The sequence below is a fragment of the Nicotiana sylvestris genome, chromosome 7 (genome assembly GCF_000393655.2).
Source record: "Nicotiana sylvestris chromosome 7, ASM39365v2, whole genome shotgun sequence".
In the NCBI taxonomy this organism is placed as follows: domain Eukaryota; kingdom Viridiplantae; phylum Streptophyta; class Magnoliopsida; order Solanales; family Solanaceae; genus Nicotiana; species Nicotiana sylvestris.
Genome location: NC_091063.1, coordinates 48,420,027 through 48,492,115, shown reverse-complemented (window position 1 = coordinate 48,492,115; position 72,089 = coordinate 48,420,027). Strand labels below are relative to the sequence as shown.

The 72,089-nt window shown below is 37.2% G+C and overlaps 2 protein-coding genes and 1 long non-coding RNA gene across 8 annotated transcripts; 2 read left to right on the top strand and 1 right to left on the bottom strand.

Moving 5' to 3' along the window:
- The first annotated feature begins 1,562 nt into the window (after positions 1–1,562).
- LOC104219091 (uncharacterized) lies at positions 1,563–9,374 on the top strand. Of its 5 annotated transcripts, XR_709151.2 has the most exons (7): positions 1,563–1,759; positions 1,852–2,104; positions 2,198–2,257; positions 3,386–3,985; positions 4,826–4,867; positions 4,940–5,347; positions 9,285–9,374. It is a non-coding gene; the product is annotated as an uncharacterized lncRNA (long non-coding RNA). The 5 variants fall into 5 exon arrangements; XR_709154.2 differs by lacking the exon at positions 9,285–9,374 and having other exon boundaries at positions 1,858–2,104; positions 4,940–5,449; XR_709153.2 differs by lacking the exon at positions 9,285–9,374 and having other exon boundaries at positions 4,826–4,862; positions 4,940–5,449.
- Positions 5,555–12,110, bottom strand: LOC104219090 (switch 2). Of its 2 annotated transcripts, none has more exons than XM_070150442.1 (8): positions 11,663–12,108; positions 10,472–10,578; positions 9,327–10,251; positions 8,383–8,630; positions 7,256–7,382; positions 6,791–7,066; positions 6,434–6,692; positions 5,555–5,967 (listed from the first exon to the last, which is right to left on the bottom strand). In XM_070150442.1, exons 1-8 carry the CDS (start codon positions 12,053–12,055, stop codon positions 5,615–5,617), a joined length of 2,688 nt encoding a protein of 895 aa, XP_070006543.1. In that variant the 5' UTR covers positions 12,056–12,108; the 3' UTR covers positions 5,555–5,614. The 2 variants fall into 2 exon arrangements, with proteins under 2 accessions (XP_070006543.1, XP_070006544.1); XM_070150443.1 differs by lacking the exon at positions 5,555–5,967 and adding an exon at positions 6,003–6,090 and having other exon boundaries at positions 11,663–12,110.
- Positions 12,111–50,782: 38,672 nt separating this feature from the next.
- LOC104211332 (early nodulin-like protein 3) lies at positions 50,783–52,082 on the top strand. The gene is made up of 2 exons (XM_009760376.2): positions 50,783–51,021; positions 51,576–52,082. Exons 1-2 carry the CDS (start codon positions 50,841–50,843, stop codon positions 52,001–52,003), a joined length of 609 nt encoding a protein of 202 aa, XP_009758678.1. The 5' UTR covers positions 50,783–50,840; the 3' UTR covers positions 52,004–52,082.
- Positions 52,083–72,089: the final 20,007 nt, after the last annotated feature.

The following is a 72,089-nucleotide window of genomic DNA, read 5'->3' as shown; positions in this document are numbered from 1 at the left end:
ATCAATAATATTTAAAAATAGGGTATATGGTAAAAGATGACACAAATATAGGGTACGACTGCAAATCTCCCAAAATATACAAATCGATATTACTAATAACTGACAACGAGTAAAATAGATACACATCGCATAAATTCTATGCGAGGTGCTTGCTCTAATTAAAAAAATGAAAAATGGCCAATATACCCTTGTACTATCAAAAAAGATTTAAATGTACCCCTCGTTATACTTTGTATCTTTTCCGTTAAGTTTGTCCAAAACATTCAATCCTACGTGACACTGACATTTGATGAGGTGGATGCCACATGGCATGCCACCTCAGCGCCCCTAACCCATTTTACCAATCTCTTCTATTTTTTTCCACAACTAATTTTTTTTCCTCCACCATTATTGCCACAATTACCACTATCATGAAAAATAGGGGTGTTCAAATCGAACCGAAAATTCGCACCAAACCAATTAAAAAATCCAACTAGGTTTGGTTTGATTTATTTTGGTATTGAGTAAAAAAATCGAACCAAACTGACATATAAATATATAATTTTTTATATATACTTCTAAGACTTTATATAGAATTTTGTTAAAAAATATCTAGAAATATTTCTTCTCATGGGATGTAATAATTAATAGAACTATAAAGTACATTTATTTTTATTTACTTTAAATAATGGATTGTATCACTTTCTTATTAGGTGTTATTGAAACGCGTCAATCATCTCTTTGCTCTTTCATATGTCAAAATTTCTTATATCTTTTTCGAATTTGAAATGGTATTTCGATAGTCTAAAACTACATAGAACATATTACTCCATTTATGTATCATATTGATTTTTAATGTTTAGTTATTAAATTCGGTTAACCTTGAAATTGTACATCAACAAAAAATTATTGTTAGACGACTAAAAAAATAAACTATTATGTATTACACAAAAAAATTCTCCCATAAGAATACTTTAATAGATCACATGTTTGTTAATTTTTTTTAAATTTTGGTAAACATATAATCACTTATCAAAGCTTTATCTATAACTTTAATAAAGCAAGATTGAAATAATATTCATGTAACAAAAAATTAAAAAAATCCGACAAAACCGAACCAATCCAAATCGATGTAATTGGTTTGGTTTGGCTTTAATAACCATGTACACCCCTAATGAAAAATATTGTATTTTAAATTTTAGTCTATTATATATGGATTAGATGCACTGAGTTGGTATGTCACGTGACATCCACCTCATCAAATATTAGTGCTATGTAGGATTAGATGTCTACCTTGGACAAACTTAATAGAAATGGTATATTTGAACCAATAATATTACAACAAATATATTTAGACCTAAAGTATAAGGAAGTACTCCCTCCGATCACTTTTACTTGACATGTATACTAAAAATAGATTTTCATTTTTACTTGTCACTTTACGCTTAATTTTTTTTTTTCTGTTATACCCACAGTATTTATTACTCATTTTAAATTATTTTCTTAAATTTAATAAAATATGCATTAATTAATTTTATGGTAAAGGTAGAATATATTTGGCCTTTGGCGATAAAACATTCCCCCTCTTTGGCTACCTCTTCTCTTCCCGGTTGAAACCATTCCCTTCTGACGGAGTTCCCCATAGTCGACGGCGAAGATGGAAAACCGGCAGATTCTGATCAAGTTTTTGCAAATATAATCCTAAGAAGTAAAAACTACACATCCGTAGTTTTTGAAGCCAAAAAATACATACTTTGGTCGAAATTCCTAAATTTTATCGGTTAGTATATATAAGTTAAATTCTTTTTCTCAAACCTAAACCTTTAGTCAATAACTATATTTGAAAGTCACTCTAGTTTTTTCCCCCTCTAGAAACAGAGGACAAAAAGAGGAAATTGCCGACAAGGGAAGACTGTGAAGTAACGGAAGAACCAGTAAAGGGCACAGTAACGGCACTATCCACACTGTTTCCGGTGGAAGAATCACATAAAGCATCTAAGCGCGTGGAGGAAACTATCTCGGAGCAGCAGAAGCAACTGGACTAGCTCGGATATTTCGTCGCCGACAACAATAGCCTTATTAAACTTGTTCACTGGCTTCCGACCAGCTCCACCACGATATCATGGTTAATTTTTATTTACTGAACGTTTTACTTTTGACTGGATAGTAGAGTGTTATGCTTTTTCTTTAAGAGATTAATGTGCTTTTCCTTTTTCAGGTTCCGCTTGGTAAAGCTGCATTTTTTCCTGGTCGTTTAATCCACACTAGTGAATTTCTGGTAAATTATTCATTACGCCGTTTCAATTTGATTATGCTCGTTTCAGTTACTTGGAAATATTAGTTTGATTGAGCTATAAGTGCGAGACTTATCTTTTGATTGTACATTATGCTTAATGCATAATGTTTTCGCCTTTCTTTCTGGATTAAAAGGAATTTTTTTATGTTGTTGTGTTAAGAAACTCTTCTTTTATCAAACTCCTGTTATGTGCAAAGTATTTCTTGTTCTAAGCCCAAATAAAGGAGGATTGCCCCCAGATTTTTGGCCTAGTGGTAAGAGCGCAACGCATGAAGTGGGTTAGGTGCACTCTACGGGTTGGAACCTGCCGCATACAACAGTCTGGTATTTAAGTGGAGAAGGGCAGAGGGGTGGACGCATTATCCACCAAGTTTTGTACTGTGCGCTGTTAGCTCTCTGGGGTATAAAGGAGGAGGATTGTGGTATGTAGATAGTCTATAAAAAAAGTATACAACTATGATGAATGACTAGAGCGGAATGGATTGAGCAAATTCGTATAGTCGATCCCTACTAGTTTGGGATTGACATGTTGTTGATCGATTGATCGACTCTCTTCCTAGATCAAAAGGAACCATTCCTTGTGTTGAACTCTTAAGAGTTCTCTGTTTGATAAACTGAATGGGTCCTCGCTGAAATGATTGAGTTGCTGAATAGAATTGTTTTCTTTACTACTGTCCATTTCGATGGTTTATTGATATTTGATATATATATCAATAAGACTGAAAAGGTTATTGTTCTCCAATGAGGAGTCTGATGGTGGTAGAATCTTCTTTGCCAAATCATGGAATATGCCTCATTTTCTCTTTCCTGAATTCCACAATTATTTTTTTAAATCTATCTGATAAGTCCTTGCTTTAGGACAGAAATAACGGAATACTTAGGGGGCTTGTCTTTAAGTCTGTGCTGTTTACATGATCATTTCCAAGTTAAAAACCTACTATTTAATTTGCTATTTGTCTGGCTAATTTGCAAGTGATGTTTGGCTAATTATGAATGTATGCTTCATCCTTTTTTCCCTTTTTACTGACAATTCCCTGCAATTTTGTTCTTAAAATCTTTTTCCAGTTACAACTTTTTGAATATAATTTTCCACTTCTGTCCTACATGCAGGTTCTTCTAGGAGAGAGTTATTATGCTCAAAGAGCAGCCAAGCAAACAACTGTAGTCAAGCAAACAATTGAGTCACTGAAGAGAAGAGGGAATGTTTCGGAGTTCCAAGTTGAATCTGTAAAGGCTTTAATGCAAGACCTTAAGGCCGAGGCCTCATTTTTTGATGCTACAGATTCTGAGGCAGCGGTATGCTTGTATGTTCTGTCATATGGTGGTTGAACACTTTGACATGGTAATGCTTTCTCAGACGTTTGAGTTGCTGATATGCGTAGATCTACAGTATTTGCAAGTGCTACAGAAATAATTTGGACATGACATAGTATTGATAATAAAGCTACAGTGTTGTCAGGTGCTGCAGAAACTTATTTTGTGATGTGACATGAGACAACAGGAGTGTTGAACTTGAATTTGAGAAATGCATAAACTTGATTTCTTAGTCTGAGATGACTTTAACTTCTGCTTCTCTTAAAAGATTGCAATGTATCAGAAAACTGCTTATCTGGGAATCTAGCTTATGGCAAGTCCAATTTGACGGTGAATGCTCCAACAGAACCACAAGCGGAGGAGGATGTTAAGGCTCTTCTTATAGCTGAAAACAAAGTACGATTCTGTGCCTTTTATTTGTTCTTACCTAGACAGGGCCATTGCTGTTCCAGTCCACCTGCATTACTCTCATTATCTCATTTCTCGCTGTTCCAGCTTGCTCTTTCTTTGTTTTCTTCTTCTCAGCACTGGGAGACAGAATGGTTAGGTGACATTTCTGATTTATGTCATCCCTTGAACTGCGAAAGATCTGTAGGTTGTACATGTGATCCTGTCAGCACGCTCAATTTTTCAGTTGACTTGGATTTCATTCAAAATTGTCAATAGCAGGAGTCGTTCTTGTTGTCTGTTTCTGCACGAGCTGCATTGTTGGACCAGCTGGTCTCTGGATTCTCGTCTTTGTTTTTTTTAATGAAGTAGAAGCAGATCCATTTGTAATCCATGTTAACAAACTCAAAAGAGTAATATTGTTGGTCTGCATTATGCATAAATTCTTGTCTCTCAACATATTTGTGGTGACATGGCTACAATGTCATTTTTACTTTTCTTGCAACTCTATCATTCCCCTCCGCCGCCTTTTCCCCTCATGAAAAACGTTTATATGTAGAGAGAAAAGGACTAGTGCTTATTTCTATTCATAACATAATCTTAGTCCCTAGCACCAAAGTCGTCGTGCACCGCGTTTATCTGTTTGCTGGTGTGGCAGCTCGAGCTAATTGGTTTAAGTATGATGATATTGCTCCATCATCTTCAACATAACAATACTGTATCGTGCATCTTTTCCGCCCTATATTGCCCCATTATCTTCAACATAACAATATGGTGGCATGCATGTTTTGCCGCGTGCATCTTTCCAGAGTTAAGAACTATAATATACTCTGAATGCTTTTCTTACAGGCTGCTGCTCGTCCTTCCGAACCACACTTTGACAGTGGTAAGGTACGTTCTTGCACAATTATAAGATCAATTGATATATTAAGGGGATCGGTATCTGACAATATCCTCTTGCAGGCTTTTACTGGTGGTATCATAGAACACACAACTGATATTGATATCAATTCAAGGGAGCAGTCAGTCAGTCGCGGCTCAAAGCCAGTATCAAGGTTCAAGATGCCGAGGAATTAACTGCAAATTATTTTTCTTCATGAAGAAGTCAACCGTAACAGCTTATGTGTAGTATCATAGAAACACAATGCTCCCAAGATATCAATCCAACATAGACAATCTCAGATTCAAGTTGCAGAGAAAGTAGATGCAATATTCCTTTATGAAGTGAAAGTCTAGATTTGGGAGACAAGCTTTTACTTTGGACCAGTACTATCTCATCATTTATTCAAGTGCGAACTGTTTATACTCTAAAACAATGAAGATACAGACACAATGGACGGCCTAAAAGCTTTCCTATACACAAGGGCAGAGGTAGTGTATGATTTATGGGTTCGGACGAATCCAGTAGTTTTTGCTTAAACCCTGTTTTGTATTAGAAAATTTACTAAATATATATAAATATTTAACTGTGAACCCAGTGACTAAATAAGTTATTGAGTTCGGTGGCAGGTTCGGAACCCATGAACTTCAAATCCTGGCTCCGCCTCGGCCTATACACACTAAGAAGTGGAGTATATATTAAAAAAAAAAAGAAAAAAAGAAAAAAGCAGCACCTGTACAGACTAAATGTTACAGAAGTTACAAGTTGTCATTAAAGTCATGAATTTTGTCCTTTCGCCTCTTATGATAATCTTTTAGTACTTTTTCACGCTCTGCTGGAGTTGCAGATAAGAGCCATTTGCTAAACTGAACCTCTTCCATGCCCATGAAACAGGCAATGAGGCTAAAATGGTTCTTTTTCCGCATCTTTATAGGATTGCCAGTTCCTACATTCTCCTTCCCAGTTATGGCATCTGATTTCCTCTTCCCAACGGTTGAACACTTTGGCTGCCCTGGAGCGTTACTTAGATGCACAGTGTGTTCTTTTTTCTCTTTCATCATTGCTGGTCCAAGGTCAACAATGTCTTCAAACCGATGAGCATATACAATACCTGGGCATCAAAAGGTCAAATGAGCAATAAAGATCAATGCCATTGTATATCTGTATCCTACAATTTTGTCTTTGTAAGAGACATCAGCCACTTAACTGAGGTGAAGAAAGAACTTCAATATTGCTGCCAAAAAATGAAAATGAAAATAAAAGATAAAAGATTGTCAACCATTTCAACAGCTTCGAGAATCTTAAGGTAAGAACAGTATAGCAGATTTCTTAAAAGAACTACATCCATCCTCTTAGTTCTATCTTATCAAATAACCAAGTAATATTTTCCTTCTTTCCTTTCAGTGCGATCAATACCTAGAGCTAGAACAATATTGACCTTCCTCTTCTTTTAAAGGAATTTTTTTTTTTACTTTGGGTGCCTCCATAATTACCATTCTTTTCTTTCCTGTTGCCTTTCCACAATGGACCTTCAGAGCAATTCTAATTTATCAGAAACAAACGAAAAATGAACTCACCGAGGTGTTCAAGCATTGGAGCAACTGCTGTGCCCTCATCTTCTTTATGTTTACTGCTTTCAGGTGCCACCAAAGATGCTGTAGTTATTTCTTTCTCAGGAACAAAATACATCCCACTCAAATCCTGTTTTGAATGAGTACCATCTTCCTTTCTCTTCTTTTCATGTAATTCAATGATCTCACTTGTGAAGAGTTTGTCAGATAGATCTCTGAAAAGATTGCAGATACCGAATAGCTCCCCTTGAAACTCCTTACAATCCTGAAAGTTGCAGTCTGAATAAGTAATCATTTCCAACTGGAAGAATGGTACAGGCAAAAAAAATCCGAGGAAACAAACAAAGAAAAGTAATTTTCAACCTGAACTCCCTCGAAATAGCGTTTTTCCATTTTTCCAGAGACAGCAATGTTTGATAACTGCTGTTTGTAGACCTGACGAGTGTAAACAAGTTCTTCAAGAGAACCAGCCGCAAGTAGGCGGAAAACAACAACATGCCGCCTCTGTCCAAATCGGAATGATCTGTCCTGGGCCTGCAAATCTTGGGCAGGATTCCAATTTGGATCAAATATCACTACACGATTTGCACTAACGAGGTTAAGGCCAAGTCCACCAGCTTTTGTTGATATAAGGAACACCTAAGATGAGAACAACTTAAAATTACAGAAATGATAAAGAGAAGTAAAGTTTAATATTACTAAAATTGTTCTATTCCATATTAATAAAGAGGAATGTGCCTGAATAGAGCACAACTGGATGCAGAGGATTGATATAGCTAACCCCCAACTAATTTGGGATTGGAAGAGTTGATTGATTCAAAAATCTACCTGTTTGCTAGGACTAGAGTTGAAGTCGTCGACTAGAGACTGGCGCAGGCCAGTTGGGGTGGAACCATCAAGCCTTGAAAAGCCATAGCCTTTGCGTATAATAAATTTCTCAAGTATGTCCAGCATCCTGCTCAGGACAATTATTTTTAAAAAGAAGGGAATTAAGACTAGAGAAAATAAGACATGCCTGAAAAGCTATGCAATAAACGCAACATATATATTTCTATAAGCACAAAACAGATCCTTGGGTGACTCTTGCTGTTTTCCATACTCCACAGTAACGGAGTTGCAAAACAAGAGAAAAAGGGCTATACATCTAGAAAGCCTCATAAGAAGAGACGGATCCTACTTATCCCAAAAAGCAAAAAAGATGGAGATTCTCATTAAAACTATTCACAGCCCTCAGGTTGTCATAACAGTGCACCACTACCAGAGATCTGATAAGTTTTTGTGATGCTGCTCTAATTCTAATCCAAGATAGGGGTTAGGCGTAGGAAAAATCAAACAGCAATTGTTAAACAATCAGATAATGTGCATCGAACTTTCTTCAATTTGGAAGGTCAGATAGAAATAAAAACAACTTTACAATTTTATAAAAGGAAAAGAGAACCCCATAAATTAAAACTCACACAAAATCAGAAGGCTAAATTTTTAAAATTTAGAGACGTCTGGTCTCTCAATTGGTTAGAAGTACTATCTTCAAGAAGAATAGTCATTAGACTATTACTAAAAATATTCCTTAAACTAGTTAGCCCATTAGTGTAATTAATTTCGACATATCTCTGACAACAAAACTCAGCTGGTCTAATATCAAATAAAGGCAGGAAAAAAGCTCTTACTCATGCACTCTTCTGAATTGACATAATGTGACAGACGATAATTGAGGAACAGAAATATTGATAGAGTATTTAAGATATCATCATAAAAGTAATCATATGACGATCATAACTGAGGACAACAACAAAAAGAACTGCTTCAACGCCTTAAGATACAAAATAATATGGAGTTTTTATCTCCATCACAAAAAAGGAGTAATTATATTTGTTAGCCAAGCACCTAGCTTTTTGCAAGCATTTGCATGTTTCAGTCACTCAAAAGGATAAAAGTACTGAATACTGATATAGTACCTTACAGAATAGCTGAAAAGAAGAATCTTGTCACCTTGTGAAACCCAAGAGGACATTAGTTTCTCCAATGCTCTCATTTTCCCGCAATGTTCAACATTACTTAAGCCCAAGAAACTCTTATTCTGAGTATGCCCTCCTACCAAATCAATGTCCTTACCAAATACAGCATCAGCAAATTCTGCATCTTTTCTCTGTTTATCTGGATCATCCCTTGGATTAGGCTTGATAAGCTCCAAGTGATTGCTTATCTGCTCAGAGAGCTCCAAAAAGTGAGGATACAAAATGATGAAAGAGGGACGAAAAATAATTTCAAAATCAAAGTAAATAGGATTGAGGGGTACCAATGTTGCAAATAACTAGAAATTCGAACGAAATAACATGGTTATGTCCACCCCATACTCAACCATACAACCAAGAATCATTATTTTTAAAGGTAATGGCAGATCTGAGGTGGTAAGAGGTACTCTTCCTCTTTAATTTTCAAGAAATGTTCCCGGGTCTTCTTTTCTCTTGTTTCAGTAACATTTATTTTTAAAAGAGGGAAGAGAGATTAAAAATCAGAATTCAGAGACCAAAAAAGAGGATCACACTTTTAACATGTTCTGCTAGACAACAATATCCACTTCTAATAGCAAGTTGAAAAGTAGAAACAGCATTGGTTGATTAATTAATTTTTGGGTTAATTACTTAATTTATGCATCACCTGAAACTGAGGGTTCCTAGATGTTCATCATTTTCCTTCTCTATGTTGTCTGACTCGTTTTGCATCTGGCAACCTAATCTCATTTTCTCTCACTTTAGGAGCATATCTCGAGAGCAGCATTTTTCCTTAAAAGAAACTAGAGAACTTACTTTGAAATTAGATTTTCTACATCATTGACTATCAAGGAATCTTAGTACAGATCTATCAAGAGAAAACCAAGAGAAAATTCTTTAGGGATAACCTGCTGGAGCTTCATGAGACAAGGAAGAACTACACAATAAGGGCATGAATCACAACCATCTGGATTGTCCCTGTGAAGGTAAGACCAGATGATACCATCTGGAACCGTCCTTCTGCAACATTCGACTTGCTTGAGAGGGCTTCCACAACTACAAGGGAGATCCTTATTGATAAGGCATCGTACCTCAGGTAACTGTAGCATTCTCTGATAAACCCGTTTTTGCAGTTCACTCATTGCACAAAATACAACATTATCTTCCTTCCCCAACATGAGATGTCCAATAGTTTCCTCCTTTATCCTTCTTAACAAATATTTGTGCAGAACTGATACTAAGTGCTGTTTTCGCTCATCAGCAACTCGAACAAATCTATCTGGAGCACTTGATCGCTGACCATGTTTAAGGGGCTCATCGTAAAATTCTCGGAAGTGTTCACGTGTCCCCAAGCAACCGGGTATCACCCAGTCGAACAGGTTGAACAATTCCATTAATTTATTCTGCATTATTGTTCCTGTAAGACCATAACGTTTTAGGGTCTTAATTGCTAAACATGCCTTGTACAGTTTTGATTTCTCATTCTTAAGCCGATGAGCCTCATCAATAATCACAATCTCCCAATCAACATCTGATAAAATGTGTCCATGGATTCTGTATGTATCAAAACTGGTTATAAGTATCTCCACTCCACGTGCTTCTAGTTTGTCAATCATTAAATCACGGTTTGGCCCGTGATAAATGCAAACACTAAATGTTGCCCACTTGGAAAACTCATTTACCCAGTTGTGGATCAAAGAAGAGGGACAAACTATTAGTACAGGGCCCCTTGTTCTTGGGTGTTCCTTCGAGACTGTTGATTCAGGTAAGTCTCCATCCTTACCAAATACAGCAGCTAAGAATGCAATGCTTTGGATGGTTTTACCAAGTCCCCTGTTCCAAGCATATGCCATAAAAAAGGAAAGACAAGGAGAAGAGACATTATAATCAAATTAAAAAAAAAAAAAGACATATTACAATAGCATTACTAAGTGTATATGACTGTGCGTAACATGACCCGACAGCTGATGCTCATCACTTGTACAAGTTAGGCCAACACTATACAACAAGTAGTATCATAACACCCAAAAAGAGAATCACAAAGAAAACTCACATATCATCTCCAAGAACTCCTCCATGATTATTCTGATACAAGCTATACAAAAATTTCACTCCTGCTCGTTGATGCTCCAAAAGCCTACAGTTTATAGATGCTGGAACCTGAAAAAGAAATAAGGAAATTACTAAATATGTAGTCAATCATTACACATCCTAAACTGGGTAAAGAAGCAAGTATGAATTTATTTCAACAGGTAACAAAATGGTCTACATCTCTTTTTATTTCTTGATTTAATTTCAAGATTCATTATTTGGAAAAGGGCTGTTGAGAAATCTAGTAATTCTTAGGGTCAGAGAAGATAAGAGGTTTTACTCCAAAAGACATTGAATGGTTCCTAACCAAATATGAAGACGATGGTCTGTCGTTACCTAATAAACCTAAAAACCAAAGAGCAATCTTTCAGGTAAAATTGAAACATTGTCAAGAAAAGAAACAAAGAAGAATGTTCCTATCGTTTCCGCAATGAAGAGAAAAAGAAAATTACCACCTTTGGCAGAAAAAATCTGTATTCCGTATAAAATAAGAGGAGAAATTGCAAAAGCAGATTGTATCCATATCAAAAGCCCATCCCCCTTAGCTCCTTTTGATCAAAATCCAAATGGCATTAACACTTAAAGCCTCGTATTTAATGGGAGAAGGGTAGAGGGACAGGTCCATTATCCATCGAGGTTCAAACTATGTGCCAACTGGACCTCAGGATTTCTCGGTTATTAAAAAAATTTCATCTTTCCATCTTTTCTTATTCAAGATGTTTGTCTGTTTCTTCTAAAAAATCCTTGGAGATCCAACCAAAGCTTAAGCAAGGGACTAAGTCATTCACCAAAACCACAGTCTAGATATCGTTTTCAACATACCACATTGCTGAGCAAGACCAACTAGACCACCGCAACAATCAATTAACATACAAATTTTATCTACTTTTCTATTTAGGCAATTTTGATCAATCACATTCTAATTAAGTAGCCCAAAATTCCAATAATCAAATGAAGCCCAAAATAAGTCAAAGCATATAATGCTCACATTCACAACAAGCAAGCAAATAGCACATGATCTCAAAATACTAACTTTCCAATAAACAGAACCCCATTTGGGTAATTTTGAAATTGAACCAACAATTACAGAAACTGTAAGTTTAAAAGGGTTCAAAAAGAATGAATCTTTACTAAATGGGCCAGCGAAAAATACCTGAACAACGGGCTTTTGACCCGATGAAGACAGAACCAAAGGCTCGTAAGGTCCTGTTTGATTTAGCAATAAAGGATCCAATTTGGGCCTCCCAAACCCAACGGGCTTTTCTTCTTCTTCTTCTCCTTCTTCTTCCTCCTCCTCTGATTTTTCATATTTGCTTTTCAAATCAAAATGGTTCTGCTTATTGGGAGTTTGTGGTGGTTGGGTTTGAGGCAAAGAAGAACGATCTTCGAGGCGTAGAAGTTGCTGGGACAAAGAAGATTTAGGGGGTTTTCTAGGGTTTACAGAATTTGTGTCGAAATTGTAAGAACTTATTGAAGAAGATTGTGAGAAAGATGATTGAATTGTAGTGCAGGGCTTGAGTGTCTCCTTGAAGCTGTTCCAAGACATGGGAAATTGAAAATCGTTAAATTCTTGGCAACGTCTCTACAATCTATATCTTCTGTATCTATATTATATGATGTTGAGAAAAAGCCACTTTGACACTTTTAAAACAAAATTTAAATAGATTTTATGACAAAATCTAATATAGATTAAGAAAATTATGACAAAATCAAAATTAAATTGTTCAAGAAATGTTTCTATAGTAAATTTTTTATTTAAGGAATATTCTCCTTTCAATTTTGGTCCAAGTGATAAACGAATAACAGTGAATTTGGACTGATTTTCGTTCATGATACATTTCCCAACTCAAGGTTTAGTCTATCTGATATTATCCCTTTAATTTAGGTGCCTATTTAATAATATATATATATATATATATATATATATATATATATATATATATATATATATAGGCAGAGTAATTATTGATACCTAGATCCTGGTGTAAAATGGTATCAGAGCCTAGGAATTTTCATGGTAATTGTGTAATAGATATGAAAGCTTTAGCATAGATATGAAGCTTTTGGAATGGATCTGGGAGAAACAAGTACTAAAAGTACTAGACTTGAAGAGGTAGATATACCTCAAAACCTTGATTTGTTAAATAAATGGACAATTCCTAAAGTTTCTATAAAAACCATTTATGATTATGGTTGGTTTGATAAACTTTCTTCTAAACAATTGATAAAAACGACTGAACAGTCTTTAGCATTAAATTCATCTGAACAGACTATTCGTTTGTTAAACAAGCATGATATAGATTTATATAAACATCATTACCATTATGTGCATATTGGTATGGTTCAAATTGCTTTTAAACCTTTAACCCTTAAAGGGTTACCAGAGACCTTCTTAGCAGCTCTTAGAGATGCTAGAAATCTGAATTTCAGACAGTCTCTAATGGGTTCGATAGAATCTACAGTGGCCTATGGTCCAGTATATTTTAATACTCAACCCAATTTGCAACTATCTCTTTCTGATGTTAATATTCTTGATGCTTTAACTTTAAATGTGAAAACGCATGGTTATAATTATGCGCCTGGTTCTGAACTTATATGTCTGTCCTATAGGATTTATTTCAAATTATTATCTACTTTAAATCCGAAATGTAAGTTATACGATACTTCGGATCAGACCATATTGGTCGAAACCAATTTTGCAAAGTCCAAGGTCACCACTAGGAGACCTATCAGATGGGAGGAAATTAATTTTCCGACTACATGGACTTTAAATTCTGTTATATCCCCAAGTCAGATTACTAACGACTTGTCAAATACTGAATTTTCGCATGTCACTCAAAATCCGGATGGTAGGATTTGTATTCAATTTGATGATAAGTCTACTATTTATAATAGACATTCTTTTTCTAATCACAGACTTCTACCTGCTATGCAACATATTTCCCCTGTTGAACCAGTTTACGGTCCAGCTCGCAATCGTGCGGCTTCTTTACACACTATTGCTAGCGATAAGCCTGATTCCAAAGATAAGAGGGTTGAAAGGGTTAAGATTAACCCTCAAACAAATATTGTTCAAGATAATGACAATATTTCAGATAAGGATATTCCTTCTCTATCTGAGATGGATTTCGACCCCAATAATATTTAATGATTCCACACCAAATTGATTTTAGCCCAGGTTCTCGGGCCCGTATTTATATTCAAAAAGAATTTTTTAGTGAAAAATGGAACCAGTTTAAAACATGGTTTTTTGATACTTATAGTAAAGAGGATTTGAGTAATATATCTCAAGAATTTTATGAAACTTGTGCCTTACATAATCAAATTATGTATTTTGTTCCTTGGTTTATAACAACTTATTTACCTCTTTATATAAAGGTATTAGAAAGATCTTATAAAGACGGGAGTGGTAATATTACTAAAGCAATTTATCCGCCTCAGGCTCCCTTTATTCTTCCTAATAATACTGGTATTACTTTCACTGCCTTTCAAAAATTTATTGATGATAATGTGGCAGCTATTAGTATTGCAGAAATTAATAAATTGATTTCTCAAAACAATTATTTGGGTTTATATGTTAAAATTTTAGGAGAACATATTGGTTCTCTTGATAAAAAACTTGATGATTTGACTATTTTAATAAAAAAAATGGGTACTAAGAAAGGACCAACTGATATTGCCTCCACTTCAGGAAGTAAAACAGTTGATCAAAACATTCTTACCCATATTCAAAGACCTCCTGAGATTCAGGATTTTAAATTTAAATCTCTTGATGACTTAGCTCAGCTTTTAGATAAAAAGCTTTCTGGTTTAAATATTAGACCTATTGATTTATCAAAAAATTTTGCTGATAAAATGGAGACCGTTTCTGATTATAAAACTGAGACTTGGTCAGAGTTTAATAAACTCAAAGGGATTGTTAAACAAAATCATAGGTATGCTGATAAACCGAGAATGCAGACCTATTATTATCCTCGTCCTACTCCTCAAGATGTGTTGATTGAGGAACGAGATTGGAATCAGACTAATACGTCTTATAACGGTTCCGAAATTTATGAATGGAATCTTGATGGTCTAACTGATAGACAATTAACCATTCTCGTACACAGAATGCTCATGTATTCGACTATCTGTAAAAGTGTTAAAAATACAGATAGAACTATTTGCAAAATGATTATTGCAGGTTTTACTGGCCAACTTCGTGGCTGGTGGGATAATCATTTATCTGTAGAGGAAAAGGCGTTCGTTATAAATGCTACGGCAACCGACGAAGGTGTTGATAACATAGGTATGGCTCTGGTAGTGGGTAGAGAAGATGCAGTTTATACTCTTATCCTTACAATTTTAGAGCATTTCAACGGTAGATTTACCTCAAACCATCAGACCGTCCGAACTTTACTTAATGGACTTAGATGTAAGACCCTTAGTGAGTTTAGATGGTATAAAGATACTTTTATGAGTAGAGTTATGGAACTACCCGAGAATAGATATGAGCACTGGAAAGCCAAGTTTATAGACGGCCTCCCTTCCTTATTTGCTGAAAGAGTAAGGAATGTGTTAAAGGGTAGTTGCGGAGAGATTCTGTATAATAATTATACCTATGGTAAGCTTATAGGTGTTTGTACAGAAGAAGGTCTTAAATTATGTAATGAGCTAAGACTTTCTAGACAGCTTAAGATAGATAAGCTTAAAGAAAGGTCCCAAGTAGGTGACTTTTGTACCCAGTTTGGTTTACCCGGAACTTCCACTCAAAATAGGAAGAAGAAAACCAAATATCATAGGTACCCTAACCCGGATAGCCCGTATAAGAAAAAGAGGTCTAGATATAGGCCTAAGGAAGAACGTGATACTAGAAAAGCGAACAGGAAATCTACTCGATTTGCGAAGAATAGATCCAAACGTGATCTCGCTGATATTAAGTGTTATAAGTGTGGAAAGTTTGGTCATATTTCTCCAAACTGCAAGCTTCAAAAGCTAAAAACCTTAGAACTCGATGATGAGTTACACGATAAGGTTTATGGCTTGTTATACACTTCGGGATCAGAATCTGACTATTACTCAGAGACTGAATCTGAAGCTGAAGTTGAGTTAATTGATTTTTCTGATAATAATAAAAATGTTGATACTGCTTGCACTGCTTGCAAAGGTGATATTTGTGCTTGTGATAGTGACGAATTTTATAAATTAAAATCACAATTTGATGATCTTAATATAAAAACTATTACATCTGACAATGTAATAGAACTTTTAAAAGAAGTTACTGATGAAAAACTTCGCGAAAAAATCATTACTTTAGCTGCAAGTTCAAGTTCTAGTAGTTCAAAAACTGTTGAAAAATACAAAAACGAATTTGAACACTTTGCACCATATTCTTTATCTGAAATAAATAGAAGACTTCAAAAGTCCAGTACTCCTAGTCGAGATACTTCTTTTGATGATTTAAAAGAAGAAATCGAAAATTTGAAAAGAGATATTAAGTCTCTTAAGCAAAATCAAATGATTTGCGATCACCGGATTACTCAAATTGAGAAAAATAATTCTCTACCTGAATCTTCGACTAAAGGATTTTCTGAATTTTCTAATGATAAAGGAAAAGAAATTTCTGATGAAAAATCTGATTTATTTTTAGGTATGATGCAAATTGTTACTGCACACAAATGGTATATTAAATGTACTATTTTAATTGATAATAATTTTTCTATAACTGATATAGCTATGATTGATAGTGGTGCAGATGTAAGCTGCATTCAGGAAGGATTGATTCCTACTAGATATTTTCAAAAGACTACTCATTTGGTGAAATCCGCTTCTGGTCATGCTTTAGATATAGAGTACAAATTGCCTAATACTCATATTTGCCAGAATAAAGTCTGTATTCCACATTTCTTCTTTTTGGTAAAAAACCAGTTATACCCTCCAATCATACTTGGAACACCTTTTATTAATGCTATTTATCCGTTTAATAATATAGATAAACATGGTTTTTCTGCTACTTATCAAGATAAAAAGATAAGCTATTCCTTTGTTACAGATCCCGTAACTAGAGATATTAATGCCTTGATTAATATGAAACAAAGGCATGTTGATTCACTACAATTAGAAATTCTTAGTATGAATATATTTGATACTATACAATCTGCAAGAGTTCAGCAGAAGATTAAATTAATTGCTGAAAAAATGGCCGTTGATGTTTGCGCCGATCACCCTAGTGCCTTTTGGAACAGGAAAAGGCATATTGTAACTCTTCCATACGAGGAAACCTTCTCTGAGGATGATATTCCTACTAAATCTCGACCTTGCCAGATGAATGCTGAGCTAGTTGAATTCTGCAAAAACGAGATTGATAGTTTGTTACAAAAGGGTTTAATAAAACCCTCAAAATCTCCTTGGTCATGTTCTGCCTTTTATGTTAATAATGCGGCAGAGAAGGAACGAGGTATTCCTCGCTTAGTCATAAATTATAAACCATTAAATAAACATCTGAAATGGATTAGGTATCCTATCCCTAACAAAAGGGACTTGCTATCCAGATTATATGACGCCAATATATTTTCAAAATTTGATTTAAAATCTGGTTATTGGCAAATTCAAATATTTAAAGAGCATACTTATAGGACTGCTTTTAATGTTCCATTTGGGCAATATGAATGGAATGTTATGCCATTTGGTTTGAAAAATGCCCCTTCTGAATTTCAAAAAATTATGAATGATATTTTTAACCCATATTTGGATTTTATCATCGTTTATATTGACGACATATTGGTATTTTCTAAAACTCTGGAGATGCATATTAAGCATCTTGATATTTTCAAGAAAATTGTTATACAAAACGGTTTAGTAATCTCTAAGCCCAAGATGAGTCTATTCCAAACAAGTGTTCGTTTTCTAGGTCATAATATTTGCCAGGGAAAAATTACCCCAATACAAAGATCTATTGATTTTGCCTCGAAATTTCCTGATGTTATCACTGACAGGACTCAATTACAAAGATTTTTAGGAAGCCTAAATTATATTTCCCCTTTTTATAAAAGTTTGTCACGAGATCTAGCCCCTCTATACGATCGGCTAAAGAAAGATCATAAACACCCTTGGACTAACCAACATACTGAGTTAGTCAAGAGTATTAAAGGGCGTGTTAAATCGTTACCATGTTTAACCCTTGCCAATCCTACTTGGCAAAAGATTATCGAGACAGATGCGTCTAATGTTGGTTATGGAGGGATTTTGAAACAAGTAAATCCCAATAATAAGAGTGAATACTTAATAAGATTTCACTCTGGTAAATGGACCGAAGCTCAAAAGAAATACGCTACTGTGGCGCATGAAATGTTAACTATTGTTAAGTGTGTATTAAAATTTCAAGACGACTTATACAACCAAAAGTTTTTGATAAAAACTGATGCTCAATCGGTTAAATACATGTTTGACAAAGATTTTAAGCACGATGCTTCAAAATTAATATTTGCTAGATGGCAGGCTCAGCTAGCACCTTTCGATTTTGAAATACAATACAAAAAAGGAATTGATAATTCCCTTCCGGATTTTCTATCCCGGGAATATTTAGAATAGATTATGAATTATTATACCATGTTTTTGGATGATAAGGTACTAATCACTATTCTTAAAGTGATTAAATTAAATAGAGACTTACAAGAAGTTATACTTGATATTATTATGGCTGACATTATTCAAACAAGGGAAGAAGAACACTCTAATTTTCAAGAAGTTATTGATATTCTTCAGTTAATTGAAAATGTGCGTCCCTTCGGTCAAGATGATATCAGCACTAGAATTATGTTATCCTTTTTAATTAATAATGATTTGCAATCACTTTTTAATTAATAATGATTTGCAATTTCCGCAGAATGGACCCTTCATGGGTCACCCGGGGCAGAGGTAGGGGAAGATCTTCCCCTAGTAGAACTTATTCTCAGGGATCGTCATACGGATCCTCATCAACCTCTCCAGTAATACAAAGAGGAAAAAAGAGTTTGATAAACTCAAAGGTGCCGCATACAGGAGAATCCTCAGGACATTCTATACATCTGGAAGATATTCCAGAAGACAGTCCGTTATACGGACATCTGCAGGCTTATTTAGCATCTAAAAAGCAAAGTGATACTTTTGCTTCAATTGCTAAAGAGGAAGACAATGATGATATCAAGTCATATGAAAAGTTACCAAAAAGAGAAATGATATTTCTCCTTGAAAACTCTGAGATTCAGAGAAAAGAAGAACCGTGGAAAATATTTCAGAGATATCTGATTAATGGATTATACTATCCGGGTGAATCATATAAAACCCGCACCTATTATGAAACTATCCTGATCAGTACAGGTAGTGCAGAATTCCAGCACTTTTCAGGTTATAACACAAATGAAAATGTTTATAACTTTTCAAAGGTCATTATCAAACAGATTATATCTGTTGAAGAATGGGGTATTTCCACAATGAAAGAAAGGCAGATAAGCCTTAATAAATCACCAATGAATTTCACTTATTGGGATTATATTCAAGCATTTGATAGAGTGCTTTATTATAACAATGAAAGACATAAGCATACTTGGTTTATCAAGGTATGCGCCAAGGTATTTACAGGACCTATCCCTAACTGGTTTTTAAACTGGTGGTCATACCACGGTCCTACTACCAAAATTTTGCCTGAACCATTCCTGAAATTATACAAAGAATGGACAAAAGCCTCTCCATTCTTAACAGATTTATATCACGCAGATCATATCTGCTATTTAGAAAAAATTGATCAGATTTACTTCTTTATTGAATTTTCTATCCCCTGGATCCATAAATGGACCCCGGAAATGGGTTATACGGAAGAACAAATCCCTTGTTTATATAGGGTATTCTACAACAATTTTTGGGACAAATTGATGAAAACTGATCCCAAAACAAAGACGTTATACGGCCAAGAATTATTAGATTCTATAAAAACACAAATTCATTTATATGTGACAGCCCCTCAAAAAAGGATAGTAGAAGAAAGCACTGTTAAACATATTGCTCGGAGAATATCAATCCAAGATGGAGATAAATTGGATTTGATAAATCAATACTTAGAAGGGTTGAAAAGAAATCTGCTCCAATCACTGGATCAGTGTGAAAAATCAGACACTTCAATGAGAAGTGAGACGAGTGGTGATGACCTCGTAGAAGATACTCAACCTATACAGCCAGAAATGATATTATCTGACAGAGAAATTGACAAGGTGGAAGAATTCCTCCAACAGATGCAAAATATGGACAAAAAGAAGACTTGACAGCTTATCAGCCGCCAGGACCCACTTAAACAGTAGATACACTGTTCATCAACAGTAGAAACACTGTTTATCTACAGTAAAAACACTGTGTAGGGACCCAGATGTGGGACCCATTTTACTATTCAAGATTCTTTTTTTTTGTTATTTAAGAATGCTTCTTCATTTGAAGAAGAAGAAGGCCGGAACCCCCCCTCTCTCTCTACTTTCTCTCTCCTCTCTCTCTCTCTCAACCAACCCCCTTTGTAAACACTTAGTTCATAGCTTAGTTTGTAAATCGAGTTCAAGAATTAATAAAAGTTTTGAAGTTCTTCTTCAGGGCCTTGCTTCTCGGCCTACAAGGTACATATTTATTCTTCTTTTAGGTATTTTTAGTCTCTCTCCCTAAGCCGTGACTATGTCCGGCTAAACGGATTCATATCTATGTTGAAGCACTAATTTCTCTTGCATATTAACCATGAAGAATCCAGACTCTTTCAAAATATAAAGAAAATTTTAATATAGTTTCTTGATTTGGTTCCAAGATGGTGGTACAGTCGGTTCTGGTACTACTCTTATTGGCTTTGCCTTAGTGGCTACATCTAGCCAGCTGTGACATTAAAGCCCGCTGAAGTTGTCAAAAGGGCTATCTCTTTCACAGTTAGAACTGCTAGACACATGGGCTCAGTAAGAGTATGTATCGGGCCTAGACAGGCCCCTTGCTTGGGTAAAAGGATATAGATCCTTCCATACAGTCATTAAACTATAATAGAATTTCCGTATATTTCGAATCTTTATTGGTCGTGCGGACTACCGCCAACCTTTAAAAGTGTACTAAAGCAGCTAGATCTGGATGGCCGGGCGGTGACTACCGCCCGCCTACCTAGATCCTGGTGTAAAATGGTATCAGAGCCTAGGAATTTTCATGGTAATTGTGTAATAGATATGAAAGCTTTAGCATAGATATGAAGCTTTTGGAATGGATCTGGGAGAAACAAGTACTAAAAGTACTAGACTTGAAGAGGTAGATATACCTCAAAACCTTGATTTGTTAAATAAATGGACAATTCCTAAAGTTTCTAAATATACGGAAATTCTATTATAGTTTAATGACTGTATGGAAGGATCATAAACACCCTTGGACTAACCCTGGTGTAAAATGGTATCAGAGCCTAGGAATTTTCATGGTAATTGTGTAATAGATATGAAAGCTTTAGCATAGATATGAAGCTTTTGGAATGGATCTGGGAGAAACAAGTACTAAAAGTACTAGACTTGAAGAGGTAGATATACCTCAAAACCTTGATTTGTTAAATAAATGGACAATTCCTAAAGTTTCTATAAAAACCATTTATGATTATGGTTGGTTTGATAAACTTTCTTCTAAACAATTGATAAAAACGACTGAACAGTCTTTAGCATTAAATTCATCTGAACAGACTATTCGTTTGTTAAACAAGCATGATATAGATTTATATAAACATCATTACCATTATGTGCATATTGGTATGGTTCAAATTGCTTTTAAACCTTTAACCCTTAAAGGGTTACCAGAGACCTTCTTAGCAGCTCTTAGAGATGCTAGAAATCTGAATTTCAGACAGTCTCTAATGGGTTCGATAGAATCTACAGTGGCCTATGGTCCAGTATATTTTAATACTCAACCCAATTTGCAACTATCTCTTTCTGATGTTAATATTCTTGATGCTTTAACTTTAAATGTGAAAACGCATGGTTATAATTATGCGCCTGGTTCTGAACTTATATGTCTGTCCTATAGGATTTATTTCAAATTATTATCTACTTTAAATCCGAAATGTAAGTTATACGATACTTCGGATCAGACCATATTGGTCGAAACCAATTTTGCAAAGTCCAAGGTCACCACTAGGAGACCTATCAGATGGGAGGAAATTAATTTTCCGACTACATGGACTTTAAATTCTGTTATATCCCCAAGTCAGATTACTAACGACTTGTCAAATACTGAATTTTCGCATGTCACTCAAAATCCGGATGGTAGGATTTGTATTCAATTTGATGATAAGTCTACTATTTATAATAGACATTCTTTTTCTAATCACAGACTTCTACCTGCTATGCAACATATTTCCCCTGTTGAACCAGTTTACGGTCCAGCTCGCAATCGTGCGGCTTCTTTACACACTATTGCTAGCGATAAGCCTGATTCCAAAGATAAGAGGGTTGAAAGGGTTAAGATTAACCCTCAAACAAATATTGTTCAAGATAATGACAATATTTCAGATAAGGATATTCCTTCTCTATCTGAGATGGATTTCGACCCCAATAATATTTAATGATTCCACACCAAATTGATTTTAGCCCAGGTTCTCGGGCCCGTATTTATATTCAAAAAGAATTTTTTAGTGAAAAATGGAACCAGTTTAAAACATGGTTTTTTGATACTTATAGTAAAGAGGATTTGAGTAATATATCTCAAGAATTTTATGAAACTTGTGCCTTACATAATCAAATTATGTATTTTGTTCCTTGGTTTATAACAACTTATTTACCTCTTTATATAAAGGTATTAGAAAGATCTTATAAAGACGGGAGTGGTAATATTACTAAAGCAATTTATCCGCCTCAGGCTCCCTTTATTCTTCCTAATAATACTGGTATTACTTTCACTGCCTTTCAAAAATTTATTGATGATAATGTGGCAGCTATTAGTATTGCAGAAATTAATAAATTGATTTCTCAAAACAATTATTTGGGTTTATATGTTAAAATTTTAGGAGAACATATTGGTTCTCTTGATAAAAAACTTGATGATTTGACTATTTTAATAAAAAAAATGGGTACTAAGAAAGGACCAACTGATATTGCCTCCACTTCAGGAAGTAAAACAGTTGATCAAAACATTCTTACCCATATTCAAAGACCTCCTGAGATTCAGGATTTTAAATTTAAATCTCTTGATGACTTAGCTCAGCTTTTAGATAAAAAGCTTTCTGGTTTAAATATTAGACCTATTGATTTATCAAAAAATTTTGCTGATAAAATGGAGACCGTTTCTGATTATAAAACTGAGACTTGGTCAGAGTTTAATAAACTCAAAGGGATTGTTAAACAAAATCATAGGTATGCTGATAAACCGAGAATGCAGACCTATTATTATCCTCGTCCTACTCCTCAAGATGTGTTGATTGAGGAACGAGATTGGAATCAGACTAATACGTCTTATAACGGTTCCGAAATTTATGAATGGAATCTTGATGGTCTAACTGATAGACAATTAACCATTCTCGTACACAGAATGCTCATGTATTCGACTATCTGTAAAAGTGTTAAAAATACAGATAGAACTATTTGCAAAATGATTATTGCAGGTTTTACTGGCCAACTTCGTGGCTGGTGGGATAATCATTTATCTGTAGAGGAAAAGGCGTTCGTTATAAATGCTACGGCAACCGACGAAGGTGTTGATAACATAGGTATGGCTCTGGTAGTGGGTAGAGAAGATGCAGTTTATACTCTTATCCTTACAATTTTAGAGCATTTCAACGGTAGATTTACCTCAAACCATCAGACCGTCCGAACTTTACTTAATGGACTTAGATGTAAGACCCTTAGTGAGTTTAGATGGTATAAAGATACTTTTATGAGTAGAGTTATGGAACTACCCGAGAATAGATATGAGCACTGGAAAGCCAAGTTTATAGACGGCCTCCCTTCCTTATTTGCTGAAAGAGTAAGGAATGTGTTAAAGGGTAGTTGCGGAGAGATTCTGTATAATAATTATACCTATGGTAAGCTTATAGGTGTTTGTACAGAAGAAGGTCTTAAATTATGTAATGAGCTAAGACTTTCTAGACAGCTTAAGATAGATAAGCTTAAAGAAAGGTCCCAAGTAGGTGACTTTTGTACCCAGTTTGGTTTACCCGGAACTTCCACTCAAAATAGGAAGAAGAAAACCAAATATCATAGGTACCCTAACCCGGATAGCCCGTATAAGAAAAAGAGGTCTAGATATAGGCCTAAGGAAGAACGTGATACTAGAAAAGCGAACAGGAAATCTACTCGATTTGCGAAGAATAGATCCAAACGTGATCTCGCTGATATTAAGTGTTATAAGTGTGGAAAGTTTGGTCATATTTCTCCAAACTGCAAGCTTCAAAAGCTAAAAACCTTAGAACTCGATGATGAGTTACACGATAAGGTTTATGGCTTGTTATACACTTCGGGATCAGAATCTGACTATTACTCAGAGACTGAATCTGAAGCTGAAGTTGAGTTAATTGATTTTTCTGATAATAATAAAAATGTTGATACTGCTTGCACTGCTTGCAAAGGTGATATTTGTGCTTGTGATAGTGACGAATTTTATAAATTAAAATCACAATTTGATGATCTTAATATAAAAACTATTACATCTGACAATGTAATAGAACTTTTAAAAGAAGTTACTGATGAAAAACTTCGCGAAAAAATCATTACTTTAGCTGCAAGTTCAAGTTCTAGTAGTTCAAAAACTGTTGAAAAATACAAAAACGAATTTGAACACTTTGCACCATATTCTTTATCTGAAATAAATAGAAGACTTCAAAAGTCCAGTACTCCTAGTCGAGATACTTCTTTTGATGATTTAAAAGAAGAAATCGAAAATTTGAAAAGAGATATTAAGTCTCTTAAGCAAAATCAAATGATTTGCGATCACCGGATTACTCAAATTGAGAAAAATAATTCTCTACCTGAATCTTCGACTAAAGGATTTTCTGAATTTTCTAATGATAAAGGAAAAGAAATTTCTGATGAAAAATCTGATTTATTTTTAGGTATGATGCAAATTGTTACTGCACACAAATGGTATATTAAATGTACTATTTTAATTGATAATAATTTTTCTATAACTGATATAGCTATGATTGATAGTGGTGCAGATGTAAGCTGCATTCAGGAAGGATTGATTCCTACTAGATATTTTCAAAAGACTACTCATTTGGTGAAATCCGCTTCTGGTCATGCTTTAGATATAGAGTACAAATTGCCTAATACTCATATTTGCCAGAATAAAGTCTGTATTCCACATTTCTTCTTTTTGGTAAAAAACCAGTTATACCCTCCAATCATACTTGGAACACCTTTTATTAATGCTATTTATCCGTTTAATAATATAGATAAACATGGTTTTTCTGCTACTTATCAAGATAAAAAGATAAGCTATTCCTTTGTTACAGATCCCGTAACTAGAGATATTAATGCCTTGATTAATATGAAACAAAGGCATGTTGATTCACTACAATTAGAAATTCTTAGTATGAATATATTTGATACTATACAATCTGCAAGAGTTCAGCAGAAGATTAAATTAATTGCTGAAAAAATGGCCGTTGATGTTTGCGCCGATCACCCTAGTGCCTTTTGGAACAGGAAAAGGCATATTGTAACTCTTCCATACGAGGAAACCTTCTCTGAGGATGATATTCCTACTAAATCTCGACCTTGCCAGATGAATGCTGAGCTAGTTGAATTCTGCAAAAACGAGATTGATAGTTTGTTACAAAAGGGTTTAATAAAACCCTCAAAATCTCCTTGGTCATGTTCTGCCTTTTATGTTAATAATGCGGCAGAGAAGGAACGAGGTATTCCTCGCTTAGTCATAAATTATAAACCATTAAATAAACATCTGAAATGGATTAGGTATCCTATCCCTAACAAAAGGGACTTGCTATCCAGATTATATGACGCCAATATATTTTCAAAATTTGATTTAAAATCTGGTTATTGGCAAATTCAAATATTTAAAGAGCATACTTATAGGACTGCTTTTAATGTTCCATTTGGGCAATATGAATGGAATGTTATGCCATTTGGTTTGAAAAATGCCCCTTCTGAATTTCAAAAAATTATGAATGATATTTTTAACCCATATTTGGATTTTATCATCGTTTATATTGACGACATATTGGTATTTTCTAAAACTCTGGAGATGCATATTAAGCATCTTGATATTTTCAAGAAAATTGTTATACAAAACGGTTTAGTAATCTCTAAGCCCAAGATGAGTCTATTCCAAACAAGTGTTCGTTTTCTAGGTCATAATATTTGCCAGGGAAAAATTACCCCAATACAAAGATCTATTGATTTTGCCTCGAAATTTCCTGATGTTATCACTGACAGGACTCAATTACAAAGATTTTTAGGAAGCCTAAATTATATTTCCCCTTTTTATAAAAGTTTGTCACGAGATCTAGCCCCTCTATACGATCGGCTAAAGAAAGATCATAAACACCCTTGGACTAACCAACATACTGAGTTAGTCAAGAGTATTAAAGGGCGTGTTAAATCGTTACCATGTTTAACCCTTGCCAATCCTACTTGGCAAAAGATTATCGAGACAGATGCGTCTAATGTTGGTTATGGAGGGATTTTGAAACAAGTAAATCCCAATAATAAGAGTGAATACTTAATAAGATTTCACTCTGGTAAATGGACCGAAGCTCAAAAGAAATACGCTACTGTGGCGCATGAAATGTTAACTATTGTTAAGTGTGTATTAAAATTTCAAGACGACTTATACAACCAAAAGTTTTTGATAAAAACTGATGCTCAATCGGTTAAATACATGTTTGACAAAGATTTTAAGCACGATGCTTCAAAATTAATATTTGCTAGATGGCAGGCTCAGCTAGCACCTTTCGATTTTGAAATACAATACAAAAAAGGAATTGATAATTCCCTTCCGGATTTTCTATCCCGGGAATATTTAGAATAGATTATGAATTATTATACCATGTTTTTGGATGATAAGGTACTAATCACTATTCTTAAAGTGATTAAATTAAATAGAGACTTACAAGAAGTTATACTTGATATTATTATGGCTGACATTATTCAAACAAGGGAAGAAGAACACTCTAATTTTCAAGAAGTTATTGATATTCTTCAGTTAATTGAAAATGTGCGTCCCTTCGGTCAAGATGATATCAGCACTAGAATTATGTTATCCTTTTTAATTAATAATGATTTGCAATCACTTTTTAATTAATAATGATTTGCAATTTCCGCAGAATGGACCCTTCATGGGTCACCCGGGGCAGAGGTAGGGGAAGATCTTCCCCTAGTAGAACTTATTCTCAGGGATCGTCATACGGATCCTCATCAACCTCTCCAGTAATACAAAGAGGAAAAAAGAGTTTGATAAACTCAAAGGTGCCGCATACAGGAGAATCCTCAGGACATTCTATACATCTGGAAGATATTCCAGAAGACAGTCCGTTATACGGACATCTGCAGGCTTATTTAGCATCTAAAAAGCAAAGTGATACTTTTGCTTCAATTGCTAAAGAGGAAGACAATGATGATATCAAGTCATATGAAAAGTTACCAAAAAGAGAAATGATATTTCTCCTTGAAAACTCTGAGATTCAGAGAAAAGAAGAACCGTGGAAAATATTTCAGAGATATCTGATTAATGGATTATACTATCCGGGTGAATCATATAAAACCCGCACCTATTATGAAACTATCCTGATCAGTACAGGTAGTGCAGAATTCCAGCACTTTTCAGGTTATAACACAAATGAAAATGTTTATAACTTTTCAAAGGTCATTATCAAACAGATTATATCTGTTGAAGAATGGGGTATTTCCACAATGAAAGAAAGGCAGATAAGCCTTAATAAATCACCAATGAATTTCACTTATTGGGATTATATTCAAGCATTTGATAGAGTGCTTTATTATAACAATGAAAGACATAAGCATACTTGGTTTATCAAGGTATGCGCCAAGGTATTTACAGGACCTATCCCTAACTGGTTTTTAAACTGGTGGTCATACCACGGTCCTACTACCAAAATTTTGCCTGAACCATTCCTGAAATTATACAAAGAATGGACAAAAGCCTCTCCATTCTTAACAGATTTATATCACGCAGATCATATCTGCTATTTAGAAAAAATTGATCAGATTTACTTCTTTATTGAATTTTCTATCCCCTGGATCCATAAATGGACCCCGGAAATGGGTTATACGGAAGAACAAATCCCTTGTTTATATAGGGTATTCTACAACAATTTTTGGGACAAATTGATGAAAACTGATCCCAAAACAAAGACGTTATACGGCCAAGAATTATTAGATTCTATAAAAACACAAATTCATTTATATGTGACAGCCCCTCAAAAAAGGATAGTAGAAGAAAGCACTGTTAAACATATTGCTCGGAGAATATCAATCCAAGATGGAGATAAATTGGATTTGATAAATCAATACTTAGAAGGGTTGAAAAGAAATCTGCTCCAATCACTGGATCAGTGTGAAAAATCAGACACTTCAATGAGAAGTGAGACGAGTGGTGATGACCTCGTAGAAGATACTCAACCTATACAGCCAGAAATGATATTATCTGACAGAGAAATTGACAAGGTGGAAGAATTCCTCCAACAGATGCAAAATATGGACAAAAAGAAGACTTGACAGCTTATCAGCCGCCAGGACCCACTTAAACAGTAGATACACTGTTCATCAACAGTAGAAACACTGTTTATCTACAGTAAAAACACTGTGTAGGGACCCAGATGTGGGACCCATTTTACTATTCAAGATTCTTTTTTTTTGTTATTTAAGAATGCTTCTTCATTTGAAGAAGAAGAAGGCCGGAACCCCCCCTCTCTCTCTACTTTCTCTCTCCTCTCTCTCTCTCTCAACCAACCCCCTTTGTAAACACTTAGTTCATAGCTTAGTTTGTAAATCGAGTTCAAGAATTAATAAAAGTTTTGAAGTTCTTCTTCAGGGCCTTGCTTCTCGGCCTACAAGGTACATATTTATTCTTCTTTTAGGTATTTTTAGTCTCTCTCCCTAAGCCGTGACTATGTCCGGCTAAACGGATTCATATCTATGTTGAAGCACTAATTTCTCTTGCATATTAACCATGAAGAATCCAGACTCTTTCAAAATATAAAGAAAATTTTAATATAGTTTCTTGATTTGGTTCCAAGATGGTGGTACAGTCGGTTCTGGTACTACTCTTATTGGCTTTGCCTTAGTGGCTACATCTAGCCAGCTGTGACATTAAAGCCCGCTGAAGTTGTCAAAAGGGCTATCTCTTTCACAGTTAGAACTGCTAGACACATGGGCTCAGTAAGAGTATGTATCGGGCCTAGACAGGCCCCTTGCTTGGGTAAAAGGATATAGATCCTTCCATACAGTCATTAAACTATAATAGAATTTCCGTATATTTCGAATCTTTATTGGTCGTGCGGACTACCGCCAACCTTTAAAAGTGTACTAAAGCAGCTAGATCTGGATGGCCGGGCGGTGACTACCGCCCGCCTACCTAGATCCTGGTGTAAAATGGTATCAGAGATATATATATATATATATATATATATATATATATATATAGGCAGAGTAATTATTGATCTATATTTATATTGTAAAATTTTATTTTTAATAAGATAATGGTAATTTATATCTTATTATATTAAAAGGAGAGTAGTGAAGCATGTGGTTAAGCTAAGTGTCATATTGAGAAAAAGCAACTTGGCACTTTTAAAACAAAATTTAAATAGATTTTATGACAAAATCTAATATAGATTAACAAGATTATGACAAAATCAAAATTAAATTCTGACAGGCTTCGAATGAGGCTTTGAAGAAAGAGATAGAGGTTCTCAAGAGCAAAGACCTGCAAATACTCGTCTAGCTCCTCATTGCCCCAACCTTCCCTGTAGGCTCCCTGCTCCGCTAGCGCGACAACTGTCCAAATCATTTGACGCTTCTTCTCACTGAGCAGCCCCTCGACTTCCACTTCAGGTTCGGGGAGCTCCGACAGGGGGACTTGAGTTTGTTCAAGAAATGTTTCTATAGTAAAATTTCTATTTAAGGAATATTCTCCCTTCAATTTTGGTCCAAGTGATAAACGAATAGCAGTGAATTTGGACTGATTTTCGTTCATGATACATTTCCCAACTCAAGGTGTAGTCTATGTGATATTATCCCTTTAATTTAGGCGCCTATTTAATTATATATATATATATATATATATATATATATATATATATATATATAGAGAGAGAGAGAGAGAGAGAGAGAGAGAGAGAGAGAGAGAGAGAGCAGAGTAATTACTGATCTATATTTATATTGTAAAATTTTATTTTTAATAAGATAATGGTAATTTACAATGTGGTTAAGCCGAATTAAGACACATACCAAAATTAGGAATAAGCTAATAAAAATTGCAATAAAATTTTTTGAATTAATAAATTATATTTATATATCTATATCCATAGCCATATTCATATCTATATCAATATTTTTTATATACATAAAATAAGAGGATAGTTTATAATGTGATTAAATCAAGTGGCAAAATAATAAGAAGTCATTTGGCTTTTAGGATAAAATTAACAATTAATACTTAGAAAAAAACATTATTAATGAAAGTAATTAGTTCAACTCTATCCTAAATTTAACATAAATCTTCCCTCTTCTTCTTCTTCTTCTTCTTCTTCTTCTTCTTCTTCTTCTTCTTCTTCTTCTTCTTCTTCTTCTTCTTCTTTGGTTTGTTTTGTTTTTCATTTTCAGCTTTCATGTTTTATAATAGGCTATTATATATAAGACTTACGAAAGTTATAATAAATAATCGTAATACCGAATTTTACATTGGTAGATTATTAAGAAATGTCATATTGTGGATAAAGCCACGTAAGTGAAGTCTAATAGATAAAACAAACAAAAAATTGAAGAATAAAAATAAATTAGAGGTAAATAAAATAAATATGTAATACTTAAAAAAATTATTGACTAATTGAAATAATTTAAGAATTAGAGCAATAGTTTAAAATAAAATAAATATTTATGCAAGATAAAAAGTTTACATATCTATTATTATATTTGGATAATGATATTAAATGAAGTGACAAGTTAATGAAAAACCACATGAAATTGTGATAATACTATATATAGACTTTAAATATACACTTTGAATTATATTTATACTTTGAATTAGTTTAAATAAATAAATTAAATAGCTAGATAATATAACATTATTGATACAGTTAAATGATAAAAGAGTCCTAAGTAAGAGGATAAATTGTAAAAATACATTAAATTTCAACAATAAAAAATTATAATTACCGATGATTATTATAAGGAAGATTAACAAACATTAAGTCCGTTGGTAAATTAATAAAAATTCACATGACAGTAGACGATATTAAGTAATGAGTAATACAATAACTATAAGCAAAGAACAAAAAGAAAAAAAAATGTAGAAGGATAAGACATATTTGAACTTGAGATGTAAAACAAAATTTTAATAACAATTTTATTAAAATAATATGATTTAATATGCTCAAACAAGATAGATCACAATGTGACATATTTAGTATTCTTTAATATTGATCACGGAATGAAATGCAAGTAAGAAAATTAAGAGATTATGTTGTTGCTAGACTTAAGAAAGTTAAAATAAATAATTATAATGACGAACGTAACATTAGTAGATTACTAAAAAATGCCATATTGTGGCTAAGGCCACGTAACTGAAGTCTGGTAGATAAAAAAAAAATGGAAGAATAAAAATAAATTAGAGATAAATAAAATAAATATGCAATACTTAACAAAATTATTGACTAATTGAAATAATTTAAAAATTTAGATAAATAGTTTAAAAATAAAATAAATATTTATTCAAGATCAAAATTTTACTTATCTATTTATATTATATGTGGATAATGATATTAAATGAAGTGACAAGTTAATGAAAACCACATGAAAATGTGATAATACTATATATTAGACTTTAAATATATACTTTGAATTATACTTATACTTTGAATTAGTTATACTTTGAATTAGTTTAAATAAATAAATTAAATAGCTAGATATTATAATATTATTGATATACGTAAATGATAAAAGAGTCTCGAGTAAGAGGGTAAAGTGTAAACATACATTAAATTTAAAGAATAAAAAATTATAATTATCGATAATTATTATAAGAAAAATTATCAAGACATTAAGTCAAACTAATAAAAAGTCACATGATAGTAGATAACATTAAGTAATGAGTAATACAATAACTATAAGCAAAGAACAAAAAGAGAAAAAGATGTAGAAAGATAAGATATATTTTAACTTGAGATGTAAAACAAAGTTTTAGTAACAATTTTATTAAAATAATATGATTTAATTATGTTTAGATCACAACGTGACATGTTTAGTGTTCTTTAATATTAATTACGAAACAAGATGCAAGTAATAAAATCAAGAGATTATGTTCTTACAAATTCAAAAAGAAAAAAATAGCTTATCCACTACGGGATTTGAAAAATGATTTCATGTACTCTTCTTTCTTAATATTTAATGATTATCTATAATTTTTATGTGAAAATTTAATAGTAAGGTTATTTGTACATAACCTAAATAATACAAATTATAATTTGACATATTTTGTGTTCCCGCATCGCGCGGGTGCTAATACTAGTTAGTTTAAAGGAAGTGTTTGTTTTCTTTTTTTCAAATTGAAGCGCTTTTATTGCTTATGTTCGTCAATTTTGCAACCGCCTATCTCCATTTTTTTTCCAATTAAGTGGGCGTTTGGACATAAGAATTGTAAAATTTCAAAAAAAGGTGAATTTCTTTTTCAAATGAAAATGGTATTTGAAATTTAGAGTTGTGTTTGGACATGAATATAATTTTGGGTTGCTCTTGAAGTTTTGTGAGTGAAAATTTTGAGAAATAACTTTTTGGAGTTTTTCAAATTTTCGAAAATTTTCAAAATGCATCTTCAAGTAAAGATTGGAAAAGGGAAATTTTTTAGGAAAAAAGGGAAAAATTTCTTATGTCCAAACGGGCTCTAAATAATTCGAAACTACACACTTTTAATTGTTTAGGTTTTTTAATAGAAACTGACCGAAAATAACAATTTAACAATATAGAACACAATAATAAACAAAAATCAAAATAAAAAAATAATAATTTGAAATTACACAATATATCATGTAAACAATTTCAAGTTACAATTAACAATGTAGTAATAGTATATTATATACCACATCTTATTAAAACAATTAAGTAAATAATTCCAATATGATATGAATAATAAACTAAACTAACAAAGAAAATAACAAGAATCATCCACTTATTTTATATTAACCTTTTCAAAAAGAAGTATAGGGAACAAAAAAAAAAACAATTTCGAGCAATCATTATGGTTTTTAAAGTAGTATTATAAATAGAAAATTTCCTTAAACAAAATTGAAGTTAAGTATCAGCCTAACCTCGCTAAAAATAGAGGAAACAAACACTTTTCGAGTTTGAATTTTTATAGCTAGCTCATGGTCATATTTACTGTCCAGCTAATTAGCCTCGCGACTACTTTAACAAAGTATATAAATAATTTTCTTTAACAATGATGTGACGAAAAATATAGAGTAATTTTGCAATGAAAGATAAATTGAAAGTTATGTTTAAACTTTTACTGAATCTTAGATTCTTTTCTTCCGTATCTTTATTATTCATAATGCATTATCCAAACTAAGCGAAGCATATATTTAATCAACAATATCTTGATATCATCTGGCAAAAATATTATTAGTATTCTTCTACTAAGTTTACTTATTTAATTGTACTCAGTGATGACAAAAGAAAATGGATATGAATGTACACAGAAATGACAGAAGGAAGTTACGTACACTACAACAGGTTAAAAAACCTTCTACAGTAATTTGAGCAACCAACAAATATTGTAAAAAAAGAGAACATATTTGGTCATATTGACCATTAATTCACAACTAATTCATGTATCTTTATATTTCTTATTGGCGAATGTTTATAAATGTGATTTTAAGTGTTTCAATATATTTGTATTACCATTTGTTTAGAATGAAGGTCGACATAGACATATATTTGAAATTTTAAAGTCTAATAAGTTAGAAAACAACTATTTGAAGTTGAAGTTGGAATAAAGTTCGTGCAGAGGACAACTATGCTAGATAGTTGTATTTTTTGTGAAAAAGGCGTTAAGAAGTTGAAAATTATGAGTTAACGTTGAAAATTTGAAGGGGAAAAAAAACTCTTCGAATACACATGTAATTACAACTTCGAATTTGGTTGTTCTTTGATGTTGTGATTGAATGGAAGGTGTTAATAGACACTGAACAATAAGTTACTATTAAAGGGTATCATCAGGACATTGGCAAACACATTATGATTGACATTTGTGTATGCTAAATATTTATCCTTAGAAAGGCTTGAATTGTGGGATAACTTGTACTACTTAGCAAGTGATATGGAGTTACCTTGGATGGTTGGAGGAGATTTTAATGTTGTTATGCATGAGGATGAGAGATAGGTGGTTTGCTAGTGTATCCACCTGAGTATGAAGATTTTATATTTTGTGTGAACTCTTGTGGTTTATTTGATCTTAGATACAAAAGCAGCCTGGTGGAATGGTAGGTCAAATTCAAAGTGCACCTTCAAAAGGCTGGATAGAATCTTCGTAAATCTCCCTTTTCAGAATCTTTTCTCAAACATTGAAGTGGAGAATCTTATTAGGACAAGTTCTGATCATGCCCCTTCGTTGATGAGTTGTGGGGAAGAGGCTATGCAGTTTGTTAAATCTTTTAAGTTCCTTAATTTCTAGATCAAGCATGAGATATTTAAAGATGTGGTAAGGCAGAATTGGGCGACATATTTCATTGGTGATCCATTCTTGATGTTCAAACATAAGCTGAAGAGGGTGAAGGCTACTCTATCATAATGGAGTAAACTAACATATGGAGACATCTTCAAACAACTAGCTATTAGAGCGGATATTGTTAGGGTGAAAGAGATGTTATTTGAAGATGAACTTACCATTGAGAATAGGATTGTGCTCCAAAAGACCCAAGCTGAACTGAAGAAGTATCTTAGCATTAAGGAGCAATATTGGAAGCAAAAAGCAGGTATGAACTGGTTTGCTGAATGAAATAGGAACACAAGGTTTTTCTACAATCACGTCAATGGCAAAAGGCAGAATTTGCAACTGAAGAGAATTTAAAACAGTGATTGTGATTGGATTGAAACACAAGAGCACATGGCTGAGGCTGCAGTAAACTTCTTTCAGAAGTAATTCACAAAAGAAGCTGATCCTACATCATTTGAACTCCTCAACAATGTCCCTACTATGGTGCCTAATGAGCAGAATGTGGAGCTTTATAGAATGCCTACTAGAGATGAAACTAAAGGGGCAGTATATGACTTTACAGACATAATCTTTTAGGAATGCTGGGAAATTATAGGGGATGATATCTACAATATGGTGTAGGGTTTCTATGAGGTAAGATCATTGCCAAAATCTATTATACATACCAACCTTGTACTGCTTCCTAAAAAGCTTAGGGTGGAGACCTTTTCTGTTTTTAGGCCAATAAGCTTGAATAATTTTGTCAACAAGGTGTTTTCTAGGGTGATGCATGATAGATTGGAGAAGATACTGCCATCCTTGATCTTATCTAATCAATCAGGATTTGTTAAGGGAAGAAGTATCTTTAAAAACATTTTGCTAACACTGGAGATTATCACTGATATAAGACTGAGAGGCAAACCTGTTAATGTGGTGATCAAGCTGGATATGGCAAAGGCATACGATAAGGTATCATGGGTGTATTTGATGCATGTGTTAAGGAAGATGAGCGTTGCTAAATTCTTCTCCTTCAAGAAAGTTTTTTGTTAGTAGTGCTTGGAGAATTCTGAGGCATAAGGCACCTACTAATCTTGAATATAACAAGTTGTGGACAAAAGGGTTTACCTTTTAAAATCTCCTTCTTCTTATGGATGGAGATTGTGGAAAGGGAAGATTTCTACTAATTATTTGTGAAGGAGAGGTGGTTATATGGTGGTGTCGAAATGCTAGCGCTGCTCACAACCACAAGAAGACTCATTTCAGCACTTGTACATAACTAGTGAAACTGCAACTATGGTATGAAAGACATTCTTTCAAGCAACAGGAATGGTGGTAAATTTGGTAACGATGCGCCAAGTAACAAGAGCATAGTGGAATGTACAATGCTGTCCTGCACTCAAGCCATTATTTCAGGCAGCTCCAACTGTGATTACATAGAAACTTTGGAAGAGGAGAAACACAATGAAAAATAGAGGTGCAGTGTCTTGCAATAGGGTGATTCATAAGATGAATAAGACTTTACATTATCTAGCAAGGGTGAGGTATCCATGACTGTCAAGTATTCCTCTTCTATGGCCATAAATGATTAGATTCTTTGAGGGTTACAAGCCATATGTGGTGACCAAGAGAGTGACATGACAGCTTCCTTATGAAGGGTGGTTCAAGTGCAACACTGATGGTGCATCAAGAGGCAATCATGGAACAAGTTCATATTGCTTTTGTGTACGAGATCATGTTGGTGATTGGTGTTTGCTAAGGCAAAGAAGATAGGGGAGGCAACTAATATAGTGGCAGAAGCAAAGGCAATTCTGTAAGGGTTGGCATACTGTGTTGAAAGGCAGCTTTATCCTTGGTGATGAGGAAGATAATTGATGGGGAATGGGAAACTCCATGGTGTATAGAGGCTGAAGTGAGGAAGATTAAGGAGATAAAAATTACCTACAATGTGCTCTTTCAACATGTATTAAGGGAAGGCAACACTGTTGTTGATTTTCTAGCAAACCTAGTTTTCTCTTTTGTAGGTACACTCTCATTTCAGTCGTTTAATGACTTGCCAATTGAAGGAAGAACATTGATCAACATGGACACATCACAAGTACCTAACCTTAGGGTTAGGGTTGCCAAGAGAAAAAAGCCTGATTGATGAGCACAGCTGATTATGCATTGCCTGATATGCCTCATGCTACTATGTTGGTTATTTCTGGATATTGTTAGATGGATTCCCAGTGGTATTAGCATGTTATCATGCTCAGCCTGGGGGTGGTTTGGCAGCAGTTAGAACTGGTAAGGCAAACATGCATCATTTAGCATCTAATACAAGCTTACAAGATGTTAAACTACTTCTTATTAAGGTGATAACAACACGATAGCGGATTCGAGAATTACTAAAGAAAAAACAAGAAAGTCAAGAAATGTGCGGAAGCTAAAAGAAAATAAAGAAATGAGAAAGGACGAAAAATTAAAGATAGATTGAATTCAAGAAAGGGTTTCTTGAATTCAAGAAGTTTATTCTTGAAATTGAATCCTAACAACAACAATTAGCTAACAAAGAACTAATCGCCTTTGGTAGAGAATTAAAAACAAGAGATAGATTGTGAAACCCGACCCTTTAGAATAACAAGAACAACAATAAGCCTAAACTTATCACCTTTCTTGAATACCTAGAAGTGATCTAAGATTTCGAAAGAGTTTAGTCTTACCACCTTAAGTTGAGTCTTAAAGGTTGAAGAATAAATCCAAGAGTAGCCACACACAAGAGTGCAAGAAAAATCTCACAATTTTTGTTAATAATAATCTGAATAATCTGAGTCTAAAAATAAAGAAGATACCCCTTATATAGGTAGGAGGGGGTCACGAAATTAAGGCTAAAAAACAAGGAAATAAAGTCCTAAACTACTTTGGACAACAAGTCCAACTACCTTAGGAAAAGAAAAATACTAGGAAGCAAAAAATAAGTTATTCTTGGAAAGTAATTCCAAAAATCTTAGGAAAAGAAAACATAACCTTAACTAACTAGGAAAACAATAAATATAGTCCTAAAATATATGGGAATAAGTCTCAAACCAATCTTGGAAATCTTGAAGGAAATTTGCAAACAACTTGACACCAACTTGCACTCAACATGTAGCACGCCTATTTTACCCTTATTGGACATCAAGTAAGTCCTTTTTATGCTATTAAAAATGTGGTTTTATGTAGGACTTCATGGGCTGCAAGTTTGGACACATTTTAGATGCCAAATTGTCCAACAATGGCCTGATTTGAACTTTCTTCAGAGGATGTTTCTTGGGATCTAATCCTCCTCTTCTTGGACATGAACTTGGGCCATAAAATAATTATAACACCTAGATAACTCATATACTTTATCCTTAAGCTCTTCCTCTCAACTAACAACTTCTTTGATCGCTTCTGAAGTCCAATAACCTTGTTTTGCAGCTTTTTAGCTTGAGATCTTGTTAAAGGCCCTCTTTGAGATTCCAAAGCTTCATCCTTGTCCTTGAATAGATTTGATCTTCCTAGGATGCTATCATAAGGTTTGATACAATTTCTTATATGATGATACTTCTACACATTGGTTGCATTCTGTGATTGTGATTAGCATACAAACACATGACAATGCCATGAAAGATAGGGCATTAGATCACCTGCTGCTTTCACTCTTTCTCTTATGTTGTGTATTATGTTATCATATTCCAGTCGTATTATTGTGTTTTCACACTCAGTATACAACCTCTATTTGATAAGCAAGTAGTTGGAGTGTCATACTACTATATGTGCAGCTTTTGAAATATACTTTGGTTTGAGATGGAGTTCAAAATGGAATTGTTCAAGCTGGATCAACACATTTACTTGGGAGTTCTGGATAGCTTCAATGCAGTGGTGTATTTGTTTGGAATTCAAATTAGCCTTGTCCATTGGATCCTTGATCAATGGAATGCATACCCTGACGCCTGGTGAGAGTATTAAAGGTGCTACTTGGTACTTGTTCTTAGCTTTTGGATTCACTTACACTACATGAAGATGGAAGCATACATCCTACTATTCTGTAATATCTAGCTCATTAGTTTTAGTTTTCTTGTTCATAGTAGCTAGTAGTATCTTTTATCTTTTATATTGTTTTGGACATCTTGTAAGCTTTGGACCCAATTTTGGGATATTATATATATAAAATCAGCCGGAGAATCGTTTTTACAGGGTAGGCATGGTGAAGGTAGAATGGAAATAGAAAACTACTAAATGACAGGCAAGACTTCCCTTTCCGCCGGAGCTTCATGGGTGTTGCCCTATTCTCCAACTGAATGACTTGACAGCGAGAAATCAAGTCCTTTGATTTTGCCGCGTACATCTGCCTAATCACCTCTCCCCAAAAATTTCATGTTGAAGTTGTAGTTTTTTAAAGAAAATATACCACTAGGCAGGTCATTTCGGAAGAACACCTCGAGACCCCGAGGGCGGGAAACCACGACCGAGTTCCCAACCTCGGGGATCGTCGAGGCCCGACTCAAAGAAGACAAGGATCAAATCCAGGACAGAAGGGGAAGCTCTCAAGGCACACGACTAAGCCTGATAGGGCCGGCCTATCTAGAGCCTATGCTGAGGCGTCACGTTAAGCCATCCCATCTCCATAATTTGTAATTAATGCCCATGTGCTTGTAGCCGAGTTCCCCTCCTATATAAAGGGTACTCACACTACCTTGTAAAGGACTGATGTTGCTCCATTTTCTCCACAAGTGCAATAATATATATATATATATATATATATCTTTCCTTTCTAAACTTGTTCGTTCTCACTGGCTCAAGGTCACCTTGATATTCATCGCTTTCTTACTTGTTCTTCATCATATAACTTAGTATTGGCCAGAAAGAGCCTTGTTTAATTATATCTTCAACTGTTATCCCATCCCCAATTATCCCCGATAGCTCGAATTCGACCCTGACGTTGACCCCCATGCCCCCCATCGACCCGACTTATACCATTGCAGTAGGCCCTTCGGTTTGATTACTATCTCGTTTTGTCTTGCATTTCAACATTAAATTCCATATTATTAGCATCAACTACTCTAACAACTAGCTCGGGAATAGATCACGTATTTTTAGAATCCCATTTAAAAATTTAATTATTGTTATCATTTTCACGGTAAACAGTTTGGCGCCCACCGTGGGGCTAAAAATAATAGTGATTATTTTCTTGCTAGTTCCAGTGCACAAACACACGCTATCTTTCACATTTTTTCTTGTCCAAAGATCTCTTGATTTCAGGTCAAAATGTCTAGCTCGGTAAACATAGTCGAGAACGACTACCCCAAAAATCACGACGAAAATGGCGTGGCTGTTCGGGCCGCCAGAGCACCACTATAGAATCCTAATAATGCGCCCAGACCGATTCTAACGGACGCGAACTCACAAGATGCACAGCAAGTCAACGAAACTTCTCACACCGATGGGAGCATTCAAATATCGACCAACAAGAAGCCCAACAAACCTCGGCTCGGGAAATATAGGAAGTTAGTCTTTATGATATTTTTGAAATATTGCAGGCACAACAGCTGGCTATCGATCAGTTGCAGAGCTATTCGGGATCCCCAGAACAGTGGCGCCGGAAATGACTCCCTGCGCCGAACGAGTACCCAAAAGATCAAGCGATAGCGGACCGATAACAGAACCCGTCACAACAAAAACGCTGGAGGATCTCTCCAAGGGAATCGAGTCAGGTTCATGGAGGTTCATGCAACAATTATCTCCTGGGGAAGCAGTCCCGGAACCCATTTCACGGAAATTCGGAACGCCGGAACTCCCTAGGTGCGATAGGACCTCGGATCCCGACGAGCGCACCACCGCTTACACATGCGCGGAAAAAGGCAGCAACCTTCAAATGATGAGTTCAAGTCTGTCCCGTCGAAGAAGTTCGGGGAAACACTCTAGAAAGAAACCATGATGTGGCATTGCAGCCTAGCACCTGACCTCACAAACTCGCTTACCATATTAGCAGATCCCTCCGCAGGAGCATACACCGATGCCATCGAAGCAGTAACGAAAGATCCCAACACACATGGGGCCGAACAAAGAGAGAGTGAAACACCACAAGAAGTCGCATCTTATTCCCTGATAGGACGAATGAGATCGCTCCCGGTTTCGGATGACTGGACAACCCAGGCCTTCGCCCGAAGTTTAAACGAAGCATGCCCGGCGACTCCAGGTCTTTTCAAACAACGCTTAGTCGGATACCCAGCTGAGACCTGGCCGTATGCCTGTACCCAACACCGACCATAAATCAGGGCCATGGACAACCATCCGGGAGCCTCTATGGGCCCGGTATACCCAATCAGGCTCCCAGCAAAGAAACTAATGCCAAACAGATGGAGGTACCATCCATGCGCCGCAAATGGGAGGAACGCCACAAGATGGAACCTACCTTGCAATGGTAGGTAAATAGTTCGAGGGAAACATCCTCGAGGAACCTTCAGTGGAACCGGATATGACGAGGCACAGCCGACAGAGGAACCCCGCCCAGTAGAGTACGGTTTCAACATTGCTATACCAAATATCATGATCACCATAAGTGAAACTAGAGATGCTGAGCGACTCAGGTCTATTCGACCAAGACCCTTTCAAAAGAACCACAACCCGGCGCGGGAACCGCAGGGCGCGCGCGGTCACGGGGTCAAAAATGGCCACCAACTCAGAAGGGCGACGACCGTGTTACTCAATAAAAATCACCACCGAGTACCATCGAGCGGTCAGGCTTGAGTCCAGCCCCAAGAAAGGAAGGCAATCGGGAAAGATGAAATGAACAAGCCACGACGTATTACCACGACAGTGAAGGAGCGACGACACCCTCCGAGGACTCATAACATGGAAAGTGAAAATGTTCACCGTCAGGAAAAAACGGTCCCAGGGAAATATTTCGGAGGACACCCTTACAACCAGGGAAAAGGGCACCGAGGCTCCGCCCTGGCATCACACTAATACATTGGTAACCCTCTCCCTCATTTGATTTATCTTAAATAAAACATGTGTTCGTGAATTCAGGTGGTTCGGTCACGTACAACAACGATGTCGGACCAAAGTCAGTGGGGCGGTCCGAACTAACGGACCAAATCGCTCCTAAATGACAAATCGCCACAAAGACCATTTTTTTGATATGACCCGTCTGAGCTCGAGCCGGGACGTCGAGCTCTATACCACCGGATGAGGCGCAAAGCACGCACGTCTTATTCAGGCGACTGCTGGCACACCACCCGGAGACAACGTCGGCCCATTTTGCCAAAAACATGAAACCCCTTATAAAGGGCAGTACTAAGATAAGTCGATAGAGAACGATACACAACTAGAGGAAATTCTTCACCATCTGGCGCGTTGCCGGCATCAATGCCCCTACCCTCGGAAGGATCAAAAGTTAAGCAAACCACATCTTCGGCCAAGCCTGATAAGACACATCGGGGGGCTGTATCGAGACTCACGCCTCGAAAGAGTAGGAACATACCAAATCTCAAAACGTCGCCTACACATCCCGCGGTGAGGAAGAACTGCTTTACTCCCTTATTATTTTTTCACTAACCTGTATGCACAAAACTGGCCAGGATATTCAAAACTTCTAACTCTACCCGGAGATCCCTAGGCTCTAAAAAAGGGCCCGCTGCGCTCTTTCCCCTCAATCAGACTTCCGCCCCGAAGAGGGCCTCGTCAGCAAGATTATTAGTAGAGCAGTGTACCCCCAAAGGAGGATCCAATAAGGTCGCTGGCCTTCTTCTACAGTCCAACGACGAGGGGTGATCTTCTTCTAAGGGCACCGTCCCCTCGGGAGGACCGGGAAACGACAGACTAAGTCTCGATAGGGAATTATGTACTAGATCAAATGGTCCGAGAAGCCGAGCCCGCATGAGCCGAGCTCACAACAATGAAACAATGTATGTCTACACCAAGCAATAAAAGGATATCTTTTCAACATCTTATTCTCCAAACAAGGAAATCTTAAGTATACCCCGACAGGGGCCTCTCCACCAAATGAGTCCTGAGATACTCGGAGACTTAGCATCCGCAATTCAACACCCGCACGACCCTAGGGTCGGAACTCCGGGCTCATAAATCCCCTACAAGGCAGCTCCGAGCTCACGAAAAACGGTCTTCATGCTTAAACAAATTCGATGACTCGGAGACTGTCATTCATCGCCAATCGCCACGCGCTGGAAAACCCGAAATTGTAAGACCCCTAACGGGCAGACTCGGCATAACCAGATCTATTCTATATTACAAAAATTGTAAGACCTCAACAAACATGACAAATTGTAAGACCTCAACAGGCATGACAAACTGTAAGACCTCAACAGGCATGAAAATCCCAAAGTTCAGGCTATATGTCGCATTTGTAAGAATCCTAAAAGGGCATACCCTCGGTGTAAACGCCTGAACTATCACTCAGGATCAAAAATGGCTCCGGCCAAACACATATGACTATGGTCAAAATGGCTGATACAACCAAACTAGCGCGACTCGGGGACGCCTGACCGTCGCTAAACAAAAATCGTAGGCCACTACTTTGAATATACTTCGGAAAGAACCGGTTAAAATAGGATTCCCTCAACAGGCAAAAACGAGCTTCGACCATGTCAACTTCAAATCACAAAGGCTTCAACCTACTCATCCTATGAGATATGAACCTTCCGAGGTGCTCGAAACATCGCCGATAATGACTTGAAATCGAGGTTCTTCCAAAATAGACGACGAGTCAGGCAAAAATCTTTCAAAAGACCTTAACGAGCGGAAAACAAAGCCTACAAAAAGCCCACGGGAAAAAACAACGTAAGAGCTATTGTTGCCAGCTAAGCAAGCCTCCGAGCCACATATTAAAAGGTCTCTACGACCAAACAGCATAAGATCCATTATCGCCAGCTAAAAAATTGACAACTTGAGGATTAAAATGAGCTTGAATCATAACCCGATTTAGAGACAGGATCCAAAATTGTTAGCTATGCAAGCCTCTGGGCCATATATTGAAAGGTCTCAATGATCAAAACAGCGTAAGAGGCACTATCGCCGGTCTAAAAATACTTAAGGGTCAATTAAAGCTTGAGTCGCAACGCGACTCAGAGACTAGACCCGAAAACATTGAAACAACGGATGCCCGAGGGCAAGAAATGAAGGCCACCATCATCTGCCCATGCAGACAGGAAAGAACTTGAGGGTCAATTGAAGCTCGAATCGCAACGCAACTCGGAGACTGGACCCGAAATTGCTAAACTACAATATGCCTAAGGGCACGACATAAATGCCACTATCGCCCGCCGAGTGAGACTCCGGGCCACCCACCTGTAAGGTCACTTCGACCTGAAGCACAAGAGACCATCGCCGTCCTCTCATGCAAGCAGGAAAGAACTTGAGGGTCAATTGAAGCTCGAATCACAATGCGACTTGGAAACTGGACCCAAAATAGTCGGAACGGCAAATGCTGAAGGGCAAGAAATGGGAACAATTACTACCTGCCCGCATAGGCATAAATGATTTAAGGGCAGAAAGGCTCGAGTCAAAGCCCAACTCGGAGACTAAGCCTAAACAACTGGGCAAAGCACGGAGGCCCCAACACCTGCTCATGTCAAGGATCGCACTTAAAAGCCCCCGGGCCTGTCCGATCAGTTCCGAACCTACGAGGATCCCGCCAAACACCAAAACTAGCCTGCCTGGTCAAATGCAATGACAGAAAAGAGATGCAGAAGAAATAAAGCTTCAAGTTTCCTCTTATCTTACATACACACAAAAAAAGAGGGCACACTCTCCATTTACAGACATGCTCTACAGATATCAAATACAAAGCGACAAAATGGCGAATTCTACGCTCCGCTCCAAAGGGCTACAACTTGCTGGTTTCGCTCTTCGCCTCGCCAGCAAGAAGTGACTGCGCGCCACACTCGTCCACCCTTGCTCGAGCCAATTCCTCTAAGAGAACGAAGCCCCTCGCACCAATCTCCTCGAGTACTTCTCTTCGAGATCTACAATGAACATATTCCTCGATCCTCTTCTCCCGGTCGAGGGCTCACTTCAGCTCAGCTTGAGTGTCCGCAACATCTTTCATATGAATCGCCATCTCTTGATCAACCTTGGTTCGGCTTAGTGTCGCTTCAGCCCGGGCATCAATTATCTCAGCCCTGACCTTCGAGAGATTAGATTCAAGTTTCTCGATCATACCCGCTTGAACTTTGGCATTATCATGAGCCAAGTGGAGTTGAGCTTCGAAGGCGGGGACCTTGGCTGGGGCGCCTGTCTCCTCTAAAGCTTGAGCTTGCACCTGAGCCCTTAGCTCACCACAGGCAGTTCTGACGCGGTCAATGTCGCCCTTGCGGTACTCCAAAGCCTCCGTCTTTCTCTGCAACTAATATAACAAAAATGGGGTTAACCTTAATGGCCAAAGAGAGCAAAGCGCGAGCTGCAAAAAGTTACCTGCTCCATCAAATAGCTCTTGTAGTTCGAGCTCCGGTACGCCTCATATCGCCAATGCAGCAACTCGGCCTCCTTCTCCTCGCTAAGGAGCCTAAGGGACTTGCCCTCACCCAGAATTTTTTGAAGCCTGGCTCCTTGACGGAGCAGCTCAGACATAAGCCTATCGTAGGCCTGTACAATGAAAGCTCAATAAGGGAGGAGGACGCAGAATACAGGAAAATTGCGCCTAAACTCACCACGAAGTGAAGCCGACAGACTTCCTAGAAGCGAGAATACACTCCTGTTGATCTTTCCTCTTCAGCCCCAGAATAATCGACCTCAGGCAAAGCATATGCACTCGGAGGAACCGCCGCCCGGGAATTAGATACTCCGGGAGCAGCAGACTCGGACGATGCCCTCTCCTCGAAAACACGAGCCCGTTCAGCACCACTAAAAGCTCCATTACACTGCAGGTGCTAATCCTCTTTATCGCCGTCGTCCCTCGGCTCGGAGGCTGATGCCTTTTTCTCCCTTTCGGGAGAGCACTACATCATCCCAAAAAATCGCCCAATACCTACAAACGGTAAAGCCGATACAAAGGAAAGGAGGGAAATGTTACCTCGAATATACGAAGGCCAAGGCAAAGGCAGCGTACGCGCATACCTTGGTATTTCGCTCCCCATCTGGCACGAAGTACAGCTCGTCACCGACGCTCGTCGCAGGACGAATGGGTCACCAGCCTCCGGACCCAGTCGGGCATGTCAAGGACTTCGCTCGGCGTCCATGAAGTTGCTACAACAAGGGAGACAATATTATTACTCGACTGATTTCCACTATAGGCAAAATCTAAAAAAGCACCAGACGCTCCACTCACGTGCATAATTCCACCCTTCAGGAATGACAGTAGCTCAACGGGGATAATGTTGACCGTTCGGACCCGGATAAACCAACCGGCCCACTCTCGATCCTCGTTCTCTTTGTCGTCAACTACAAAAGGCGTGGACGAACGACACCTCAGGGTTAGTAGGCCCTGGTGATGAAAGGGTTGGTATAGCCTGACGAGATGGTTAAGCGTGAATTCAAGCCCAGCCTTCTCCGCAAAGAGCCTCATCATCAGCACCACCCGCCAAAATGACGGATGTATCTGCGCCAAAGTAACCCGATACTTCAAGCAAAAATCAAGCACAACCCTATCAAGGGGACCAAACGCGAAATGATATAGGTATACGCTCAACAATCCATCAGTAGAGTCCGTAATACTCTCATCCGGGGGAAGTACCTGCAACGCTATCCCCTCGCTCCATCCACAATATTTTCTCACCATCTCCAGATGTTCCCCTCTTATCAAGGACACCATCTTCAGAGCGAACGCCCGCAATTCCTGAGCACCGGGAGCAGCACTTCCCGCTCCCTGCCGGGACCGCCCCGAAGTGGTTGCCATAACTAGGGGTGTCAATGGTTCGGTTCGGCCAATTATTTTATAAAATTTGTACCATACCAATTTTTCGGTTATTCTATTATGTATAACCAAAATTAGACTTTTCGAAACCGTCCCAATTATGTCAGTTTCTCTTTTGTATCAGTACGGTTCGGTTAATTTTTGGTATTTTTTTATATCATGTAAAATTCCCCAGTAGAAGTAGAATGTAATAACATGCGTTCTTTTATAAGACTTAGCAAAACTCTCTAGACATTTTTACTATTTAAAAGGTGATTAATTAAAAAAAGAAGAAGAGATGGCTAGAGTATAGATCCATCAACTATTCTACAATAGCGTAAAAGAAATCAAACAAAGACAAAGAAAATATAAATCATAAGAGTTGAAAGATATACCAAGCCGAGACTCAAGAATAAAGTCTATAGAAGATTAAATATTCAAAAAGATAAATCCAAATTATATGAAAGGAAACATATTCAATACATACTCATAATCGCTAGAATACTTTGTGTCTTGCTAATAAAGATACTTGAAATAACTTAGTTTAAGTAGAAGTAGCATAATTTAGGAATTAGTATTTTGAGTTTAATTACTTGTTGGCTTGTAATAGTTTTCATAATTCCAAGGCCCAAAGAAAATTTAATGCATTATTACTTTTAAACTTACTAAATAAATATATTTTCTACATGTAAAATTTATTCGGTACGGTTCGGTATTTTTTTGGTTTATTTTTATAAAATAAAAAACCTACCCTAATTATCGGCACAATTATAGATTTATATAAATACCTACGGTTTCTTAAGAAAAAACCTAAAAATCGGTTCGGTGCGGTACGATTCGGTCGGTTTAGTCGGTTTTCGAATATCCATTGACATCCCTAGCCATGACTATGGTAAAACTAACAGATCAGAACAAGGGCGTGCAATAACACTTTTTGCACCTGAAGAAATGAAGAACCCTATGCCAAAGCGGAAGAGCAGCTATCTAAAAATACTGAGGTCTTGCGAAGAAGCCGACGCCGCCCCACATATATGCGAGAAGCAGCGATGACTCGCCTACCCGAAGTGAGCCCCGAGAAACCTATAGCCTCGATGCAGATCGACAGGGTGATACCCGATCCCGGAAGCAACCTTCGACGAGAAGCCAAGACTCGAAGAATTGTCCGTATTATCTCCAATCTCGAGGCATCGCTCTACCCCGAGGATCCCCGCCAAAGAGAAGTCGGACATCGGGAAGCTTTCAACGCCATCACTCGACACGAGGCAATACCCGATCTCATGATTCCTTTTCTAAAAAAGAGGAATGAACACAAGAAGCTCCAATCACGAAAGCTCCATGAAGGTTCGAGGCAGCGCCCCAGTACAGGCAACCCCTCAGCAGAAGTTCATCCTATATGTTTTAAGAAGGCTATCTGTGTCAAGATCAAAAGGGGACCCCCAGGTACCCGAAACTGACTTTCATTTGGGATAACATCCCCGAAGGCCCCGGAATTTGGTGTATTATCCCTATACAACTCGGAGGGCCCCGACAGCCCGGGCCTATCAGATCAATTCAGGATTGGTCCAAGGTAAGACGATGGGTTCGGAAGGGAGCTATGTCAATCGGCAGAAGAGCGAAAAGAACGCTCATGCCCAAGTTAAATGTCAGCGATCAACAATAAAGGGAGAGATTCAAAAGGCCTCGAAGGGAATGAAAACATGCAATTACAAAGCAAGAATCGAAAGCAGAAGTCAATGGAATATATTCATATTTATAAATATCCATGTACAACAGCCCTCAAAGGGTCATTACATAGAATTACAAAAGCCTACAAAAGTCTACACCTAAAGAGGAAGAGACAAAGGGATGCACACACAAAGTAAAAGCATGAAGACCGGTCCACCTTCGAAAGGTCCGCAACAGGTGCCTCCGGACGCACATCCTTGGAAGTTTCATCCCAACCTTCCACACTGATATCCCCAAAGGACAAGGTGAGTGGCAGGGAGGGATGAAAAAATGCCATAGCTCTCCGAAGCTCGAGGACCCTCTTTGGCCAAGGGAGCCTCGGAGAGACAGCGGACCGAACAACCCTCGGTCCCGCTTGCATGGCTACTTAGAATCCACTTCTTGGAACGTCTAGCCGTGCAAGCCCCCAACTCGGAGCAGAGCACCACTTTGAGCCGGGGTATGAAGGTGAGCAGCGGTGCATAATCCGAATGACTGTCTACATGAGGGGAAAACCAATTCCCTGTCCGTCATCATCTCGGGCCAACAACAGCAGCAAAGGCCAGCATATCGACGACCACAACAATAGCGGGACATCGCGATTAAACACCGGCAAAGGGCCACAACCCGATCTAAGGGAGCTCCTCCAGCATGATGTTCAAGGATAGAAGAAGATGATAAGAAGGAATAGGCAAGCAAGCTAATGAAGGCATTGGGATAGGAAAAACAACACCAAAACACCCCCATTTATAGGGGTTTACGATACGGTCATCGAGGCTTTGAAAGATTGACCGACGGACTTAGTTAATGCATCCTTGGAAAATCGAGTCGACGACGGTACCTTCACCTTGGAGAGCGGGAATCAGGAGTGCATTAAATGAAGTCGAAAATACACGAGCCCGTGGATGCCCGGTTACCACAAAACCCACACCAGGAGTCGCATCATCGGTACGACGTCGCCATAAGAAGCTCGATGAGTCAAGTGTCAGAATCATTTCCCATCACTTTGCTATGGGAAACGCGGAGATTATCTGTACGCGGCAAAATCGGAGGACTTGATTTCTTACTGTCAAGTCATTTCGGAAGAACGCCTCGAAACCCCGAGGGTGGGAAGCCATGACCCAGTTCCCAACCTCGGGGCTCGTCGAGGCCCGACTCAGAGAAGACAAGGACCGAAGCCAGGACAGAAGGGGAAGCTCTCAAGGCATACGGGTAAGCCTGATAGGGCCGACCTATCCAGAGCTTATGCTGAGTCGTCACGTCAAGCCATCCTATCTCCATACTTTGTAATTAATGCCTATGTGCTTGTAGTCGAGTTCCCCTCCTATATAAAAAGGACTCACACTACCTTGTAACAGACTGATGTTGCTCCATTTTCTCCACAAGTGCAATAATATCTCTCTCTCTATCTTTCCTTTCTAAACTTGTTCGTTCTCACTGGCTCGAGGTCACCTTGATATTCATTACTTTCTTACTTGTTCTTCATCATATAACTTAGTATTGGCCAGAAAGAGCCTTGTTTAATTATATCTTCAACTGTTATCCCATCCCCGATTATCCCCGATAGCTCGAATTTGACCCTGACGTTAATCCCGAGGTCCCCCATCGACCCGACATATACCTGGGCAGCAGGCCCTTCGGTTTGATTACTATCTCGTTTTGTCTTGCATTTCGTCATTAAATTTCATATTATTAGCATTAACTGCTCTAACAACTAGCTCGGGAATAGATCACGTATTTTTAGAATCCCATTTACAAATTTAATTGTTGTTACTATTTTTACGGTAAATAGCAGAATATGACGTTACTTCAGCTTACCGAGGACATGAACCTTGACAGGTATGTGGAGATCGAGAATCAAGGTAAACAACTAATAGGTAGTCAAGAGTATTAGTATTGCGTATTCTGTTATTGTTAGATTTTTTTTATTATTACTTGTTGTTCCTTTCGTTTAGTTTTCTTATTATTTTGTTGTTTTATTGCTTGGTGCTATTGCTTTTCTTTTCGCCCTTCGTGAGCGGAGATTGGAAATAGTCTCTCTATTTTCAAGGTGGGGTAAGGTCTACGTACACACTACCCTCCCCAACCCCACTTGCGGGAACAATGGGATTATTGTTGTCGTTGTTGTTACAGTTCAAAATTTATTCTCAATTTCACATAAACGCCAATTTGCTAGTTAAGACCACCTAGTTAATATGATCTTCACTACAAAAGATATGACCACTACATTTTTATATAGAATATATATACATAGATATAGTAAACTCGACAAACAAACACCAAATCTTAATGTACATGCATGGATTTACGCCTAGTTAAATATGATCTTGACCAAAAGAGAAAGAATCACTACATTTATACATAGAGAGTACTATAAATGCGGTTAGAAAAATATAGAGACCATACATATAGTTGTCTTTTCTATATTCCTCTACAACCTGAACGCACCATTCATATTTTACTGTGTTAAATATTACTCCATATAAGAAATTGCTTTAGTTTATTGATTTTCTGGCGTGCGTAATTAATCCGTTTGAAGAGACTACAATTTTGAATTTTCTGATTATAGTTTTAAATATCCAAGATAAATGCCAGGTGTGTGCAAGCGTTATTCCTAGGAAAATGATAAGCAGTTGATTGATCAATAACAGCAATTTATGAGAAATTAAAACACACACAAATTCCCAGCTAAGACTTTCCATATACTCCCACCAAAACCCAACGGTAATATCATTCATCCTTTCCATAAATTCTGCCAATCTTGCCCTCTTTTAGTCCCATGTTCATCCATTTTTCCTCAGCTTTAACTTCTCTTTGTATTAATCTCTTCCTTTTTGCAAATTTGCTTCTGAATTTTCTCATTCTCTAATTCTTACACAGTTTGATCTGCATGTTGTACATGGATTCTCCTTCATTTGTTAGCTTTTTCTTTGTGATATTTCTGAGTGTTCTTTGCATATCTCAAGCGTATACATTCTATGCTGGTGGCAAAGAAGGCTGGGTTTTAAAACCTTCTGAATCATATAGTCATTGGGCTGAAAGAAACCGTTTCCAAGTTAATGACACTATTGGTAAATCCTTTCCTCTTCTCCTGTATGTTATTCTTTTTGAATAATCAAAAGTATTTTTTATTTAACTTGTATATAGTGGAGAGTTAGAATTTTTACTAAGGAGATTCAATATATATATATATATATATATATATACACAAAAAATGTTTACCTATCTACCAATTTTGACACCGCTCTCCTTGGACAAGGGTGACTCCACCATTGAGTATATATATTAACAGCTTGTTTGGATGGTTGTTACCTATTGTATTATATCGTATTGCTATTTTTCATACAATAAATTTTATTTTATTGTATTGATGATGAAAAGTGCCACTTATGGAACAACAGATTTGGTGTGATCGCGTTGTTACTTTATTTTAATTTTTTTTGTCTCACCTGCCCTTTCTTATTTTATACTATCACTATATTATAATTGGTTATAACAGATAAGTTGGCTTATATTTTAGATTACTAGTTCAACTTTTTATGAATGATTATTATTAATTAGCTGATTGTAGAATATTTATTAGACTTTTGTTATATAAAGATTATAAATTCTTATTTTGGTGCAGTATTCAAGTACAAAAAAGGGTCAGATTCAGTACTGGTGGTACACAAAGATGATTACTTCAAATGCAAAAAGGATAAGCCAATCCATAAGCTAAAGAATGGTAAATCAAAATTGAAGTTTACAAGGTCAGGTGCATTCTACTTCATCAGTGGAAAAGATGATAACTGTGAGAAAGGCCAGAAGCTTCTAGTTGTTGTGTTATCTCCCAATCACAACCGCCATAAATCTCCATCCCCAGCCACCCAAAAGCCGTCGAGTTCTCCCGTTACCACTCCAACTCAGCCGCCGGAAGATATTCCTTCCGTCGTTGCACCGTCGCCGCAATCCATTTCACCAGCTCCGGCTCCTACGAAATCGGCTGCAGTGGTTGTTGGTTCAAGTGGTTTGGTTTGGGTGTTTAGTTTGATCATGGCTACTGTTTTTATGTAATTTGATTTAATTCGTTGTGTCTAGTTCTGTTTTTAATGGATGTTTTTAACTCTATAGATATTTCTCTTGCTTTATTACATTAAGAGTACCCTAAGAATTGGAAACGTGCGCTTTTTGTTGCCAAGGATTTATCCATAAGGTGGAAGGTAGTCCATTAAGATCGTTTATTAAGCATTAATAAGTGTGTTAATTTAAAAGGTTACGAAGTGAAATTTCCGAGTTATTAGGGTTTGTGAAAACTTTTTGAGATCTTGCAAATCTCATTGTTTTAGAAAGGTTCTTTCACTTGAAAAAACTCATAAATAGATATTAGTTCTTTTAGTTTTAGTCTGTACAAATGTATTTTCCAAGAATTATTTTCAATTTTTTTTCAAGAGTTGTCCAAACAGCCAAAAGAAAATTGACTAGATTAACATACATGAAATACAGTCAAACCTCTGTATAACAACCTCGTTTGTTTCAAATATTTTTGGATGTTATAGCGAAGTACTGTTGTAGAGAACATATTATAACATAACCTGAAAATTGGTTCCGGAAAAACTTTGCTTTTATAGTGAAGTGTTGTTATATAGGAATGCTGTTATAGAAAGGTCTAACTGTATCAGGAAAAGGTGTTTTTGTAAGATATCTAATGTAGTGCTCAAATAGCAGCGATGGCGTTGAACAACGCTTTTAGGATGAACCGAAGTTGTAGTAAGCTGTGTTGGGTTTTTAGAAAGGATGGAGCAACAAAAAGATTGAAGTATTGATTGAACATCTCTCTCATAAATTTTATCTATATCTATCTATCTATCTACCTATCTATCTATTTATATCTATATCTATATTATTATAAAAGCACGAATAATTTATATTAAATGTTGGATGACTAAAATATCCTCGAAACTTCGATAGAATTTTATGCCCTTAAAATTTTGAGTTAAAGGTGGATGTAATTGTAAATTCCAAATATATTAACTAAGAAAGGACTTCTTTACAGATTAAAACTCCAATGCCGACTGCAAATTCCTACTCTACAAATACCTAGAACTTTTAATACAACTACAAATTGGTAAAGTTGGAAATAATTATGAATTTGGATTACTATACTTGTCATTACGATAAACAACTTGTATAAAAACTAATATTAAATATTATTGCATTCTTTAACCGATTATAAATTTATTCGTATCTTGTGTAATTTTAAACTATTTAGTTCCATTTTGTTATTTGGTTATCACAACGTTATTATGATTTGGTTTGCATTACATATATAAAAACTTCTATTTTAAGCAACTCATTATCTAACTTTAGCAATTACTTATGGTACGCGTTTGTAATATTTGGCACAAGATATTCGTGCAACGCACGAGTATAGAGACTAATTAATCAAAAAGGTTTTAAATAGCCAATATGAAAACAGAATTTGCAGAATAAATATTCAAATTCAAAAACCTAAACTATCTTAACTAATTTATCCTATCAAATTAAAATTTAAACAAAGACTCCTCATGCGACTAAACATAATATATGAAGAAGTTCCTTTTTGTTCCTGGCATTGCTTATCTCCCATTGTTCGATCCATCGTTCTCTGGAAGAGTATCACATAGAGTTTAATTTTTATACACTAAATATTTTTTTTTTTTTAAAAAAATACTATTATGGACAGCTAATTGTGTTGCTTTAAGTGTTTAGAAAGGTAGAAATACCTCTCGTAGGTTAAAGGATAAAGAAATTCATGCCCTTGGACGAATTTAATTACATCAATATCATCCAACTCTCTAATTGTAGGCGAACAAATTAAAATTAACAATCACACTAATCATATATAAATTTCTTATGATGACTAATTACTTGTCAGATCTACCCATTGGGCGCAAAAAAGTTGGGAAGAACGAAAAAAGAAACTTGAGAAAATTGAATATAGATTTCATATGATGACTCAAGAGATTTGAGAAATAAAAGATAGATCTTCAAGAATTGGTCCTAGCACATCGAGTTATTTCACTACAACCACGACGATAGGGATTAATTTCCAGGTGTGAACTGCAATCGTAATAAGAAGCTCCTCGTACATTACATGGAATACTATCGGCAGAAAGTGCTGCATAGCTAATATAGCTATCTTCGGCTTGCAGTATTCGTCTGGCACCTGTATTGGAGCCTGCAATTGCAACTGCATGATCGCAAAACATGCTTGCAAAATCATGACCAAAGTTGGTATAACGATATTTGTGATCATATGAAGATGATGATATAGGATCAATAATCATCGCTAGAACTAAAAAGAAGATTATCTTTAGTCGGAGATCCATGGTGTTATTTTAATGTTTGTGTTCGCGTGATAATTAATGGGTAATTGTTGCGAAGCGTGGAAGGTGAAGAAATGGAGATTTTGATGAAATTTAAGGGGATGATTTTAGAAAATTTTGACACATTATGTGATTTTATAACATTTCATGCTAGGTGTAATATATAGATTGTTTGATATGCCCGGGTCTTGCTCCTTCATTGCTATGATTAAGTACTTTTAGATCAAGACTTCTTTTCAATTCTAATTAGTACTATTGTACGTTTTCTTTTAAATTGTGTTGCTTTGGGCGAGTTCCACTTGAAATAGCAAGTAATCCTCCACTTTGTTTCCTAGTTTTAAGAAATTCTCTTGGGTACTCCTCAAACATTTGTGGGCAAGGACATCAGATCAAATCCTATTGGGCTTCAACAGTACTAAATGGGCTTTTTAAATCTTCTTTCATGTATATGGTCGAAATCGAGGAGCCCAAATTCGAAATCTTAAATGGGGCTATAAGTTCGAATCCGGACGATTCGAAGTGGGGGTCGGATCCGACTACAAAGCACACGCCTCGAGGGAGCAAATCGAATGCCTGACACGGCCTACATCGAAGGCAGTGCAATTCCGATGACACTCAAGAAAGAGCGAAAATTTCTCAAGGACACGTGGATCGGGGCATAAATTAAAGGATAAGATTTGTATAAAATAGTACAGGTCCGTACTAGGTTGTTATACAGCTGTACCAATAGAATTCCTTGCCACAATTAGGAATGTACTATATTGGAGTTTTCTCCTCCTATATAAAGGGGACCCCAATCATTTGTAAAAAACATGACACATTATTCACTACAATAGAACATTCTACTTCGCTTTTCTCGTGCTCCACAATTGTTCTTCAGCTTTATTGCTTTAACTTTATTGTTCTTACTTCATTTGCTCTTAACCGACCTCAAGGCTCACGAGATAATCAAGCTCGAGGTCCCCATCGCTCTAACAATACTGGTTTGGCTCATCAATTCTTCTTACTTAAGCTTAACATTACTTGTATGTTCACTAGTATTGGAATAAATCACATATCTTTAAAACCATAAGTTATATTTAACTGTTACTCACATTTTTCGAGCTGAACAGTTTGGCGCCCACCGTGGGGCTAAAGATAATAGTGATTACTTTACTGATTCTCGTTACACAAGTTATCTTTACACTTTTTCTTGTCAAGATTTTTTAATTCTCAAGCTTAAACATATCTAGCACACAGAATGCACCTATTCACGAGGATGAAGGTCTTGGGGAAAACATCGGTATAGGGGTCGGTGTGCCACCCATTAACCTTGAGGAAGTGCTAAATATGGAGCCGGTGGATATCAGCTCATATAACGCTCTAAACGCAGATTCAGGTGCATACCCCGTAAGGAATGCACGCAGGGAAGCCCGGCCCGATGGACAAAGAACATGAGGAATGGAAGAAGGAGGAGTCAGCCTCCAGGTGATATTCGAAATGTTGCAAGCCCAGCAAGTCACCATCACTCAACTTCAAAGTCAGAATAGAACTCCAAACATAGCTGAACCAGTGAACACTCGGCATGCCGGGGACTGACCCCGCGATTATTAAAATGCTCGAAGAGCTCGCCAAAAGGATCGAGACCGGAGAAAAGAAGATTGAAGAAAATGATAAAAAAGTGGAGACATATAACTTAAGGGTCGACCAAATACCGGGAGCACCTACGATTTTGAAAGGACTGGACTCGAAGAAGTTCGTACAAAAATCGTTCCCCTAGAGTGCGGCTCTGAAGCCCATCCCGAAGAAGTTTTGAATGCCAGATATCCCGAAATACAACGGAACCACTGATCTTAACGAGCATATCACCACATATACTTGTGGCATAAAAGGAAATGATTTGGAAGATGATGAGATTGAATCTGTTTTGCTAAAAGCGTTTAGGGAAACTCTGTCTAAAGATGCCATGATCTGGTACCATAACTTACCCCCGAACTCTATCGATTCATTTTCCATGTTGGCAGATTCATTTTTAAAGGAACATGCCGGCGACATAAAAGTAGCAACAAGGAAGTCCGATGTGTTCAAAATAAAGCAAAGGGAGAACGAGATGCTGAGGGAGTTTGTATCCCGTTTCCAGTTAGGAATGGAGTTACCACCAGTCTCCCATGACTGGGCCATACATGCCTTTACTCAGGGGATAAACAAACAAAGTTCGATAGCTTCGAAGCACTTGAAGCAAAACTTGATCGAGTATCCTGCCATGACTTGGGCGGTTGTGCATAACAGGTACCAATCAAAAATTAGGGTCGAGGATGACCAGTTGGGAGCCCCCTCGGGCTTAGTTTACCCAAGCAGTTTATTAGCAAAAGAGTCAGGAAATGCAGACAGGGCATCAAGGTCGAATTAGGAGAGATATCAACCATACGTCAAGGATCGAAGGAACATTTCAAGGCGTAACATACCTCGGAATGATCGAAGATTAGATCGAGGTCAAAGTTCCCGGGACTCATAAGTAAAATCGGGTTTGATAGGCACTCGGGACCGGCGGAGGCACCCCGATTATCGGAGTACAACTTCAGTGTTGACGCATCGGGGATCGTCTCAACCATTGGCAAAATTAGAGATACTAGATGGCCCAAGCCTATACAGACCGATCCTTCTTAGAGGAACCCCAACTAGATGTGCAAATATCATGGTACTCATGGGCACAGGACCGAGGATTGCAGGGAGATTATAGAGGAGGTAGCCCAGTTGTTCAACGAGGGGCGTCTTCATGAATTTCTCAGTGACCGGGCCACGAACCATTTCCGAGAAAGAGATGCAAATAGGAAGAATGAACTGGAAGAACCTCAACATATCATTCACATGATCATCGGTGGAGTCGACGTCCCACATGGACCTATATTCAAACGTACCAAATTTCCATCATAATGGAGAGACGGACTCGGGACTACGTGCCCGAAGACACTCTTGCATTCAGCGAGGAAGACATCGAGGCCTTATCTCAGCCTCACAACGATGCACTGGTAATTTCTATCCTTCTAAATAAAGTTCAAGTTAAACGTGTTCTCATGGATCCAGGTAGCTCAGCAAATATAATCATATCAAGGGTCGTGGAGCAGCTCGGGCTACTAGACCAAATCATACCTGCCTCTCGAGTCTTGAATGGGTTCAATATGGCAAGTGAAGCGATGAAGGGGGAAATCATCCTCCCAGTCAACGTGGCCGGAACCATCCAAGACACCAAGTTTCATGTCATCGAAGGAGATATGAGGTATAACGCTTTACTTGGAAGGCCGTGGATCCATAGCATGAGGGCAGTGCCATCAACCCTTCATCAAATGAGAAGTTCCCAACAAAGGATGGGGTGAAAACAGCATATGGAGAGCTGCATGCTAGGGGTGGGCATCGGTAGATTCAGTTCGGTTATGAATATTATCGGTTTAGCATATCGGTTATCAGTTTACAAATTTGATAAACCAATAACCGAACCTATAAGATATCGGTTATCGATCATTATCATTTCGGTTATCGGTTTACCCGATAAGATAACTCATTTTAGAGTTAAGCAAAAAAGAGAAGACAATACACTGTAGTTAAACAAAAAAGAGAAGAATTCACATATAGTATACTATCCATTTCTGCGTTCTGTCCAGTGACCACAACTGGAATAGTACTAATTCTTCAACAATAGTTGTCTAAATACATTAGTAATAATACAAAGTAGTAGAAATTTCACCTTAAAATTAACAAGTCAAACATATAGTACTAACAGTTCAAATTCAAGTTAACAAGACAACAACTACTCAATCCTTATAGGCTTCACCAAATAAACTGGTTGTTGTTTGTCAAATGCCTAACCTGAAAAAAACAATATAGAGCAAAACCTTGATCTGTGCATGGGCAATACTAGCACAAAAATGAAAAACACCTAGAAGGCAAGAAAATGTTGTCCTGTTGTCAAAGCTCAGCGTAATGTATAGAAGAATAATATTAAAAAATATACCCGAAACTGACGAAGATTGTCGATTGAGAATTGATAAGTGCGAAGAGAAACTAGTAGTAGGTATATGCTGCACAACGTGAGCTCACAAAATTAAGAAAAGAAAATAAAAAAATAAAGAATTATTAACAGTCAAAAATACCAATATGAAGATGAATTTTGTTATAGAAATTAAAAGCCTAATGTATAAGACTAAAGACTTACACTAGGAGTAACTAGTAAGGTCTATGAAGAATGATGATGAAGCAACTGAAGAGTTCGGCTGAGAAAAAATAGAAGAGAATGAACTGAAGCCCATATATATATACACACTTAAGGGTAAAGTATATATATATATATATACACACACACTTAAGGAGTAACTAGTAAGGTGAAAAAATTCTAAACCGTTACCGAACCGTTAACCCAATAACCCGATACCGATAACCCAATAAATAATTAACGGTTTGGGTTATCGGTTTTACCCGATATATGCCTAGCCCTACTACATGCTGCTAAGGAGGTGTTTGCAGTACATGACTTGGCACCGGTATCGACACCATCCACATCGGAGAAGTCAAAAGACGAAACGGTTGCCAAATAGCAATCACCGCCCATGCCCTCGGTGGTCAAGGACGAAGAAAAAGATTTCCTCACCTCCCGAGCCTTCGTTTCCCCCGAGGAATCGGACGTGATGAAGTCCACGGTTGAAGAACTCGAGCAGGCCATATGGATCGAGCACCTTCCAGAGCGAAAGGTATACCTGGGGACAGGGTTAACCCCTGAACTCAGAAAAAACTCATTCAATTTCTTATCAATAACATTGATTGCTTAGCCTGGTCCCACTTATCTATGACAGGGATCCCGCCAGAGATAACTACCCATCGACTAAGTGTTGATCCCAGATTTAAACCGGTGAAGCAAAAGAGGAGATCTCAGTCCGAGGTAAAGCATGCATTCATCAAAGAAGAGGTAACCAAACTTCTCAAGATAGGATCCATTAGGGAAGTAAAATATCCCGAATGGCTAGCTAACATAGTAGTAGTCCCTAAAAAGGAAAACAAACTTAGAATGTGTGTAAACTATAAAGATTTGAACAAAGCATGTCTTAAAGATTCTTTCCCACTACTCAAAATCGATCGATTGATCGATGCTACGGCTGGCCACAAGATTCTTACTTTTCTCGATGCCTACTCTGGGTACAATCAAATTCAAATGAACCCGGAGGACCAAGAAAAGACTTCGTTCATCACGAAGTATGGTACATACTGCTATAATGTAATGCCCTTCGGGCTAAAAAACGAAGGAGCCACATATCAATGCCTAGTTAATAAGATGTTCGAGCATCAAATAGGTAAATCTATGGAAGTTTATATTGATGACATGCTAGTTAAGTCCTTACACGCAGAGGACCATTTGACCCATTTGCAGGTGACGTTCGATATCCTAAGAAAGTACAACATGAAGCTCAACCCCGAGAAATGATCTTTTGGAGTCGGCTCGGGCAAGTTCTTGGGCTTCATGGTGTCGAACAGGGAGATCGAGATCAACCCCGATAAAATCAAAGTCATCGAGGAAATCACCGTAGTGAATAATGTGAAAGCCGTACAATGGCTGACCGAAAGGATATCAGCCCTAGGCCGATTCATTTCGAGGTCATCAGATTGGAGCCATCATTTCTTTTCCCTACACAAGAAGAAGAACAACTTCGCATGGACTCCAGAGTGCCAACAAGCCTTGGAAGATTTAAAATTGTATCTCTCGAGCCCACCCCTGCCCCATACTCCGAAAGAGGATAAAACACTCTACTTGTATTTAGCAGTGTCCGAGGTTGCGGTAAGTGGCGTGTTCGTTCGAGAAGAACAAGGTATGCAATTTCCCGTCTACTATGTGAGGTGGACCCTAGGAGATGCTGAAACCAGGTACCCATATTAGGAAAAGTTAGCTCTTGCATTGATAAGCGCATCTAGGAAGTTAAAACCATATTTTCAATGTCATCCTATATGTGTATTGAGTACATAACCGCTTCAAAATATCTTGCATAAGCCCGAATTATCAGGCCGATTGGCCAAATGGGCCATCGAACTTGGGAGGTATGATATCGAATATCAGCCCCGAACGACTATCAAGTATCAAATCTTAGCAGACTTCGTAGACAACTTTTCGCCTGTCCTCATACCCGAAGTAGAAAAGGAACTCTTGCTAAAAACGGGTACGTCATCAGGGGTATGGACCCTCTTTACAGATGGTGCCTCAAACGTGAAAGGATCCGGGCTCGGCATTGTTTTAAAACCGCCTATGGGCAGTGTCATTAGGCAATCTATCAAAACTTCTAAACTAACTAACAATGGGGCCTAGTATGAGTCCATGATAGCAGGTCTCGAACTAGCCAATGGCCTTGGAGCAAAGGTCATCGAGGCAAAGTGTGACTCCTTGTTGGTAGTCAATCAAGCAAATGAGAGCTTCGAGGTTCGAGACGATCGAATGTAGAGGTACTTAGACAAACTTCAAGTGACATTGCACCGCTTCAAGAAATGGACACTGGATCATGTACCTCAAGAACAGAACAACGAGGCCGATGCACTTGCAAACTTGGGGTCATCGATTGAAGAAGATGATATCGTCCCGGGGACTGTCGTCCATCTATCGAGGTCGGTAGTCAAAAAAGGCCATGCAGAGATTAATTCAACAAGTCTAACATGGGATTGGAGGAATAAGTACATCGACTACTTGAAGCATGGGAAGCTTCCCACGGATCCAAAGGAGTCGAGAACACTTCAAAGCCAAAGCAACTCGATTCTCATGATAAAAATGGAGCGTTGTATAGAAGAACCTTCAATGGACCACTAGAAGTATGCTTGGGACCCGGGGACATCGATTATTATGAGAAATCCACGAGGGCACTTGTGGGAACCATTCTGGTGCTGATTCTTTGGTTCGCAAGGTGATCAGAGCGGGATATTATTGGGATAGCATGGAAAACGATACCAAGGAGTTCGTTCAAAGGTGTGATAAATGCCAAAGATTTTCTCCGATGATCCATCAACCCGGTGAACAACTCCATTCGGTCCTATCCCCGTGGCCATTCATGAAATGAGGGATGGACATCGTCGGCCCCCTACCCACGGTGCCATGTAAAGCTAAATTTATCTTGTTTATGACTGACTATTTCTCAAAATGGGTAGAAGCGCAGGCCTTCGAGAAGATAATAGAAAAAGAAGTCATCGACTTCATATAGGACCACATCATATGTCGGTTCAGGATACCTGCTGAAATAGCATGTGACAATACGAAACAATTCATCGGCAGCAAAGTTACAAAATTCCTCGAGGACCATAAAATCAAAAGGATTCTATCAGCACCTTATCACCCAAGTGCAAATGGTCAGGCCGAGTCCACAAACAAAACCATCATTCAAAACTTAAAGAAAAGCTTAGATAATGCAAAGGGGAAATGTAGAGAATTATTGCCTGAGGTATTGTGGGCATTATTGAACGACATCAAAGTCAAGCACGGGGGAGACCCCGTTTTCTGTGGTAGATGGATCCAAAGCATTGATCCTAGTCGAGGTCGGGGAACCTAGTATCAGGTTTTAGCATGCCACCGAGGACTCAAATCACGAAGCTATGAACACTTCTCTCGAGCTACTAGATGAAAAACATGAGGCCACATTAATTCAAATGGCCGTGCAAAAATAAAGGATCGAAAGGTATTACAACAGAAGGACGAACCTTCGATACTTCGGAGTCGGGGACTTAGTCCTTAGAAAAGTCACTCTCAACACTCGAGACCCAAACGAAGGGAAACTAGGCCCCAATTGGGAAGGACCGTATCGTATCCTTGGAGTCCTAGGGAAAGGATCCTACAAACGTAGCACAATGGAAGGCGAGCAACTACCGATCAATTGGAATGTATCGTTGCTCAAATGCTATTATTGCTGAGGTATGACCTAATCCCATTTTTCCATTTATATTTAAAACTAACTCCTTGTAGATGTTCGATTGGAAACATCGAGGCACCTTCCAGCTCGAAGACCTTGGGTTTTAAAGCATGCGTTGCACTCTTTTTTCCTTAGATCAGGTTTTCTCCCAAGTGGGTTTTATCGGCAAGGTTTTTAACGAGGCAACACCTATATGCTACCTAAGGAGTATTCAACAAGTATTCAAGGCTTCTTTTTAATCAACCTCGAACACTAGGGGCATCACCCTCGGAGGTCGAATTCTCGAAGAAAGCAATTCACACCAAGGAGAGCCTCGATAGGAGAATGTTGTAATGGGCCAGACGGTCAAATGAACTGTGTCCATATAGAATAGTCGAGCCCCCAGCGGCAAAACATGTACGCATGTATCAATTATTTAAAGAAGCATTCTTATTTTATCAAAACACTTTGTGCCTCAAAGAAGTTTGCTATTTTCACATTTAATGGCTCAAGGGCCAAAACCCCTAACGCCCCCGAATACTCGGGGACTATCATCAACAATCAACACTTTGGGTCATCGGACATATCACGCCCCTTTTTTCCTCGCGGATTCCGGGTTTCAACATTTTGGGACAACTCATTTCCCTTTGGGACGGGGTATGGAATTTGAAGAGTCGCCACTTAACGGATTAAGTTGCGTTAGGGCCCCTAAAACAAATAACTCATAAACCGGTTTACATCACCAGAGATTGGGTAAGGGCTCGAAATTACCTTGAGGAAAGGTGTCAGGCACCCCTGGAGGTCCACAACGGTGGGTCCCGGCCAAACTCAATTTAAGTGGATTAGTCCTTAAGGAAATAAAGCAATTTAAACAAATAGAGATTATTTTAAAACGGGAATAAAGGGGGTCCTAGGTTTATTAGCCTATAGGATCACTTCTGTGGAATACTTGGTAACCTTTCTCAAATAGAGGTGTTACCCGTAGTATTAGCACACATGTCATCATATCCTTTACTACCTGATTACCCTCCCCTTAATTATTACCTAAGCATTCTAACAACATCGAATATGTATCCTATGCATGCACTACCCGTCCATTACCTGTGGCCCTGGAGTTGTTTAGGACTTCTATTTAAGGTGGTTCTAGACTCACTTATGGTGCTTAAAGGAGAAAATCTAAGAGACAAACAAAAACATGTAGGACTGTCACATAAAGAGCAATTAAGGGAGCTCATATTTACCTCCACAAATAGACAAAACAAGTGCACGCCATTCAAACAAGCAGTTTTTATAATTTTAGGGAATAGGCAGGATATCTAAATGTGTACAAACAGAATATACAACAGTTTTATTTAGACGAGGCAATGAGTACCTACCAACCAGTTTGCCTATTGATTTTTATCACTTACTGAATCTGAGCACGTTTCAAGCAGCATGAAAATCACAATTTTAAACCCAGGATTTAATTGTCCTACATGCTTGCCTAAGTGATAACCGACAAAATCCTATAGATATGGTATCTAAACGTTAATCAAACCATAATTTTATAAACCAGTGATTAATTCTTAACAGGCAGATTTTATCTTTTAGACCGTACAGGCATGCTTTCTAAGTGCTGAAACTGATCACAAGCGTTATTTCATGACACAGAAAACTGATTTTATACATTTTTCTATAGACATGATATCTATGTGTTGAAGTTGTTTTTATATTTATTTCCTATATGCATGATGGCTAAGTGTCAAGACTGATTTTTATATGTGTTTCCTATAGGCATGATTTCTAGGAGAGTAATAGTGTTAATCAGTTGCCAAGCGAGTTCAACAAGGAAATTCTTAGAAACATGATTTCTAATGCAAACATGAAGGTTTTGAAAACATAATTGATGCAGAATTGAGAAACGACTTAGAAGCAAGATTTCTAGTGATTCAAAGTATGAAAATTTGATTTTAAAGAATTAGATAAGAGTCCTATAGGCATGGTTTCTAATTCATATAAGTAAGCAATCATCACAACAACCTATAGTCATGATTTCTACCCGAACCCAACAAAATATATAAAATTCCTCCGCAGCTTTTACTAATACCCCATATCTGTTTTTACAAGAATTATTATTACAAACCAATATAAATGAATTACATAATGAAAATCACTATACTATAGGGAGCCTTGGCAGGCCTAATGTAAACCTGGAAGCCAGACCTTCAATCAAATCGGGAGTATAACAGTAGTCTATAATACATCAGATGGGCTTCTGGTGCATCAAAGTTCCCAAGGTCCTCAGGGACCCCGTGTAATGCTCACACCAGAACCTTTCAAAGAAAACAGTTTTTGTAAACAAGTTTGGAAAGGCCATCCCCAGTGTGTTAGAGTTCGGAGGAGTCTCATGAACTCCTAGGTAGTGCTCACACTGGAGGGGCAGGATCCTAGATATCTAAGAGTAGGAGTTGTAAAATAGTATATGAACTAAGAGATAGTTTTAGAAAAATAGTTTGGATTTTAGAATTGAATAGAAACAAATTACCAGATTACAAGAACTACAAGCAGAACCACCTTTAGCAGATAGAGTTCAGACATGAACTCCAGTAGTAAAACAACAGACAGAACAGAGTCACAATCAATTCAAACAAGGTTTCACATTGCTTGGGATTGACTTAGTTCATTAGCTATTACTAGGTGAGCATATAGGCATACATTAAACAGAGAACAACATGATGGGATCAAGTTACTGATCAGACAGTCATACAGAAAAGGTAACAAAAGTTGAGAGATAAAAATCATGAATTAATCAGGAACCTGTTAAGGTAAACATATAAAACAGGACAGGGATTGAAACATGCTAGTTGAGAAATAGGTGACTAGTATCGTGGATCAAGAAGGAATATGCTATATTAACCATACTAATATATTGGATGTTGATACCCAATTTTTTCATATAATATTTTAAATGCTTATATACCTTTAAAACTATGCATTAGCATCAATTGATATTTTTCCATAATTCCTATATTTTTAAAATTAATTTATCCTAATATTTTATTTATATGAATAATTAGAAAATTGCATCACAAATGACTTTATAGCATTTCATGATTTAATATTGCCATTTATAGTCATATTAAATTTAAATTTTTTCACAAATGGCCAGATTTATACTTTTTGGTTACAATTGCAATAGCTTTGCAATTATAGCCCATGATTATCACATTATTTTAATATAAAATAGCTCATTGTATTTTCTAAATATGTAATAATTGTTTTAAAATATTTCTATGCATGAAAATTATTTTTATAATCTGTTAATTATTTTATAAAATATTTTTTATAAATTGTTTGGGTATTTAACAAATAACCCTATTTGATTCCCAATATTTTCCGGATTTAACCCATCAAACCAGCCCAAATAACCCTTCTAAAATCAGCCCAAATTCCCTTAGGCCCAAAGCTACACCTGCCTGACCCAATACCCCGTCCAATCCTGATTGTTGATCATTTTGATCAATGGTCCACAACCCTCTTTCCTAAATTAAACCTAAACGGCCCCCAAATCCTTTCATTCTCTCCCTCACACGCCGTCATCATCTCCCTGTTCTCTCAAAACTCTCTCAACCTAACCCTAGTTCTAGCACGCCGTTACCGGCGTAAACCTTCTCCTTATGAAGCTTCCATGGCTTCTCCGACCAGTCTTGGCCTATATGCCATGACTCTTTGATTTCTTGGATCCTCGAGAAGATCTCAAAAAAGCTAGATGGTTCTGGTTTGAAACTTTGTTTATTAGCCTGTCTTAGACCGTTGTTCGACTGTGAGTAAGAACTTCTATTAATTTTGTTACGAATCTATGGGTTCTTGACTTATTCTCTCATCTCTGCTATTTTTCTGAAAACCCTAGTTCATTGTTGTCGACTCTTCTCAAATTTTCATAGATCTGAGATGATTTGGGTATTATCAAATGTTTTTCTCCAAAAAACCCTTACTTTAATTGATTATCTCGCTTTTTAATCACTCTTCTCAAACCAGGGTTCGTCCCAAACTTTTTTCAAAGATTTTTCTAAGTTATTAATGTCCAGTAAATTATATCTTTTTCACCTCAACTGATTTTTGCATGAGTGTTCAAACCCTAATTGATTCTATGTAATATACTGATTTTTTCCAATCATTGCTTCGATTTTGGGTCTTTCCGTGTTACTAATCATATTAACTTACTCTATCTTTTGGACTTAAACATTTATTACTTGTTAAGGTTCAAACCTGCTTTTCCGGCTAAGTTCTATACTTTTGTGATGTCTTATTTAGTTTAATTTATGAAATTTGGGTGAATCTTTAGGTAAAACCAGTACTCTTTGAAGTTTCTTACTGATTATTATTTTTGCCTGTTAAATTTGTATGCATAGATCTTGTTTGTTTCCTTATTTTTAATTCTAATTGGTCACACTTGCCTTAACTACTCGTACGCATATTTTTACTGATCCTTTATTTGGTATGATTGGGATTCTTGCCTTAATTAACTCTCTTGTTGTTACCGTTAATCAATTACCCCTAATTAGGGGGGGGGATGAGTCTATTCCATACTTCCTTATGTTAATTGATTCTGCGACCCTATGATTGCCCTTAATTGACTGATTTCTGATTCTTTACCTTATTTGTGCTACTCTTAATCTGCTATATATACACATTCTTATTCTACCTCTTAAGACACGAACACTAAGTTCAGAACACACACTCACACTCAAACTCTCTCTTCTTTCTCTACTACTTGCGATAACTATTGGTCTAGCCAGCTGAAAGCCAAGGCTTGACATTGGAACTACACCTGCTTACATTCTGCACTTTCTTCTTTAACTGGTATGTCTCTAGTTAAATTTTTAAACTCAAACTCCATGTGTTCCATTCCTGAACTAGTTTAATTGGCTATGTATTCAATTTGTTTCCCTGCTTATTGCTTTATTCAGCATGTTTAAAATTCTGTCTTCTCTTGTTCAATGTGTAATCAGCATGTCTAAACTTCACTTGGTTATTTGATACTTGTCCAGCATGTTTACTTAGTCCCTATTTACTCTTAACTAGTGTGATCATGTTAGTTACTTAGTCTCCAAATGCATTCGATTGGCCCTAATTGTATGTCCAGTTCTGTCCAATACACCCCTTGTCTTCAACATGATTTTGCTACATGGACCTTATGTCTTAGATGCCTATTATCATGGCTAACCTGTTAAGTCTCTAAGACTCCTAAGTGTTCTATGTATTTGTTGTCAATATGCCTCCCCTGTACCTTGTTCATGTCCCCCTAATGTGACTTTATATGTCCTCAACTCTCTTCATCCCTGTGTGTAAAGCTGTCTATTAAGTGGTTGTAATTCTGGGCTTTCTGAGTCTGCATGATTGTATGTTGAATACTGGCTCTTCTTAATTGATTTCAAAACTATTTTTCCACTCTTAGTAGTTCTTTAAAATTGTTTCTATACCTAAAAAATCTTTTCACTTCTAAAATTGTCTCTATACTATTTATGTCAAGCACTCTCACTCTACTCTTAGACTATTAAGTTCTGCCCCTCTGGTGTGTGTACTGCTTAGGGATCCCTGAGATTCCTCTGAACTCTGGCACACCAGGGCTGACCCTTCCACACTATACATAACCAATCCCCATTTGAGAAAAGGTCCTGGTATGAGCACTGCCCGAGATCCCTAAGGACCTTAGGGAGCTCTGACACACCAAAACACACTATTTGCAATGAGATTCTTGGCTTCTGAAACTGTATTGATGGACTAGCATTCCTAGGTTTACTTTGAGCCTGATGTAGGCTCCCTATAGTATAGTTTCATTTATTTATGTAATTTATTCAATCCTGGTCTATAATAATATTCTTTGTAAATAGATATTGGGGTAATTAGTAAAAAGGGGAGAGTTACTATATGATTTTTGTGGGGGAAATCGGGTAAAAATCCTGCTTTAGGGTTATATTATGATGATTTGCAATAGAAATCATGCTTTAGGATTATGTTGTGCTTATCTGCAATAGGAATCATGCTTTAGGTCTATATGCTATGAAACATGTCATAGGTTTGTGTTATTTGCATTAGAAATCCTGCCTTAGGATATTCACGTTTACTGCCTCTGCATATTAGAAAACATATTATAGTTCATCACTCCATTTCTGAATCTGCATAAATTGTCATCACCTAGAAATCCTGTTATTAAGCTACTGCTGTAATCACGCTTAATAAAATGACCATCTTTCTATGCATTTAGAAATCCTGCTTTAAGGCTGTATTTGCATCCGTTTGAATAACTGTCTATGAAGAGGTTTAAAAACAGCCCCAACGCATAAGCATGAAATCGCCTTTGGTAATATTAATCACCTAAATCAGCATGCCTATAGGACTGAATAACTTCAAGTCATTTTGATGAGTTCCCAGAATTATGATTGCGTACAGACCTATGCCTAGGCAAGCCTTAGGTAATTAATGGTCCAAAACTGTGAAATTATATTCTGCTTATTTGTAAAACTGTCTAGGTTTAACAGGCTTTAAAATCAGTAGGCAAATTGATTAGGTTTATATCACCTCGCTTTAAAACAATGCTGCATATTCTATGTTTGTGATGCTTATTTAGATACCATGTTCTAGGACTTCTCTAAAAATATTTGAAATATGTGTTTAAGACGCGCTACTTATTTGTTTATGTGTGGAGGTAAATATGAGCCCCCTTAATTGCTTCCTTATTTGAAAGTCCTATGTGCTATTTATTGTCGCTTAGATTTTATCCTTTTAAACACCTTAGGAGTGTCTAGAACTTCCTATGTCTAGAGGTCCTAAACTCCTCCAGGACCACAATGAAGGGATGGGTAAAAGCACGCTTAGAGGTCGTTAATTAAAAATTGCTTATATAACCGCTAGGGGGGGGGGTAATGGGTAGTAAAAGGATATGATGACCTGTGCGCTAATTTCACGTGTAGCCCCTCTAGTTGAGGATGATTACCGGGCAATGTACAGATTGATCCTATAGGCTAACCAACTTAGGCCTTTCCTTCTTTTATTTACATATATGTGCTTAAACTGCCTAAACTTCTTTACATATATGTGCTTAAACTGCGTAAACTTCCTTTATTATATGTGCACTTAAACTGCCTAAACTTCCTTTATTTGCAATTTACCTGTTAAATGACTAATTCACATAATTGAGTTCGGCCGGGACCCACCGTTATGGACCTCGAGGGGTGCCTAACACCTTCCCCTCAAGGTTATTTCGAGCCCTTACCCTAATCTCTGGTAATGCAAACTGGTTTATGAGTTACTTGCTTTAGGTGCCCTAACGCACCTTAATCCGTTAGGTGGCAACTCTTCAAATACCCAATTCCCAAAAGGAAACGAGTTGTCCCCAATGAATGTCGAAATCCAGACTCCGCGAGGAAAAAAGAGGCGCGACAACATGACGACTCTGCTGGGGATATTTTAGGCCCTTACCATAACAAACATATTTTTGTGAATTAGTCTTAAGCATGCTTTATCCCGTGCACCCTATCCCCTTATTTGGATTTAACTGCCTATTTATGATTTTCTTTATTTCCTGAAACTGACTTGTCTCTTTGTTTTCTTTTTGTGACTGTCTTTCAATTATTTAAATACCACATTTATCATTCTTTATGTGCAAATACTATAGCAATGCTTGATGAGTGTTTGCGCTCTTCCTATATATCACCCTTTAAATTCGAAAAGGCGTATTTGCGGTAAAACTAGTCGATCAGCAGTGCGTTCGACGGTTCCGTGCCTTTCTCCCTCAAGTTGTCCGTTTGAGGGTCCCAGTCTAGACCTCTATAGCAACCTTACTCTGATTAATTGTACATGTATCATGGTCGAACCTAGCCGGTTAATATGTTGTCCACATAATAACCCTTTAAGACAAGCCTCACCCAAAAGTCCATCGGGTTTTCTATAATCCCAACGGTCGCAACCATGACTGTGTGCATTAATTTTGGAGAAATAAGTGTCAATATGCTAATTATTGCTGTACAAATAGACGAACCTGGAGGGGGAAAAGGCCTAACCATATTTTGTTTTTCAGAAAAATGAGGCACGAAGTCCCTAGATTCGGTATGGTCGGTAGCATACCCTCACTTTTGCTAGATTGGTGGAGGGATCTTCCTTCATGTGACCAAAATTATGTGAAACGAGTCTTAAGAAATTTGCCTTCTCTGTTGGATCTTCAGCCAAAAAAAATGTTGATCGAGGCTGCCACTATGTTTTAGGACAAGGAAAGGGTCGTGTTCCGCTTTGGGGACATAGAAATGACTCCTCTTCTTGAAGAAATAGGGGGATTCGCTGGGTTGCCTTGGGATAACCCCGATTTATTAGCACCTAAAAATCGCACCATTAGGGGGTTTCTGAAGATGATGGGACTAAAGAAGAATGACAACTTGAAATGCCTGAAAGACTCCTACATACCTTTCGACTTCCTCTATGAACGATACAGTCATAGTCGCTATTACCGTATTTTTGATGATGAGTTCTCAATCACCTCCTTGGGATGGATTCATCGTATGGTCTTTGTGTTCATTGTGTGTTTCTTGGGCATGCTGGTATTCCCGATCCAAGGGTACAGAATCCACACCAGGCTGGTCATGGTGGCCGAAACTCTAATGGACGGGATCGAGGGACAGACATACACCATTGTCCCTATGATCATTGCACACATATACCGGGCCCTGGAACGCTATTAGAAGGGGTTCAGATTCTTCGAGGGTTGCAATTTATTGCTGCAAGTTTGGCTGCTAGAACATCTCCAAAAGGGTCAATACCGTCAGGAATTTCCATGAAGGCCGTAGAACAATCACATAGCCTTCCATCATCCCAAAAGAATTACCTATATCCCAGACATGTTTGCTCAACCGGAGGACGTTGTAGGATGGGTACAATTTTTCAACAATTTGACCGAGGACCAGGTTCAGTGGTTGTTCGAGTGGTTCCCCACCGATGAGTTCATCATCAGATCCAAGGATGTTCCACACTTGGTGTTGATTGGGCTAAGGGGCATATACCCTTATGCTCCCCTCAAGGTTATGAGACAGGCAGGCAAGAGACAGGTCATACCACGTGTCGCTAAGATGAGTCACTTCATAACTGATTTTCAGGGTGACGCCATCCCATATAAAAACGAGGCACAACATATGTGGACATTGAAGATTATTGTGGAAAAGGATATCATCGAGCCAGACCGACATCATGCGGGTCACTCATACTTCTACCCCTCATGGTTGGATGATAACATAGCAAGAATCTTCGAGCCAAGGGTTGGTCCAGGGAACAGGGTCATAGACGAGTTTGCCGAAGTAGAGGTGAAGTATAACAAGCTGCGCAAAAGAGTTCATGAGTCTGAACCTGAGCATATGGAGCAGCATAAGGCCGACATGGAAATGATCAACGAGTGTAAAGAGAGAACCGCTAAATCCAGCGAAAGTCTGGAATATCTGGAGTATAGTCTGATGGAACTGGAAGGAAAAATGAGAAAAGGGTCACCGATTGCCAGAACACTGAGGGAAATGAAGGAGGACATTTGGCAAGGGCATTCTTACTATTGAACCTACGTGAGCTGGGAGAACTGATCGACAATAGCATTCGGTCTGGAGAGGGTCCTTTTGGGACCAAGTAGGTTAGGTTTACTTGCTTTTCTTTCAAATATAATAAGGCTGAGTGCCATTAGTATCTTTATCTTATTTAGTATCATTTTGGGTCGTTTATGTTTTACATTAATGAAATGAGGCAATTATTGGCACTGAATTTCTCCAAATTTATTTGTCGCTAGGCCTACCTCGGGCACAACAAGACTCCCAAATTAGGACGCAAATTTACATTCCCGCAATATGTGCTTAAATACTGCAAATATTTCAGAATCCTTACTGACTGCTTTACCTTTTTTTT

Coding starts and splice junctions, on each gene's coding strand:
- LOC104219090 (XM_070150442.1), bottom strand. CDS start 12,055: ATGTCTTGGAACAGCTTCAAGGAGACACTCAAGCCCTGCACTACAATT. Junction 10,252..10,471: donor GGAGTTCTTGGAGATGATAT/GTGAGTTTTCTT, acceptor TGCTTGGAACAG/GGGACTTGGTAAAACCATCC. Junction 8,631..9,326: donor GTCTCATGAAGCTCCAGCAG/GTTATCCCTAAA, acceptor CTCTCTGAGCAG/ATAAGCAATCACTTGGAGCT.
- LOC104211332 (XM_009760376.2), top strand. CDS start 50,841: ATGTTGTACATGGATTCTCCTTCATTTGTTAGCTTTTTCTTTGTGATA. Junction 51,022..51,575: donor CCAAGTTAATGACACTATTG/GTAAATCCTTTC, acceptor ATTTTGGTGCAG/TATTCAAGTACAAAAAAGGG.